At 55.7% G+C, this 69,198-nt stretch overlaps 2 protein-coding genes across 4 annotated transcripts; both read right to left on the reverse strand.

Annotated features, from left to right (window-relative positions):
• Window positions 1–532: 532 nt before the first annotated feature.
• Ip6k3 (inositol hexakisphosphate kinase 3) lies at window positions 533–22,014 on the reverse strand. 3 transcript variants are annotated; one of them, XM_006996587.4, is made up of 6 exons: window positions 21,845–22,014; window positions 12,894–13,223; window positions 6,668–6,866; window positions 5,418–5,593; window positions 4,296–4,471; window positions 533–2,042 (listed from the first exon to the last, which is right to left on the reverse strand). In XM_006996587.4, exons 2-6 carry the CDS (start codon window positions 13,090–13,092, stop codon window positions 1,602–1,604), a joined length of 1,191 nt encoding a protein of 396 aa, XP_006996649.1. In that variant the 5' UTR covers window positions 13,093–13,223; window positions 21,845–22,014; the 3' UTR covers window positions 533–1,601. The 3 variants fall into 3 exon arrangements, with proteins under 3 accessions (XP_006996649.1, XP_006996651.1, XP_006996653.1); XM_006996589.4 differs by lacking the exon at window positions 21,845–22,014 and adding an exon at window positions 13,830–14,219; XM_006996591.4 differs by lacking the exon at window positions 21,845–22,014 and adding an exon at window positions 13,475–13,695.
• Window positions 22,015–44,930: 22,916 nt separating this feature from the next.
• On the reverse strand, window positions 44,931–59,724 carry Lemd2 (LEM domain nuclear envelope protein 2). Its single transcript, XM_006996592.4, has 9 exons — window positions 58,962–59,724; window positions 56,824–56,864; window positions 54,620–54,695; window positions 52,689–52,765; window positions 51,804–51,883; window positions 49,725–49,870; window positions 48,847–48,948; window positions 48,675–48,777; window positions 44,931–46,127 (listed from the first exon to the last, which is right to left on the reverse strand). The coding sequence occupies exons 1-9, from the start codon at window positions 59,686–59,688 to the stop codon at window positions 45,977–45,979; spliced, it is 1,503 nt and encodes a 500-aa protein (XP_006996654.2). The 5' UTR covers window positions 59,689–59,724; the 3' UTR covers window positions 44,931–45,976.
• Between the last annotated feature and the right edge of the window lie 9,474 nt (window positions 59,725–69,198).

The raw sequence follows: 69,198 nt of genomic DNA on the forward strand, positions 1-69,198 counted from the left end.
CCATCGGAGTGGATTTTGGAAACATCACTCTTACCATTAGAGCCTGATGCTGCCCTGCTTCTGTGCTGGAGGGGCTTCACATTCCAGGCCCTTCCTTTCCGAGCCTGCTTGCAGACACGTGCAATTTCGCTCTTTTTCTTGACTCAGGGTCTCATCTAGTCGAAGCTGGCCTAAAGCTCACTCTGTAGCCAAAGATGACTTTGGACGCCTGATCCTCCTGCCTCCCTCCATCTCCCGAGTGCGGGGATTGCAGGCATGGACCCGCTGCCATGCAGTGCAGTCTTGGGGATGGAACTCAGGGCTTCTTGGGATCGAGGGAGGCAGGCTACCAACTTCAGCCCCCCCCTCAATGTGAATATTTTATTAGTCCCATTGCTACCAGATTTCCTGAGGGACCACTGGTAACTGGTGAGCTGCTCTTGCCGGACACTCCAGTTTCTCATAAATTGTAAGTACTGGACAGCACGCTGACCGGAATAAACAAACAGATAGGGTATTAAGGCGCTCCAGTAATCACTGGTGACCTCAGCAATTTTATTAACAAATTTATTTCCCTAATTGGGGAGCATAGCATAGCGGCAGGCTCCAGGGCATTGTAATAAGTTCCAGTGCTGCAGAAAGAGGAATTCATTAGCCTGTTTGCTCTGCTTTCCTATACACTAGCATCCACCACTCTTGTAAACATCGCCCTGGGTTTCCCGGTCTTCTAGGTTCTCTGCTTCCAACTCCCCCCTACCCACACCCAAAATAAATAAATGGAAATGGAGAAGAGAGCCGAAAGCGATTGGCTCCTCTGGCGGTGCACCCGACCTCCACCGGAAGCTGCATTTCCAGGTCGGCGTCACCATGTGGTCACAGTGTGGCCCCCACCCCCCAGGAGTCTGTGGGAACACCTCCCCTCACATGCCCAGCAGGGTATCAGGGTCTGCCTGCGCCTCTCCTTGTCCACTCGTTCATTCATTATTATTATTATTCTTATTTTGTGACTCTGGGAACCCAGGGCCTCATGCATTCGAAGCACAAGCCCTCCTCCCGAGCTGCACCCCACCACACCCCAGCCAGTACAAGGCGGGCAAGATGGACAAAGTAAGGGTTCACTTACTCCGGTCTCACCTATAACTCATCATAGCGGAGGACAGGCATTAACTATGTCTGCCTGTGGGGCGGCCATCCACACAAGCAGAATATTCCTCAAGGCTTCTTCCAAGAGGTTTTTTTTTTTTTTTTTCTCTCCCTCATGGCTGTGGAGGACTGCAGCATGACACAGAAACGTGTTCTGGAATGCAGGCACCCTGAAGCACTGCAGTGCTGGCCTCTGACCCAGGCTGCACCCTCCTGTGTACCCCACAATGGTGTCACTTTCACTGTCTGCTCCCAGAGGAGCTGCCCTGTGGAAGGTGCCCGATGGGGGGGTGGGGGGAGTGGATGCCTGCAGAGCAGATTTCCGTAGCAACTGTCAACATTGCCAGCCATACTTGGAGATGGCTTTTGAAGGTAGACGCGGTTATTATAAAGACACCTACAGGGGATCTAGGCTACACTAGCTTGGGTCCCTTTGCAAAATCTGCAGCCTAGAAAATTCTAGAAAGTTCCAGCAACCTTCATTCTCCCTCTTGGATATCCTGCAGAATTCCGATGAGGTTTTCCAGGCCAAAAATATAGCCAGGATCTGGTCCCTCGTGGGTGATGTGCTCATTCCAGGAACCCTTGTACGTCGTGTGAGCGAAGTCAATCATTCGGACATCGACTTTGGCAGGGTCACCGGAGGGGCTGCCCTGGGCGGTCTCAGGAGCGTTCTGAGGAGGCTCCTGCCCGTCATAGATTATGAGGAGGGAACTGGAGTAGAAGCGGTAAGAAGTCTGGCTCCTGATGACCGCGAGCAGTGCCTGCAGCCTGCGAAGGATGGGTTCCAGGAGCTCTGTGCGCAGCCGGGTTCCGTCGTGGAGAAACTGAGAAAGGGCTTGTTTGAAGCCCTCCTCCGAGAGCTTCCTTCCGTAGTACTTATCTTTGCAGAGAAAGCTCTTCTTATCAGTTTGATAAACCTTACATTGGAAAAGAGAGAGAAAATATGAAGGCTTGTAAACGTTAAAAAATAAAAGCGTGCCCTGGGGGCTGGGGATATGGCTCAGTGGATAGAGAGCTTGCCTAGCAAGATCAAATCGGTGTAAGATCAAATCGGTGTTCGATCCCCAGTATAAACTGGGCATGGTGGTGCAAGCCTAAAAAACCAGAATATGAGAGATAGAGACAGGAAAATCAGAAGCTCAAGGTCATCCTCAGCCACATAGTGAGTTCAAGACCAGCCTGTGCTACATGAGACCCTATCTCAAAACAAAACAAATCAAAATTGCTTGTGATACAATGGCAGCATTACAAGTTCCCGTAGTATATGATGTGATTTCCAGGAGATTTGGGGAAGAGTGGTTAAGATGCACAGGAGGTGGTCTCCCAGCATGCTCCAGTGCAGCATTTTAAAGTAGTCTCTGTGCAGGTCTGGTCTCAACCCAAAGCCCAAAGATCCTTCACCCGCAGAGGTGACCCTCAGCACACCACTCCGAGGTTTGGATCGCCTTTCCTGTGAATTTCCGATGTCAACTTCCAAGTCGTGATTTAAATCTTGGCTTCTGGCCGTCTTCAATTCAGATATTAGCAAACTCAAGCTGGAATGCTGCAGTAGGAACCTGAAACCGGGCCAATGGACTCAGAGAGCCAGTTCGATTAAGTTCTCCCTAACAAAGTTACTGAGTCCTTTCTCACAGAGTCCTTTCTCACAGAGTTTGAGTACGCAGGAATAGCTCTTCCAAACAGTCCAGGTGAATTGCCGAGGTAAAGAAATGAGCTACATCAGGTGTGGGCGGGGCCTGCAGGAAGCTGCCGGGAAAGAGGTCCATAGCCTCCCTGTGCAGTGAACGGTTCTTTTCTTCACAGTCTCAGTTTCCTGCCCTTGCCACGCCTTGGCCATCAGAAGGGAGCAGACGGAGGAGAGATGCTGATGGGGGACACCATGGTGGCCACACCCAGCCCATCAGACAGCTCAGGGGGCAATGGAGACTGAGTCAAAGCCTGCAGCTAAACAGCCAGAGGGGACTTGGCACACGCGGGCACGGCTGCCTGTGCCTGGCTAACTGTTTGAGGCCTGTCTTGCCTTCATGTTACATAATGTGGTTTTTTTGTTTGTTTTTAATCAGAAAGCTATAATAGGCTTTTGGGAGACCGGAGATCAGCTGCTAAATCAGCCTTCCTAAGCACGTGACAGGCGTCACTCTCCAGATAAATCAGGTCACTTGCAGAAGGTTGGAGGTCCGCAGAGAGTCTCCACTTACTCCACAAATCATCCCGCTCTGTCCCCCGAGGACTGCATTCCCAGCCTTCCCGGGGACATCTGTGCAATGAATTTATGGACTCAACTTCCAGCTTCAAGGGGTGGCAGCTTCGATTAAGGAAAGCGATAACGTTTGCCGTCAAAACAGAGCCTGGTAGACGGGGTAGATTCCGCCTCTCTCCCTGCAGTCCTTCCACAGCTTCTTAAGCAGAGGTTTGGGACCCGGGCAGCAAGGGAACCCGCCGCCCCTCTGACTGGGTTCAGTGGCTTCTGACCTTCCCTCTTGGTTAACCCAACCAAGCAGCAGATGAGAGATAGCTAACGAAAATGCAAAAGAACGGGTTGCTGCACCCCACCAGAAGGAGACAGCGCTCAGTTCTATCACGCATGTGGGATCACTAAGCCACCAGGTGTATTTTCTCAGCTCTTCTCCAACCCCTGCCCACACACTGGTCCTCCCAATACGGGTAGGATCCACAGGACCATCGCACGAAGTTTTAGCTGCCCCAAATGGTGAGACTGAGTTTTGACTGTCCTCGGTGGTCCTCTTTAAAAAAACCAGTGTGTGGGTTGGGAATGCAAGGCAGTGGTAGAGTGCCTGCCCCCCCCTCCCCCGCCAAGGCTCTGGGTTCCAGCCCCGCACCACAAAACAAAACAACTTAACTCCTGTACTCTTAACACTCCAGAGGTGGAGGCAGGAGGATCAGGTATTCGGGGTCAGCCTCGGCTACCTAAGGAGTATAAAATCAGCCTGGGCTCCCTGAGAACCTGTCTCAAACAAAACACCACAACAAGCACCCAGCATTTCAGACCCTCAGACCAGAGGCTTCCCTGCTTGGAGAGCACCCTACAGCCTTCTCCGTTGCTTCCTTAAGGTAATGGTCTCTGCAGGGAGACATGTGGGTGACAGGCATCCAGGCCTGCCAGGATGCCAGCCTCCGACCCTCGCAGCCAGCCCTCTGCACCTGCCTACCTGCATGCCACAGATGCGCACACCCAGGCAGGCCGAAGTACTCTGTGCACACTTCCTCATGTGACGGGCCTTCTTCTCCTCAGATGCATCGTCCCCATGCTGCCGGGTCCCCATCTTTAGATCCAAGATGCAGGGCTGCTTGTATTGTGACACCACATTTTCCAAGAGCAAGAACCCTGGAGGCACTAAGTCAAGGAGAGCTCTGGGGTCACCAGTCAGAGTACCCGAGGTTCCTGTTCGCCGCTCCCTCCTGTTCCAGCCTTACCCAAGAACCTGGCTATTAAGAATGCAAGATATTCACTGGCAGTCTGCTTTAATAAGTCCATTTATTTAGGGGGAGTTTATGAGAACCTTTTCCCATTTTGCTCTGAGGTTGAAATTTAAATGCAGGCATGAAATTCCTGGCAGGCCATGCCCAATTTACATTTTATGGCAGAAAATCATAGGGCTGAGACCTCCGGGCCGCTGAATGGGCCGGCACCTTCTGGGACAAGGGGGTTGATGTTCGCCTCGGAGATAAGTTGCAGGAATATTAATTTCAGCGGAGTAATTATCCTTCCAAAGCTTCTTAGGGATTAGGGCGGCAGATGTGTCGTAGTAAATACTGCGAGAGCAGTGGATGTTTGCAGCAAGTGCGGGAGGGGGGGGCGGGGAGGGGCCTTAACTACATGGTGGTGTGGGGGGAAGGGGGGCGGTCCCTCCACAGTTCTTGGGCTGCAGGTAGAAAGTGAAGTGACAGAAGGGACATTGGAATGGGGGTGGGACACAGGGACTTCTTCCTGTCCCTGCCTCGGTAGCATCACATTCTCCCACTAACCCTGCCCCATCTCTGCTGTCCCGCTGAAGTGCCAGAGACATGCACGCCAGGGCCCAGCCTAGCCACTAGTTGGATGTCCCCACTTTCTCTGGGTCTTCTAGACCCTGGGCTTATGGGTTCAGACCCTGAGCTTGTGGGTTCATACCCTCAACTCACTCCATCTGTTTCTCCCTCCCCACCCCACCTGTCTCCGTGTGTGCCTGTGCGTGTGCCTGTGTGTGTGTGAGTGTGCATGCACGCATGCTGTCTGTCCATCTGCTGCACTGCCCTAGGGACTGTGTGCAGATGAAGGGCGGTAAGGATACGGTGCCACTTGTCCTCCGGGAACTCGGTGCACAGGCGGGTCAGGTGGACTTGGTGGCAGTGCAGGCCCCACGGGTTAAAGCCTCTTCTCTCCACCTGGCTCCCATCCGCACTTTCCACCAGCGGGGAGGCCTGGGTACCGAGGTGGCAGTCGGAGCTCAGCAGCACCTTGGCTGTGCTGTGGTGAGAAAAGCATTTGAAGACAGCCACGGCAGCAGTAGCCAGAGGCAAGAAGGATGCCTGTGGCCCACTGCTTGGGTTCTCTGGCATGGCCTCTGACAGAGGTCACCCAGACTGCTGCATAGGACTCTCTCACCAAACCACCAGAGACACCGCAGGGTCCCGAGAGCCTCCCTGCCCAAACTGGGTACCTGACACTAGATCACGCCAGGCCCAGGTCCTCTGGGGCTTTTCTTAGAGGTGTCGCCCTCAGAGGGCTAGAGCGATTTAGGTCCATCCTTGGGATCAAAGTGATGAAGGAAAGGGATGGCGACCCCACCTGGGATCTCAAGGCTGGGGGTCTGGATTCATGCCCTGGTATGCGGTTACGACCTTGAGACCTCACAACGCCATACGGAGCGTGCCTCTGCCGCGTTTTGGCCCCAGCTGTGACGACATAGCCCTGCCTCTGAGCCAAGCGCTTAATTAGATCTGTGGCTCCTTGGGGAAGAGCATGGTTGTCACTGTATCTGATCCCTTTGTTTCCCATAAATGTTTTAAAGCCCCCGGGGACCCTGGGAAAGGTCAGCTGACATCATCAGAGGCTCCCAAGATCTCTCTGAGGTCCCGAGGCCCTTGGGGGCCTCTTTTGTCTCCTGGGACTCACTCTCCTTGTCTCCTCCCGCACGGTCTGCTAAAAGCTGACTTTCAAGAGAAATTAGGCACACTTCCTCTCCATAAACTATTCCAAGTTTCCGGCGGCATGTTCTCCCCCAGAGACCTGTGTGGTCTCAGCGAAGCAGGTATTTAATTAAACAAGCTCTGGACACAGGCCCTGCCTGTGTGTGAGCCCGTGAGCTAAAACACATGCCCATCCTCCCCCAAGAAAGGGCGGAAGAGACAAAGACACCCCCCTGTCCCCCCCCCTCCCCATTTCTTTGCAGCATTGGTTGTTCTAGACTAAGCCTTCATTTCAATTATTTCTCATTTTCTTGACACCAACCCTCACATGGAGCAGTTGGCCGTCGGGGCAGTGTGGTGCCTGCTGAGGGAGGAACACCCAGCTTTCTGTCACCTGCGCAGTGGCCCTCACCTTTCCTTGAGTGAGTGTGCCAGCTGGGCCAGGGGACGGGGGCCGCTGTCACTGCTGGCAGTCTGCTGAAGTGTCTGCCAGATGGCTACCGCTCTGGAATCTGGGGAGACCTGCAGAGGCTCCAGGTTCTCCTTCAGTGGGTTGGCCACCAGGCCAAGATGGCCTCGGCTGTCTCTCCGGAGGCGCACTGTGACGGTTCCTGCAGGACATGAAGGAGGGAAGAACACACACCAGGTCACGTGTTGTGGGTCATAGCTGTTGAATGTAGTGGCCCTGGGCAGCCTCCTTCTCTCCCTAGCTCCTCTCTCAAGGAAGAGTCAAGACTAACGAACCTGATCTTGGTCCTGAATATGTCTCCCGGCACCTCCCTACCCACCCCCTGGAGCTTGCAGAAAGTAGCCTGGGGTGACCTAGGATTGTGCTCTTCTCTATCTCGCTTCTCACACTTTGCTACATTGTTCCAGGATTGGATTCCTGCCTGCACCGTTGCCCACACCTTCCCAGTTACAGCGGGGCCAGCCAGCCCATCCATGGCCAACCTGGGATACCTCAGAGCTGGTCCTCCATGAAGAAGCCTCCCCGCCTCCCCGCCTCCCCGCCTCCCCACCACCTCCCCACCACCTCCCCACCTCCAGGGGGCGCCAATTAACGGAAGCCTGGCCCATCCCCTTCCCATTCCTCTCTGCCCCCTCATCCATCTCTTTCTTCTCATTCTTCTTCATCCAACCAGTTTCCCCAGGAAGCCTTCCCGAGGCAGGGCTGGACTCGGGACTCTGTCCCCCATCAGACAGAGCCTTGTCCCCTGCCTTTCCCACTGGTGCCCAGCCATCATCTCTGGCTGTATCCATCAACATATGGAGACGGGGGTTACATGTGGTTCTTAGAGGAAACTCCAGAGTCTTCGAGGTTTCCCTAACATGTGGTATCTCTTGCCACCACAGCTGGTAACCATGGCAGGAAAACTACCAGCCATGTAGGCAAGAACCTCTCCAAAGCTTATCTACCACATGCTCTGTATTCTCCGCAGACACTCTGGTGGGACAGAAAGCTCTCTGTGCTGGGCATTCGCACTGCGTGGTCACCTTGTAGAGTCCTTGTCGTAGTGGAGGAGCCTGGTCTCCCTCTGCGGGGCTTGGCAGCCAGCAGTACCTGGGCTTGCCCTGGTACCACGCCACAGACTTAGCCTCCTGTTCTGTGAGAACAGGGCATCAGGTGGCCCTGTCCTCCGCCTGTTTCTGTCCTCACCACGTCTCAGTTTCTCCACCTGCTTGGTGCTGACCAGGCAGTGCCCTGATGGCTTCCTGCGCTCTGCTTCCCAGTGGCTCTGGCCAGCGGGGTGTTGGCAGGGCTGGGAGGGTGAGGAAAGGAAGGTACCCATTCGGCCATCTGTGCCCTCCATATGTCTGTGGGTGGGTCAGGGGGTCTCCTCCTCCCTCCCGCCCCGCATGCCTGCAGGGGCTACGTTTTCAGTGCACCCTCAAACCTGTATGAATTTCTGCATAGTCCCTTTCAAAACTCTCTCGAACATGTCTTGTTTCCTACTGAGATGGAGAGGAGGTGGGGTTGTGAGTTTCTATATATTCCACATTCTTCCCAGACCCCTTGGTCACCTCCCCAGGATGAGTGGCAAGGTGAATATTTGGCCGAGAAGGCAAGGGAGGCTGCCGATTGATTTTCCTGCCTGCATCCCTGCCCAGTCCCTGGGGGCTGTCATTGTGGACCCTCTTTCCCAGGGCCACTCTGCAGTTCAGCATGTGGCTCTCCAGAGCCGTTAACACTAGCCCAGTGGACTGGCAGGCCAGTCCTGTCATCTCAGATTCCTAGTGGCCTAATTCTGCAGCCTGGGAGGGACATGCAGTTCTCTTAGACTCCTGAAAAAACTGCTCCTCCTGCACCCCGCCCAGGCCCCTACGTCCTTTAGACACCTCAGCAGTAGTAATAATGCTGTTGGTGTTTATCTGACATCAGTGTTCATCCTGAATCACGCCTGTCACGCTCACTCGTCCTGTGCCTGGGGGTGGCCGGCTGGGGACATTTCCTCATCTCTCTTTACTATATGTGGCCCAGGACTGGCACCGTTCACTTTTCACTTGTGATTTCTAAATTACAGCACATACGTAGGCTGGTGGTGGTGCAGCAGGGGTCACGGAGTCTGAGCCAAGGTCATACAGCCACCTAACAGGTGGGCGCTGAAGGGACATGTCAAAACACATTGCTCAGGACTCCACGGAGTGATAGAGAGTCGGGCTGCGTTTACCTACGCATGTATGAGGGACGCCCCTGCTGAGTTCCCAGAAACCCTGGCTCTGGCCGGTCTGTTCTCTGGGCCTTCAGGGAGGAATACCATCACAGAGGGCTGGGGCAGGAGGTTGCTGTGTTTGCCCTGGGGAGGAGAACCTTCCAGACCTCAACATGAAGCCTCTGTGACTGACAGAAAGCACTAGCTGCCCTGTGCCCGTCCTGGAGGGAGTTTGCGCCCTTCTAGCTGCTTCGTGGGTCCAGGAAGCCCCACCAGCCAAGAGCAATGTCCTCTGGGGTCTCTTTAAGTTCAGGCTCCCATCCGGCAGCCCCTGGCCTTTTCTCCTTGAGGGCCTATGGTGACATGCCTGCCAGAAAACACAGTTCTTGGCAGCTTGTGCCCAGGAGGCCTCCCCAGAGAGACAAGAAATGTGACCTTCCCGCCGCTGCAGGCTTCATTCTTGTCTGATCTCATCTGCCTGCATAAATGCCAGCGAGTGGAGGTGCAAATAACCCCCGACTAATAAAACCCCAAAGTCATTTCCATTTCTCATATTGTCAGGGACTCACCACCGGCTCAGCGTCCCTGCCACTCAGCCTCTGCCTCTGATGGGGTCACTGTCCGGCTGTCTCCCAGGCCTGGTGCTCTCCCTCTGTCCTCTCTCACCCTGTGCCCTCCCTCCCTCTCTCCCCCTCTCCCAGCACAGCGCTTCCCGGGAGCCGACCCGCTGAGATCTCCCTTGTGAGCAGTGCCCGGCTGCCTGCCCTTGACCCAGGGGAACCCCAGACTCTCCGGTGCTGGGGTTGTGCTCTAGGGTCAGGAGCCACTGTGACTATGGGGCTCAGACCCCCCCCCCCCCCCCGAGGCCTGAGATCTGCTGCTGAGGCCCAACTGGGAGCCTCGGGGCCTGCCACAGCTCTTCCCATGTTCCTCAGCCTGAGAGTCTGCCAGCTGGGCCGACGGAGTGCTTATTGCCACGATTGGCATGCCCGGAGCATCTCAGCAGTTTTGGTTTTGACCAAGCAGCTTTCCCGAGTCTTGGCGGATATCGTATCGTGGGTTTATTTTTAAGCTTATGAGAACATTCATCGCCGCCATCTGTAATATGAATCTGGCCAAACCCTCCGCCAACTGAACCCAAGTGCCTGTCCTCATTCACCCAAGGCCCACAGGCCGCCTGAGAGGCAAGGGACACAGCCCCAAGATGGCAAAGCAGCCGACCCAGCTAAGAGCTAGAGCTAGGGCGGCACTGACTTTTTAGAATGCCACCCTAACCGAAATTCTCCTGATGCCATTGTGGGGGAAGGCATAGATAAGATGGCCCCATGGCATGTAGCAGCCACTTCAGAAATGGTCCCTCCTCTCCGAGAAAGCGATTCCTAGGTAGGAGCAGGTTATCTATTCTACTGACAGGATGTTCTGGCTGAGTGCTTCTGAGAGAGACTGTCTCCTCCCTCTTGGGGACAGATGGGCCCTGAAGTTGGCACTCCAGGTAGCTGAGTGGGTGGGTAATGGGGCCAAGAACCCACCCTCTAGAGCTAGACATCGGGGCTTCAAATCCTGGCCCGGCCTCTCCTGGCCTCGGGCAAGCCGGCTCTCCTCATCTGTGTCTCTGGGGTTATGAGGTTTATGTAAACCAGGGTATGGAATCCTCTTGCAACGGCCCAGAGGATGGACCAGCTGCTGCCCCTTCTCTTTCTGGTTAAAATCAGCCACCTCCATTACTGCCCAGCTCTGCTGCAGGTACCCAGGAATGAACCAAGTGTCCCCCGGGGCCTGCTCTAGGGTCTCCTCACATAGCCAGAGAGTGAGTCAGTATTTCTGCTTCATCAAAGCCTGGCATTGGGGTGCCACCCAAGCCCTCTCTTAGGCCGGCTGGTAGTCATCCGTTATCCCAGGGAGTCAGGAGGTCCCCTGCTCCAGCTAACCCCCACTGTGTTTAGAAACACCATCTGTAAGACACCCCAAAGGCAAGGCTGACCTGGACCCTGCAGCGCGGGTCATCATTCAGCTACAACCTTTGGCTCGAGGTGCAGGCAGCCCTCAGTACAGGGTAGTCTGACCTACAAGTTTCCCACTTCACAATGGTGTGAGTGAAATGTATCCAAGAGAAAACATCCTTTGATTTTTCAGTTTTGATCTTTTCCTGGGCTAGTGATACACGACATAGGCCTCTCAGGACGCCGGGCAGAGGCTGTCACTCCCAGTGGCTCCCGTGGCACACCACATGCTAAGCTAGGGTCTGAGGTAGGTTCTGTCTATTAAATGCATTTTTCATCTATGATATTTTTAACTTACAATGATTATTTGGGGTTGTAACCCTTTTCTAAGCAGGGAGCATCTTTGTAATTAGTTAGAGCCCCAAATAGTAGAGACCCAAAGAGATAGCCCCAGACAGCAGAGGTCTGGATAGGTGTCTGGTACCCAAGAGCACCCTGTCATCCCCACCAAAGGCCTGTGTAGACAGGACCAAGAGTCATGGTGAGGTGGGGGTCTCCTAAAGACCTGAACAGTCTCTCCCTTTGCCTGTGGCAGACCCCCACAGTCTTTCTCAGCTCCAGAGCTTTGCCCAGCAAGCGTGAAATGCCCCTGGCAGGGGTCCACCTCACGCCAGGACCTGCTACCCTATGCTGTGTTACAGAAGGACAGACATTAATTCCAGTGGATGCTCTGACAAAGTAAGCAGTGACCCGGAGCCAACAGAGTCAGCGCTGGCCTGTGGCCTTGGGAGACCACGGGGAAGGCCAGGGCAGGCAAGAGTGGAGGCCCCACAGGTGGCCCACTGTCCTCTTCTGGCTCCCAGCCATCTCATCACAGAGACCCAGTGTGAAACAAGGCTCAGAAGTCACATCCAGGCCTGTGGTCTGGTCACACCTAGCAGACCTTCCCATTCAGGTCCATGATCAAGTGACGCCTGGTCCTGACTCCTGCCTGGGTCCTGCTTGGCAGATCTGGAATGGAACCCAGGAGCCCTGACGAAGCCCATGCTTGGGAACACCAGTGCGGATGCCTCTGACCTTCCCAGTTGTCCCGAGCCCTGGAATGCAACGGGTTTATTTTCTGAACCTCGAACTTGCTGCATAGCCAAGAATGACCTTGAACTTCTGGTCCTCCCGCCTCCACCTCCTGGGAAAGAGTGTTACAGGCATGTGCCGCCATGCTCGAGCTGGTGCATTGGTGGGGATGGGGACCAGGGTTTCATACACATTAGGCAAGCACTTTTCGGGAGACTGAGGCATGTCCCCAGCCCCCACAGTGGGTTTCCGATGGGCTTATTTGAGTGTCATAATTGCTGTCCTTGCAGACACTTCAGAAGCAGAGCAGCAGCCCTCTGTCATGAAAAACTAAGATCCTTTAGAGGGGCATGTCCTGGTGGGGGGGTCACCTGGCAGTCAACTACACAGGACCTCATTTACTAACCCCCGAGTGGAGACCAAACTCCTACCCTTGGATCTGGGCAGGGGTACCAGACAAGAAAGCCAACAGGCACAGCCCTTCTGAGCTCTTTACCAGGACACACACTGCCCATGTCACAGTTTTCCCAGCTGCACACACTGGAAGGCAGCCTGGCCTTTGCCATGCCTGTATGGAGTGGGAATTCTGTGGACTCCTAATCAAATCATGTCCCTGATTCCCCATGTCCTGTCTGGCCTGGGTCCCCATAGGGAGACCAAGGAGACCTCCCTTGGTCATATGTTTAACCACAGCCACACCCATACCGCTCCCAAAGAGCCGAGTAGAAGATCCCATCAGGCCCCAGTGGGACTGGGCGTCTCTTGATACTATTCCCAATTCTTTGAAGCCGAGTAGCTTGACCTATCTCCAGAGCCATTAACACTCACGATCTGGAGGAGGCTTGGAGGGATTCAGAGACACCCTAGCGCAGGGACACTGGCTGCTGGGGAGAGGCTGTCGCCACACAGGCTGACACCCCACACCCAGTGCCCGCAGCGCCGAGCGCAGCTGAGCCTGGGTCCCGCCACTCACCTTTGTACTGTGGGGTGAAGCACCTCATGGCCAGGGGCAGGGACTCGTAGAACTTCTGCTCTTGGGAGACCAGGGGCTTGCACACGGTGTGCGCGTCGTACTGCAGCATGCTCAGGTGGCCACCGACCTGGTGCAGGAAGGGCTCCAGCGGCACGCCTACCCCGCCGGTGGCCTTGTCGGTGCTGCGCAGTACCACCATGGCACCACCAAGCCCTCCCAAGGAAGGCAAGAGGCAGAAGCTGCTGCCCCCGCCGCCGGGTGGGCTGCCCGTGGTCCCCGGCTTCCTGTCTCTTGGCCTTTACTGCTGTCCTGGTGACTCCTGGCAGCACACTTCTCCGGCAAAAAAAAAAAAAAAAAAAAGGAAAAGGAAAACAGGAATTATATGAAGAAGGGGGTTCTGGGTGTGTCACCCACAGACCCTAAAACAAAATGGCACATAGGTGTGTGTTGCTTCCGAAATAGTCTTCATGAGAAACTGGCCAAAAGTGGTCTGATTCCACGAATCAAGGATAAGAGGGAGATTTTTAAATAACTACGTTGCACCTTTTGAATTTAATTATTACAACCATCAAGCAACCCACACAAATACGAGTTTCCAGGCTCAGGGTCTAGTCCTGACTTCTGCCACGCTGCCTTTCTTCTGGAAATATCCACCTCCAGTCGGGGAGACGCAGGCGGAGCTGCCGGGCGCCCACTCCTGACACGATTGCTCTCTTTCTCCAGAGCAGAGCGATGCTATTTGTGTTACTTTTTATGAAGAGCCGATGCGGCTGCTGGGTGACCTTGGGCAGGTCACCCAAGCCTTCTGGGCCTCAGTTTCTCTATGCAGTAGAACAGGACGTGGAGTCAGGGGCAGATTTAAGACAAGGACACAGAAGGTTCCCTGAGCCCAGCGCCACCATTTCCTTTGAGTTCCCGAAAGTGGGCTTGACTCACCTGGAACTCTGGAAAACCAGTTTTCAAAGTCATTCTGACTTTGTCTCAGAAGAGTGCCAAGGAGACAGTGAGGGGTCGCTCTTCTGTGGAGTGTTTGTCCCATCTGAGAGGGCATTCCCACAGCAGGGCCCTCACCACAAGTTATTAATACCTCTCCCTCTGCTGGACTCCTGGCTACCATGCGACTGGGCAGTACTGGGCATCATTAACCCTCTAATTGACCTTCACTCCAGGCCCTGGGCATGGCTGGCTGGCTCCACACACAGCAGTGCCCATCACTTTGTTCAGGACCTAAGCTTAGGCTTGCCAACTGCCCGGGCTGCCAGCATGCCACAGTATGGAAAGTCCAAGTTTGTCCTGTCCCTGTCCCCACACAGGCCCCCTGACCTGCCCGTCCTCTAGGCCACAGAGTGCACCAGTTGGAGGGGGATGGGCCATGGGCTCTGCCTGGCACCCGTACATTTGCCTGGGACGTTGAGGTGGCTGGCGAGGCATTGGGGGAGGGAAGGGCAAAAGCCTGAAGCAAGAGGATGGGCCAGTAACCCCAGAGGGCCCTTTCCGAATCTCTATCCTGAGGTGGAGAGAGGCCACTGGTGTGTGTGTGTGTGTGTGTGTGTGTGTGTGTGTGTGTGTGTGTGTGTGTGTGTTGGGGGTATTGTAGGGTGGTTTTCAGGATCCAGAGAAGCTGGGGATATGTGTGGACAGCTAAGGGAAGGGGGCCCACAGACCACGTGGGCCAGGATAGCACAGCCCCCATAACTCAAGTCAGCCTGTGGGCATTCACTTTTCCCCAGGCAGTGGCACTTGTGGTAACTAGAGGTACAGCCGTAAAGTTCGCTTATAGCCCGTCCTGGAAGGAAGCTAAGCACCCAGCTCACACTCGTCTCCCTGGGCCCAGCCTCACTCTTCCCGGGCATGGCTCTCAGATGCCAGTTCAAGTCTGCCAACGCACACTGCCCGGATCCACGTGGTTCCTCGTACTGCCGCACACGTGGCCCTTGCTGTATGCCACGTGACATTCTGGATCCCTTAGACGGACTGTTTCAACCTCACAACCACCCTGCGAGGTAACTGGTGCTAGCAGCCCGCTTCCCAGCTGAGGATCTGAGGCACAGAGAGGTCAAGAGGCTTTCCTGTGTGTACCAGCTGGGATGGGAAGAGCAGGGATTTGAACTAAGGCCTGTTAGCCTAGCCTGTGCTCACCAGCTCCCAGCTTGCTGGGAGGCCGGAATTGTTAACATCAGATGTCCTTTACTGCTTTGAACATCAGGAAACTGAGCCCCCCAAAAAGAGGCTGAGACTTGGCCAGAGTCGCCTGTAAGATGTAGGTGGTTCCGGGACAAACTTGATGGCGGTCCCCGCCCCTCTCTGGGTGAATGCGCCTGTCCTGGTCCACCTCTGTAGAATCTGTCACGAGGGGACAGGCAGGGGCTATTGAGAGCTTCCTGGCCAGGCGGCCAGCACCATTTGAGGGTGAGTCTCTGTGTAGACGCTTTCCTGCCTCCGCCGGCTGTTCCTTTCCTGAGGTGAACTGCTCAGGCCTGGCTACACCTTCTCTGGGAGTACAGTGATCCCTGCACTCCGGGGCAGAGCCTCGGCCCTGAGTCTGGGTTGAGGGCAGTGACGCAGTCTGCTGGGTCGCCAGCCTGTCTTGTAGAACACTGCACTTGGTGGCCGGGTAAAGTGAGGGACTCGCTCTTGCAGGACTTAGGTTCTAGGCCAGGCAACCTCTCGAGGTATTCCTTCCTGTTCCTGGGCTGTGCAGTCTGCGGTTCTGAGGCAGCTGGGCAGAGTGGCAGGAGAGCGGTGCAGGGGTCGGGTGGGAGGGGTGGAGGGTCGGGGGGTCAGCTACAGAGTGGGCTCTGCCCCTCAGAGGTGGGACCTTGGTTCCCAGGGAGTCTGAAGTCTTTTCTTTTACTCCCTTTGATGCGGCCTGCAACCCTGTGGGTCTGAGGTAGAGGTGGCCTCATCCTCTCCTGAAGTCCCAGATAAATAGCTCTAGCTGCCTGGGCCTTGTATCTAGGCCCACAGGCCCTGCTCTTCTTCCTGTGAGTCAGAAGCCCAGGATCTGTCACGAACCCCCCCCCCCCCACACACACACACACACACTCCAGCTCACTGAGGCTGAGGATGAGCTGGCCGTAGACAGGAGTTTGTTTTACTGCACACTGCCATGGCCCTGTCACGAGGCTCAGAGGACAGAGCATGCAAGACTGCTCTGTGGGGTCTCCACGCGGACAGCAGCCCACAAGTGACTCTCCAGATGACTGTGTCAGCTGGGGTGCTGGGAAGGCAAGTGAGGTGCTCCCTGAGGGGACCCCCCATTCTGACACACCTTCGGGAGACCCTCAGGTGCTTTGGAGAGAGAGTGCTTCTCCAGCCACACCTCCTCCTGAAGCCCCACAGTCCTCATCCCTCCCCTTCCCCTTCTGCACCCTTGGGGAGGTGGGACGGCAGAGCTGGAAGAGCAGACAGGAGTTGCGGAGGCACCCCCAGCGGGAAGGGGCTCAGCAAAGAGCTGCCCCTTGCCCCAGAAGGTGGACAGGTGGCCCCGTCCTGCCCCCTCCTGGCCTCTGGCCGGGTCACGTCCTGAATGAAGCGGCACTGGGCCTCACTCCAGCAGCCTCGGGGCTAACTTGGGCCTCTGGGGTGCGGCCGGCCGGCTGTGGGGCCAGGAGTAAGTGAGGCCGTGGGCCGGCCACATCAGGACAAGCCCTGCCCTGCAGGCCTACGAGGCTGAATGGCAGCCAGCCTGCCTCCGCTGGGTTGGGGGACACTCCCTGTTCTGAAATGGGGTAGGGACAGCTGGGTTCCTTCAGCAGTGAGGACCCCAGGACTCTCCAAGACCCTCCCCACTGGGCCACCCAGCGTGATCTGGGTGGGTTCCCGGGGAGCCTGGCCATTTCCCAAGCACGCATAAGCACTATAATTACCGGTGCACAAATTCATTTAAAGACGTTTGTCGGATTCCTGGAGGTTTTTGCCATCATTTGTTTCTCAATCAACAGATACTAACGGTCTAACGAGTGCTTCGTGGTTACGGGTGGGGGGAAATTATGCTGAAAAATGAGCCCTCTGGGCTGGAGTGGGGGGGGTACAGCTCAGTAATGATACAGCAAGAACAGAATATTCACAAGGACCTGGGTTCGAGTCCCAGCACCACAAATAGACATTATGTTCTTTCCTATGGAAACCTAAAGCGAGGTTGGTTGGCCTGCAAGTACAGAGTGATGGGGAGCCTGGGAAGGGTGAGTGTGAATTAGGTCCTACACACACACACACACACACACACACACACACACACGCACGCACGCACGCACGCACGCACGCACGCACTGAAGCACCACGATGGACGGTACTCACTCCAGAGTCAATATGGATTGCTAATAACAGGAGTCCTTGTGGAAGGGCTGAGGGGGTTTCTGCATTGGGCTGGGAGAGGCATAAGTCGGGGCGCCCAGGAAATGACCAGGAGCAGGGCAGAGGTTTGGCTTAGCCTTGGGGAGCGTGAAGAGGAGGACCTGCTCAGGGAATGCCCTCGGAGACAGGGCGGGAGAGGGCAGGAATGGGTGACCAGAGGGCAGGGATGCTAGGCCTGGTCTATGGAGGCCCTGAGCGGCCAGTGGAAGGGGCTGACCAGGGGGAGCTCAGCCCTGCCTGCTGCGGGGATGGTCTGTAATCCCAGCCCTTGGGAAGCAGAGGCAGCGGGGTCCCTGGGGCGTTCTGGCCAGCCAGACTAGCCAAACTGGAGAGCTGCAGGTCTGGTGTGAGATCTCATCTCAAAAAAATAAGGTGGCCGCCAGGCCTCATAGCCATTAATCCCAGCACTAGGGAGGCAGAGGCAGATGGATCTCTATGTTTGAGGCCAGCCTGGTCTACAGAGTGAGTTCCAGGACAGCCAGGGCTGCCCAGAGAAACCCTGTCTCAAACTGAAGAAGTAGGGGCTGGAAGGATAGCTCAGTGGTTAAGAGCACTTGTTTTCTTGTGGAGGACCCAGGTTCCTAGCACCTACATGGCGGCTACAACCATCTATAGCTCTAGTTCTGGGGGTCCCATGACCCTAACTGAACTCTGCTGGTGCCAGGCACACATGCAGTGCACACACATGTAGCAGACAAAACCTTCATATGCACAATTTTAAAAGATAAAAAATAAACTGGAGAGGTGATTAAGACACCTGACATCGACCTCTGGCCTCCATGTGTGCACATGCACACACACACACACACACACACACACACACACACACACACACACACACACTCGCTGGGCCTTAGTTCAACCTGGGGAGAGAGAGGACAGTCCCACTTGGATTATAGAGGTACTGAAGCCCTCACACAGAGAGAGCACACCCTGAAAAGCCTCAGGTGTGTGGGGGAAGGGCCTTCTGGGAAGGGCATTATGAAGGGAGGCTGCAGTTGGGCCCAGCAGGCCACACAATTCAAAAGCGGAGTGGTTTATGGTCTGCTCTCTGTCTCCAAAGCTCTAACATACATTTCACAGGCCTCTTGGAGCCGGCGTTTCGGGACAAGTACCATTCAATGCCCTTGTGATGCCTGAGGGAACATCTTTTTAATCTATTAGAGATGAGAGGACCCGAAACCCATTTAAAACCGCTTAGGTGGTAATGGGCAGGGGAGTCTCAGACTTCCCCACGTGGCTGAGGGCCGTGCATTATCTGGGCCCATCCAGGCCAGGGAGGCCGAGGCTTATGTTTCCAGAAGGGGAATTAATGGCGTTTGCAAGTCCCTTCTAAAACAACTCAGGAGCCCAATGCCAGTGCGCTGCCCGCTTCCTGACTCCCTGGCTGGGTGGGATCAATACAGAGTGAGCTCTGGGGGGACGGGGGGGCTGCTTACATCACCTTCCAGGCTGTGGCTGAAATATGTCTTTAGAGAACATCTATTTCCCAGGAAGGCAAGATTTCCACGCTCTCAGGCCCACGCTCCCTATCCCTCAGCCCCGGAAACTTATTCCCACACCAATTTCATTCTTTGAGAGGGGATTTCCCCCTCTTTTCCTCTTAACGTTTAAAATCTCCCAACATTCCTCCAGCTTGAGGACCAAATACAATTTTAATACCGTGATTATTAGTTCAGAAGCCCTTCAGCCACTGACAAATGTACTCAGCTGCTCCTGCAATGTTCTGAGCTTGCTGCTGAGGCAGGAGAAGCATGGGGGAGGCTGACTGTAGGAGCCAGGCACCCTAGCAGGGCTGCTCTGCCGAGGCAAGGCTGGGACACGGTCCCTCAACAGCTCCCCTCCCAGCAGGCTTTGCGGCCTCACAGCATTTAGGCTGCACTCAGGACCGTGGACACTGCTGTTAACTAAGACCTACAGACACAACTCCAGCCCCTTCCCCAGGCCTGGTGTCTTTCTCTTCATAGCGGGGTTGGTTCCGGGGCTTGGGCGAGAGGTCTCCGTGCTGGAGACATGGGTTTGCCCGTGGCTAGCATGGCATTGTATGGTACAGACGGCAACAGATTCCGTCCTGCTGTTGTTTATTTGGGTTCGGTTTTTGTCTTTGAGGCAGGGTCTCCAGGCCGGTCTGGCTTTGAATTCATGATCTTCCTGCTTTCATTTCATTTCATGCTTTTGAGACAAGTATCGTTCAATGCCCTTGTGATGCCCGAGGGAGCATCTTTTTAATCCATTAGAGATGAGAGGACCGGAAGCTCATTGAAAACCCCTGAGGTGGTAATGGGATTGCAGGGGTGTGCTACCATGTCCGGCCTATGCCGGGCTGGCTGGACCCCAGGCTTTGTGAATACCAGACAAGCACGCTATCAATCGCAACGGCTGTAAAGGTTAAGCAGAGCGTGTGTGTGTGTGTGTGTGTGTGTGTGTGTGTACTTGCATGCCTGTGCTGCGTGTGTGGTGTAGTTATGCTCATTCCCACCAGAGTCCTGCACTGTCCATCTCTGGAGTGAATCTTAGGGAGACTTGCAAGCACACCCTCTCCCCAGCAGAGGGCAGCAGCCCACATGCCGGTATCAGGAATGCCCAGAGAGGGATTAACGCTGTCTGAAAACTAAAGCCAGCACCCCCTCTACATCCAACAACCAGTAAGCTTATTCTTGGGACACCCTGAGTTGGTCCAGACCTGTCCCCAAGTGCATAGCCTGCAGCTGAAGTTCCCCTGCCCCATCGGGAACATCTTTAAAAAGCTCTGAAGTCATCAAGACTGGGTTCTGTCTCCTCTTATGGCCTCTGCGGCTACTTCACCAGGGCCAGGGGCCAACAGAGGCTGAGAAATGGCTATGCACAATGCAGGCTGACACAAGACCCTGTATATGTGTCCCATCCCTCACACTCCCACCTCCCCCACCAGCCTACAGGTTTCCTTCCCTAACAACCAATGTTCATAAAGTTTATTGCTGTTCCCGGCGGCTGCTAGTGAACAAGACACAGCCATAAGGCTTTCTTCCCTGGAAGGATTTATTCAAGTGCCCTGCTCAGAGCAGGAGGGGCTGCTGCTGGGCCCAGAATGCAGCCAAGAAGAGGACAGAGGGTACCAGGAGCAGAGGAGGGTTTTCTCAGCTTCCTGATGGAGCATGGTGGGGCCTGGATGCAAGGCACCCCCGCGGGAGGGACTCCTGCCTCAGACTCCCCATCTGTACCAAGAGTGGTCTGTCCCAGTCATGTCCTTCCTGTCCTATGGTCCTTTCAGTTCAGTGGGGCGGGTGTGGGAGAATCAGTGTGTGGCCGACCAAGAGGAATCTTACAGGCAGGATCAGTGCTTGGTCTAACAAAGCTTTGATTAGGTAGCCGGGTCCAGGTGCGGTGTGTGTTATGTCGGGGGGATCATGGTACTGGGGTTCCTGTCAGGACCCAGTGAGGTGTGCTGTGAAGGGAAGAGTCTGTGCTGCCCATCAAGGACTTCAGAGTCCTTTAGTGTCAATTGCTGTGTGTGAAGTAAGTGTGGCAAGACTCGGAACAAGCGTGCAGAACCAGGGGCGGGCTCTGTAAGTGTGGCTGGTAGCAACCTCTGTGTTTTCCCATAGGGTCTTTCATGAGGAAAAACAATGGATCTGGCAGCTTAAAAAATACAGCCGAGCTAGGCATGGCGGTGCACCCCCGTGGTCCCTGAGCTCGGGAAGTGGAGGCAGGAGCATCTGGAACTCAAGGCTAGACTTGGCAACTTGACAAGTTTGGGGCCAACATGAGTTATGTGAGACCCTATTTCAAAGGGGTGGGGCTGGGTTCCCTTCCCATAATTCCATGTATGATCCTGAGATCACAGGGCTGGCTCAGGCTCAGGTCTTGGGGTCCCTGAAGAGCCTGCAGAAACTATGGAGATGGGGGTCCCCAAGATTGCACCACTGTCTAGGGCGGCAGAGATCTCCAACCTTGGCGGTGCTGTGGCTCTGTCTCCTATGAACATGTCTCAGCGGTGGCTTATCACGACACCCACCCTTCTCCTGGGTGTCCCTATCCCCAGGCCCCAAGACACTGCCCATAGGCGCTGATGTCACCCAGCCCCATGGCCCCACCCAGGAAGAAGGTGGGGCAGATGGGACAGGACATGCTGATCCCTGGCTCTAAAGAGAGGGACTTCCCCTGTATGTCCGCCTCTAGGAAGGTTTAACTTTATGTGGAGGAAAGTGCCTGGCTCTTCACCTGTAACCCACAGCCACCACTGCAGACCTGGCTTGCCCATGTGTGGGCCAGGGGATCACACTAGTGCACCCTGAAAGAGGGAGAGAGGATCATGCTAGGGAGACAGGAAGAAATGGGAGAGGAACATATAACCACATTTTTAAATTGTTGCCTGTCCCAGCCCCTGTTCACCCCAGAATACACACACACACACACACACACACACACACACACACACACACACACACACACACCTCCAGCAGGTCTATATCCCCTGGCAATCCCAGCCAGCCTGTGGGGAGGCCAGCCTAGAACAGGAACAGGCCTGTGGCCTTGACCCCATCTGTCCCTCACCCGGTTCCATCAAGGGCTCAGCAAGATGGCTCTTCCCCATCCTTCATCAAGGCAGTACTCACCAGAGCCTCCTTCCGGGGGTGTCAGGGAGTACGCGGTAGGGACACTTGCCTCTCAGTGCCCTCCTCTGTCTACCAGCATGGGACAAAGGCCTGGCCCAGCTCTCCTCTCCACTGGAGCCTGGGTGGAGCTTTCTGCCCAGGAGAACTAGGCTGCCAGTGGCCTGGGAAGGGGAGGCCACCTGATCCCCTGGGGCTGGTATGACCAGCTGTCAGCTGCGTGTCCACAGCTCTGGAGCAGGGCCAGGGGTCTGGGAGGGAGGAAAAAGAGAGGAGAGAGGAAAGAAGGGGGGGACTAGGGAGAGGGGGAGAGAAGGAGGGAGGTTTGGGGAGGAGGAGGTAGGGGAGAGAATTTAGTTCAGCTATCTTGAGAAGTGACTGGCTCTAAGCACCAGGCGCTAATCACTGCAAGGCCCCTGATTATTTATTTACTTATTTAAAAATCTGAATAGGGCTGTAGGGATGGCTCAGAGGTTGAGAGCACTGACTGCTCTTCCAGAGGTCCTGAGTTCAATTCCCAGCACCCACATGGTGGCTCACAAGCCATCTGTAATGAGATCTGGTGCCCTCTTCTGTATACATAATAAATAAGTAAATCTTTTTTAAGAATCTGAATATATATACATATGTGTGTGTACACACACAGGTGTAAGGACACGCACATGACATGCCTGTGGAGCTCAGTGTACACCTTGGAGGCATTAGTCCTCTCCACATGCGGGTTTCAGGAACTGAACTTGCGATGTCAGGCTGGGCAGCAGGTGCCCTTCCCCGCTGACCCGCCTCAGTTTCCCTTTATTTACTTATTTGAAGCTGGGGTGGATGGAACCCAGGGTCTCATACCCAGAGTGCTTGCAGACCTACTGAGTGCTTGCAGACCTACTGAGTGCTTGCAGACCTACTGAGCCCTCGCCCAGCCTTCCTTCCTTCCCTTTCTATCCCTGTTCAGCGCGAAGGACAAGGCTGGGCCATGCCCTCTCTTCCAGCTGGCACCCCTGCCCCACCCCTCCCAGGCACCTCCCGGTAGGTGGCCTCTAGCTGTGGCTGCTCAGAGACCTCAGTCCCAGGGTATGGCCGGGTATGGCCGGCCATCCGTCCCTCAACCAATCAGCGAGCAATGCCAATACGCACTGTTGGAGGCCCCGTGGTACCTGGCTCTCTGCTGGGGCAGACAAGCCTCTCAGAACAGAGGCTGAGGACTCGGGACAGCAATTCCAGAAGGGGGAGAGAGGGCAGCTCACCCGAACTGAGGGAGAGCAGACCTAGGAAGTGACGTCCGAAGGAGGAAAGGGGCAACAGGGAAGAGGAGGGGAGGGGATGCTGCAGCTGAGGGGGGAGTGAGGGCCCAGCCAGGGCAGGGTGCCCAGCAAGGGGAAGGCAAGGGGGCCAGGAGTGATGGGACTGGACAGGAGCAGGCCTCAGGCCCAAGCGGAGGTAAAAGCTTTCTGGGTGCAGCCGTTTGGGGAGGAGCGTCCGCACCCCTGTAAGAACCCTTCATCTGCTCTGAAAGGAGGCCCCCAGTACGCTCACGGGTCCACCAGAACAAACTGGCAGACTCCTGCCTCCGTTTGCCACTCCCACTACGGCTCAGGAGAAGGGGTGAGCATTGCTTAAGCCCCACAACCCCCCGGAAGGAATTTTAGCGGCAGATGGTCTTGGCTTTCGGCCACCATAAGGGCCTCACAAACGCTCCTCACGGATTAAGAGCCAAGGGACAACACGGCAATGCTGCCAGCTGTAATTTAATCAGGTCCTCAGGGACGCTTGCTGGCTCTTCCGTGGGTTAAAGATCCACAGGGACCATTCCCTCGAGAGCCGTCTCCGTTTGGAGATCGCAGACCCAGGTCTTCAGTGTGCGGACCCAGGTCTCCAGTGTGCGGACCCAGGTCTCCAGTGTGCGGGCCCAGGTCTCCAGTGTGCGGACCCAGGTCTCCAGTGTGCGGACCCAGGTCTCCAGTGTGCGGGCCCAGGTCTCCAGTGTGCGGACCCAGGTCTCCAGTGTGCGGACCCAGGTCTCCAGTGTGCGGGCCCAGGTCTCCAGTGTGCGGGCCCAGGTCTCCAGTGTGCGGACCCAGGTCTCCAGTGTGCGGACCCAGGTCTCCAGTGTGCGGACCCAGGTCTCCAGTGTGCGGACCCAGGTCTCCAGTGTGCGGACCCAGGTCTTCAGTGTGCGGACCCAGGTCTCCAGTGTGCGGACCCAGGTCTTCAGTGTGCGGACCCAGGTCTCCAGTGTGCGGACCCAGGTTTTCAGTGTGCAGGTCTTCAGTGTGCGGACCCAGGTCTCCAGTGTGCGGACCCAGGTCTTCAGTGTGCGGACCCAGGTCTTCAGTGTGCGGACCCAGGTCTTCAGTGTGCAGGCCCAGGTCTCCAGTGTGCGGACCCAGGTCTCCAGTGTGCGGACCCAGGTCTCCAGTGTGCGGACCCAGGTCTCCAGTGTCACGCCAAGCAGAGGCCCTTTACCCCGAATGTGAGCCGAGGAAGCAAATTGTCATAGTATACCTGACAAGACCCAGTCCCCTCTGCAGCCATGTGCAGTGCCCAGGCCAGTGGTGGCCGCATGGAGCTGGGCAGTGAACTGCTGACTCCATAGTGATGGTCCCCTGACACTGAGGTGTGGAGCGGAGGTGGCTGATTGGCTGGGTTTTATTGTTTGTCAGGATGGCCTTAAACTCACGGCAATCCTCCGGCTTCAGGCTCCCAAGTTCTGGGGTTGCAGGGATGAGCCAGATGAGGGTGTATCTGTGTGACTCTGGGGTTATGACAGTAGGTAGGAATTGAAAGGTGGGATTCAGATCCTGGCTCCATCATCAAGCAGCTGGGTGAGGAGGTCTCTGCCTGACTCCTCAGCTGAAAAGACTAAGGCCTCACCTCAGGGGGTTGTGGGATTGGGAGAGTCAGGTGAGGCCCAGAGCAGCCACCTCACCCCCCACTGTCCCCAGCCACAGAGGCTGGTATGAATGCAGATGTCCTCAGCCCCTCCCAGAGCCGGGCCTCTCCTTCACACACACACTCCTCACCGCTGGCCTGCCATGATATAACCCATCTCTCGGGGATCCCAGTGCTGATGTCCCGGCTGCTTCCCAGGCAGACCCTCAATCTGATAGTCAATACCCCCGATCCTGCAGTTCGTGGACACCTGGGTTTGTTGGAGCAGGTGGAGATGGAGGAGCAGCTGCAGCCATCTAGACCCCAGGAGGTCTCCGTGATGCAGCTGTTGGGAGCCACACAGGAACCCAGCAGGCTCTGGGGCAGAGCCCAATACCCAGACTGATGTTTCCAGCTGGGGCTAGGCACCAGGTTGATCGGGTCTTTAGGGAGGCCCTGGTGGGGAGCGTTGCAGACAGCTGGCCTCCAGGCCTCTCCTCTGTGAAGACTCAGGTGTACTTCATGCCAGCTTCCTAAAGATTCCGGTGGCATGGTAAAGGGACAGGGTGTGCCCTGCTGGGGTGTGGTGTGCCTAGCAAAGGTTGGTAGTGTCTGTTTGCTCTTAACTACCAGGTCTCATGTATCCCAGATTGGTCTTAAATTATGTAGCCAAGGACGAGATTGAATTCCGAGGCTCCTGCCTCCGCCTCCTAGCGCTGGGATTACGGGACATGCAGCACCACACATGGCTGGGGGAGGGGCATCGCTGGAACTCGGGCAGGTCAGCAGCCACGCATGTTTACCAGGCAAGACGGGGTGCTGACACGTCCTGGATACTGATGCTGTTGTTCCGAGAGCTGGAACACTGGGTCATGGGAACAGAGGAGGGGCAGCCGGTGTGGAGGGGCACCTCAGAGCCATGGTGACCTAGTCTGGGGCCTCACTCACAAGAAGTCAAGATGAGAAAAGTACTCTCCCATTCTGCGTGCCAGACATGGAGATGCCAGAATCCAGGACGAGTCCATACACACACACACACACTTACACACTCACACACACTCGGAAAACACCTACAAGAAGGTTGGCGCCGAGACAGGTGCTGTAGCGCTGAGCAGCCCCTCCCCCACCCCACCCCTCCCCCCGCCAGGGGAAGGGACGAGCAGGGAGCCACCATGCATAGGCTGGCATAGGTGTGTCGGAGGTTGAAGGCTTCCCAGGGTGACTCTCAAGCTGGAGTCTACAGGATAAAGAAGAGGCATCCAGGCAGAGAGTGAGGGAGGGCACTGGGGTCAGAGGGAGCAGTGGGGGATGGGACCTGGTCAGGGCTTCTGCGAGTGAGGAGGTGCCACTGAGGCAGGCAGGGCTGGGCACCGCAGAAGGACTGAGACCTTGTTCTGAGAACAGGGAGAGGCTGTGGACGGCTTGTAGGTGTAGGAGACAAGCAGAGTGAGGTCACTGCGGAGCAGGAGGTGGCTGGGCCGGGCAAGGGTGGAGTCGGTGGAGAAATGTTTGTGGTTTCATGACGGATGGAGGGCTGGGGGGGAGGTCAGGGCCAGGGAAGTCCAGCCTGCCCCAGAGGGACCAGCCCATACCTGTGCCCTGAAGGGATGGTCCTGCAAACAGTTGGGAAGTAGATGTGAGCCCCCCCCCCTCACACACCACGGAAGGTGTCATCAAACACCATGGTTCCCAGGAGACAGTGCCAGTCAAGGCTGATGTCAGTCCTGGAGCAGATCTGGTGACGGCCGGGGGAGGGGACTATGGGTGGACAGAGGCCCTGGAGAGAGGCTGAACAGCAGGCATCTCAGAAGTGAAGCTGGGCTTTGGAAAAATGGCACAGAGAGAGCCTGGCCAGGGCCAAGGACAGAAATAAAGTGTCCTACTTGATTACGTAATAGAAAGCTCCCACACCCGGCTCGGCTCTGGTTTGGTAATAGCTGTGTCTTTCTGTTGCACAGTAGGTCCCGACAGCGGTGGTTAGGTGGGAAAGAAGGCAGGTGGGACCTGGCTCCTCATAACAACAACAGGAAGCGTGTAGCAAAAGCGTCCCTCCTCAAGACCTGGGTTTGAGTCCAGGCTCAGCCACTCACCAGCCGCCTAGCTTGGGAAGTTTCATGTGTTCTAGACCCTCAAGGGACTGCTCAACCCTGGGTGGCTCCAAGGTTCCCAGAACGGGCACGTGAGAGCAGCCAAGGGGAAGAGAGGAGGCTGAAGAGACCAAGATGGTAGCCAGAGCTGTGCGGTGGGTGGGCCCGAGCTCAAGCAGGCTCACTTCCCCGGAAAATGCAGTCTCCAGCTTGGCCGGGAGCAGGCTGGTGTACATGGAATCAATGGCACTTCTGGTATTTTTGTTTGTTTTTTGTTTTTAAGTGCTCGGGATAAAGGCCAGGCCCAGATCAGCAGGAAATCATTTTACTTTCCAGTTCGATCCCCTAATTTGCCCCATCCCACTTTCAACCAGGGTTCATTCAGGGCTCCAGGAAACTCGTGAGGTGGGGCCTGCTCTGGTGTGCTGGGGTGGGGTGGGGGGGCCCACAGCACAGGGCCTGTGTAGAGATGGGGACGGAGGTCCGTGGGAAGAGGCAGCAGGGAGGGGTCCCCCCAGCTGCCCAGGCTTCCCTGCACACTTGGGCCCTTACGGCCATGTCAGATGGTTATCTCCGGCAAGCCAGGCTTGGGAGGGGCAGAGCCTGAGCAAGCTGAAGGACCGAAGCAAAGACTGGTCCAGGGCCACCTAGACCTGAAGTCTGTCCTTTACCCACGCCGGTCAGATAACCGCCAGACCTCTCCAGGCCTTCTCGGCTCCCCTTTTATCCCCCCACCCATCCTGGCCACTCGGAGGCCACCGGGAGGAGGACAGCTGTGGTCACTCTCCCAGCGTGCCCCCTTCGAAGCAGAGCCACCTTTCACTGGCTTCCCCTGGGCTGTGTGTCCCAGCCCTGGGTTCCTCCCCTGGAGGCCTCCCCGAGGCCGTGGGCAATGCTGCACACACTGGATACCCGGGTGAAGGTCCTGTGACCTCCCGCCCTCCACGAGAGCTGTGAACAGTCAACAAGCCCAGCTGGGGTGATGGATGCTTTTGCAAGGGCACAGCAGAACTCCCCGAGATAGAGGCTGCTTGGCTCACAGCACGATCAGAGGCAGAGGCTAGCCTAGGACTTCGCCTCATCCTTCAGCTGGCCCCTGAGAACCTTTTTCTTTCTGTGTCTCTTTCTTTCTCCTTTCTCTCCACGTTGGTGCTTTTGCGTGTGCGAGTGTGCGCACGTGCGTGTGCATGCATGCATGTGGGTGAGTGCAGAGGCCAGAGGATGACCTCAGGGGTCCTTCCTCAGGTGCCACCAACATTGTTTTTTGAGACAGGTTCTCTCGCTAGCCTGGAACTCCAAAGCAGGCGAGGCTGGCAGAGCGGTGGGCCCCAGGGACCTGCCTGTCCACCTCTCCAGCGCTGGAAATACAAGCCTGTGCCACCAGGCCTGGCTTTTCACCTGAGTTCTGGTATTGAACTTGGGTCATCATGCTCAAGCACTTTACCAACTGATCGATCCACCCAGCTCCTCCCTCCCCCATGTAATTTAGGCTTATGGAACTCCAGGATGCCCTGAGCCTCAGGCTGGGCCTCCTGAGTGCTGGGACCCACCACCACATCGGGCTTTTTGGGCTTTTTGTGCCTCGTTATCCAGGGCTGCACCCCCTCAGAGGAGGCTGCCATCCCCTAGGCCATATAGGAGGGTGGGGGTGTTGCCGCAGGGCATCTTCCCGCTTTGATTTTTAACAGCTTCGTTGGCTCATTGCCCGAGCAGAGCTCTGCAGAGAGAAAGTCCCAGAATATCAGAGCTGCAGGCCTTGGAGGCCACCTGCTATGGTTCTTTCATTTCACAGGGGAGAGAGACTAAAGGCCTCTGCAGAAGATGAAAGGACCCGCTGGGCTTCTTGGTGGCCGGAGGAAGAATAGAACTTGTCCCAGGTCCCACCCACTGCCAGTTCCTGTTACTGCCCAGGGGTTAGACTGCGGATGCAGATGCTCCCGGTGTTAATTCCTGGCTCTGGCCGTCACTGACCAGGAGACCCACCGCCGACAACAGGCACCTCAACCTCAGGAAGCCTCCTCGGTTTCCTAATCTGCAAAGTGAGGTGGTTTTCTTGGGGCTACTGTGACACGCCACTGTGGGGAAAGAGAGTGTGGTGCGGGCTCTGACGCAACCCCCCCCCCCCCCCCCCCCCGCCTTCCCATCCCCCTGCCTCCCCCCCCCCTGCCCCTTACCTGTTTCTGCTGTGGTTAGAAGGAGATCCAGGCCATACGGGTGTGGGCAGTGGTGGGGTATGGCGGTCACACATTCTGACCCCGTGTTCAGTTCATGAATGACGAATTTGGTCACAGTACACAGTAACTGAAGCTGGGATTCTCTCTCAAATCCAAGACACATGAGGGGCCGTGAGAGAGACTCATCTACTTACCACGGGGTCTTGCAGTACAGGCTTCCCAGGAGCTGCAGCTTATAAGTGGTGGGGCCTTGAAGTATGTGTAGGAGTCCCCAGACAAGAAGAGAGGGAAGCAGGACATGCACAGAACACTGGGCTCAGTCCTAAGAACCTCATACACTGGCACGGTGACCCTCCCGAAGCCAGCCTGTGATACATGTACCCTGCCTCTAATATGTGCTTAGGGCTGACAAGAAGGCTCGGAAGGTAAAGGCCCCCAAGTTTGATGACCTGAGTTTGACTCCCGAGTCCCACAGGGTGGAAGGGAAGAAGAGAATCCTGAAGTTGTTCCGACCACCACCTGTGCACTGTATCGTGCCAGTACATGTGTGGTGTATGTATGTAGTGCATGAGTGTGCGTGTGCGTGTGTGTGCATATATTGTGTGTGTGTGTGCATATATGTGTACATGTATGTGTGTGTGCATGAGTGTGTGTGTGCGTGTGCGTGCGTGTGTGTGTGTGTGTGTGTGTGTGTGTGTGTGTGTGTGTGTGTGTGTGTACAATCAAGTAGAGGGAACAGCACCCATAAAGGCACAGATAGCATGGTATTTCTGGGAGATTACAGGGTGGATGCTGAGGGTGTGGGGTCCCCTCTCCCTCCCTCCTGGGGTGCCCCTATGTCAACGGCAAAGCCAGGACCACAGTCTCTTGTGAAGACGACACTTTACAGCTCCTGCGGCGCTTGGCTCATTAGACAGTGAGGAAGCCCAGGGCGGCCCCCAGAGGTTCCCAGCTGGGTGGTGTTCACCCCTTCTGCCCATCCTCAGGCTGCGGCCAGAGCGGGAGGGCTTCCTGGGGAACTCGCACTGCTGGGAGGACGGTCAGCAGGGGCTGTGGGGGGAGAGGAGCAGCTGGCTGGATGACAGCCCGGGGGCAGCTGGCCCGTTATTTATGGCTATTTCTTTGAGAGTCCTTCAGGACCGCTCAGGTAATTGAATAAGTGAACATGAGCACATGCCCGCGATCATTTAATTGTGGCAGAAAATGAAGTTGGTTGCAGCTGGGGGCCGCCAGCCCATTATGCCAGCCCTTGTTTCTGCTGAGCTGAGCAAGTGGGGCCGCAGTGGCCATCCATCCTTGGCCCGCCCCCGCCCCGTCCCCAGGCAGCCGTCCCCATGCCTGGGCGTGCTAATGGTCAGGGAATTCGTTCTTAGGGAGCCCCACTTGCAGGCCCCCCGTCTCTGCTCTGGGGAGGCTCTGTAGACAGTGAAGGGTCTAAGCAGCACCATCAACAGGCATGTCAAATCAATACTGTGATATTTGAGCACCGTCAACAGACGTGTTGAAGCACGATTCTGTGCCAGGTGCTGCTCTGAGGCACTAAAGCGCCTCCCTCTGGTCCTCTGTTATCCCTGTGGGGGAGTGCTAGTCCATCCTAGATTTCACGGGTGGGGAAACTGAGGCACAGGCTCCTGGCGGCTTGTTCCTGGTAGACTCTGAGGTTCTGGGGGCCTTTGTGGGGCTTCAACAGCACTGAGCCTTAGTGAGATGGGGTCCCAGAGGAGCCCCCAAGCCCTAGGGTCCCCTCTTGTTGGTCTCCACACTCGCTACCCACCTGCTGCCTGGTCCTCTAGGCCAAGGCTGGGATACAAGCCAGGATCCTCCATCTGAGGCAGAAGGAGGCTGCCCATAGGCCTGGGCTGTCTTGACTTCCCAAACGCTGGCTCTCATTGTTCTGGCCTTCTTTCCAGTCCTTCTGAGGAGGGATAGGACTGGAACATGCCAAGCCTGGTCACCTTCCTGGACCAAAAAGACCACACGTCCCCAGTGCGAAGCTGGAAAGGGCAGCCTGGAGCTGATGGGTAAGAGGGCTGGGTGTAGACCCTCATCCCATGGGACCTCAGGAGTCCCTGCAGCTGAGGTGACAAGATAGCAAATCAAAATACTTTGTCTTTGGGGGCAAAGGTACTGAGGGAAGAGATGAAGACATGGAATAAACACAGCAGGGGCAGGGTGAGGCTGGGGGGGTGAGGCTGGGGAGGGTGAGCCTGGGGGGTGAGGCTGGGGGAGTGGGGGGGGTGAGGCTGGGAAGGGTGAGGTTGAGGGGGGGGAGGCTGAGGGGGGGAGGCTGGGGAGGGTGAGACTGGGCAGGGTGAGGCTGTGGGGGGAGGCTGGGGGGGAGGCTGGGGGAGTGAGGGGGGGTGAGGCTGGGGAGGAGGAGGCTGGGGAGGGTAAGGCTGGGGAGGTGGGGCTGGGGAGGGTGAGGCTGGGGAGGGTAAGGCTGGGGAGGTGAGGCTGGGGAGGGTGAGGCTGGGGAGGGTGAGGCTGGGGGGGGTGAGGCTGGGGGGGTGAGGCTGGGGGAGTGAGGGGGGGGGGTGAGGCTGGGAAGGGTGAGGTTTGGGGGGGAGGCTGGGGAAGGGGAGGCTGGGGGGGTGAGGATGAGGAGGGTGAGGATGGGGGGGTGGGGCTGGGGCGGGGTGAGGCTGGGGAGGGTGAGCCTGGGGAGGGGGTCACTTTGAGAGAGGAGAGTGAGAGGAGCCTCACTGGGAAGGTGTTATTAAAGTGGACATTTTCGGGGCTGGAGAGATGTCTCAGAGGCCAAGAGCACTTGCTGCCCTCCCCAGGACCCCAGTGTCTTGCAGACTTGGAGACCCTACCAAGGAAAGTACCCACTTCGCAGGATGACGCCAGAGCCACGATGGTGGCCAGGTCCCTTAAAGTCTATAACCCGAGAGAGGCTTAAAGTTTGGCCAGAGGGTCTGAGGATAAACTGACCGCAACTAGAAACTTCAAATTAGTTAAATTTAGGGGACAAAGGTTTTACATGGGAAAAGAAATAAAACAAGCTGGGTAGTAGCGGCACACACCTTTAACCTCAGCACTCAGGAGGGAGAGGCAGGTGGGTCTCTGTGAGTTCAAGGCCAGCCTGGTCTACAGAGCGAGTTCCAGGACAGCCAGGGCTGTTACACAGAGAAATGCTGTTTTGAAAAACAAACATAAATAAACAAATAAATAAATAAAATAAAACAAAACTCCGTCCTGATACCCAATGTGAGCCTACTAGATTAATGTTTCCCCGTGGCAGGAAAGTAAACATGAGTCCTGCTTTGACAAAATGCTAACTAAGGTAATCATGAAGACAGGTGTGGGGAGGGAACAGGGACGGGTGTGGGGACGGGATGGGGACAGGTGTGGGGAGGGGATGGGACTAGCTGACTACTAGTGGAACACTAACATACACACACACACACACACACACACACACACACACACACACACACCGTTGTAAGAAAGTTGACTCCTGCGACTGTAGCGTGTGTTACATAGGCTGGACATACGGAGCAGAAACGGTCCGTAGATGTGACAGGGTGGGGATGTGACAGGGTGGGGATGTGACAGGGTGGGGATGGGACAGAACAACCCCTTTCTTCATAGTCCACAGAGGAATGTTTATTTGGTTTTTGACATTTGTTTGCACAAAGATTACGTTTATAAAAGCTGCACTTCCTGGCTGGTGAGATGCTGTGGTGGGTAAGAGCGCTCACCACACAAGCCTGATGACCCAACTTCATCCTCTGTAGCCCAAGTAAAGGCGTAGAGAGAGAACTAACTCCACAAAGTTGTCCTGTGGCCTTGACATATATACCACTGCGTGCACGCATGCACACATGCATGCCCACGCACACACAATAAATAATAATAAATTTAGAAGTTACACTTACTGTTTGTGGTGATTGGAATGAAGATGGCCCTTATAGGCCTGCTGTTTGACACTTGGTCCCCAGCTGGTGGAACTGTTTGGGAAGGATTAGGAGGCGTGGCCTTGCTGCAGTGAGTCACTGGGGGTGGGCTTTGAGGTTTCACAAGCCCACATCATTCCCAGTGTGCTCTCTGCTGGCTACTTTTGGATCAAGATGTGAGCTCTCGGCTGTTCCTGCCATTATGTCTTTGCTCCACCATCACGGACTCGCGCTCTGAAACCGTAAGCTCCCAAGTAAATTCTTCTATAGGTTACCTTGGTCTTGGTGTCTTTTTGTTTTGTTTTGTTTTTCAAGACAGGGTTTCTCTGTGTAGCTTTGCGCCCTTCCTGGTTCTCACTCTGTAGCCCAGGCTGGCCTTGAACTCAGAGATCCACCTGGCTCTGCCTCCCGAGTGCTGGGATTAAAGGCGTGCGCCACTGCCACCCAGGTCTTGGTGTCTTATCACAGCAACAGAAAAGTAATGAAGACACTTTTCTATTCTATCATCGATGGATTGGCCTTGCTATTTAGAGACAGGACCTCATGTAGCTCAGGGTGCCTGGAACTCTGTGGCTAAGGATGACCTCAAACTCCTGCTCTTCTTGCCCCCTCCTGAGAACTGGATTGCAAGCCTGTGCCACCACACCTGACTTTAAACGTCCTGACTATAATAATGACCAGCCCAGCAACATACATCCGCCCGTTGGTGCAGTGCCGGCATGAGTGTCTGGGGAGTAACCACCACCTCCTGGTGGATTTATGGCCTGCTCCACAAGGCAGAACTCAGGTATGGTGCTGTTAACTGGGCCAAGAACCTGTGGCTAGGAAGGGAGGGGCCCCAGGAGAGAACTTACTGCTATTATTGTGCTAAATGGACGTAGGGTTAAACCGTTCCCTAAATACTCCCCATTACAGCCACGGGACAGTGTAACTCAGCCTTTATCATCAGAGCTGTCGGCAGTCGGTGTTGACTGACACACACTCAAAGCTGGTTACAGTGCAGAGCATATGAGACCGGAGTGCTCGGTCCTCAAGGGACGTCGGTGGTGTATCCCTCCCCTCAAGGCTCAAGGCTCATCATGGAGGGGGTGGCGCAGAGGACTCTGAGAGGCGGAGGTAGTGCAGAGCTCCCGTGAAGCAGTGTTCTCTGAGCGTGACAAGGCTCATAAACTCACAGCGGCCGTGACTACTTGCACAGGCTCGATCCTGGATCAAGTCAGCCAAGAGTCTAGCAAGGACAGGGAGGAGCTCAGCAAGCCCCTCCCCAGCTGAAGAACTATTGTCAAGTGACTGCTGGCGGGGAGGGAGAGTTGGTTTTCTTCAGATGTGGCCCCTGAGAGGTCGCCCAGAGTCCAGTGGCTGGTCCTCCACCATGCACATAGTGACAGCACTAAGAGGACTCAGGGTGTAGACGGCCCATGGATGGAGGGGAAAGCGGGGAGGGATGGAGGAGGTAGGAGGGATCTGACCCAAACATGTTACATCTAAGTATAAAATTCTCCAACAACCTTTTAAAGGAAGGGAGGAGAACGGAGAGGAAAAGACCCCGTGGTATACTGGCCCCTGCCCCAGACTCACCCCCCGGGCCTGACGCTGAGGAGACCCACAGAGGTGCCTGGGAGCAGGCGGGCATGGCGGGTGGAACACACTGCGGATGGGGGTGTAGGCGCTCCGAGGCGGCGTGTGAAAGAGAGAAACCAATTCTGCTAATGAGGCTGATGGGTTAATTGCTCTCCTCTCAGCCGCCCAGCGCTCTTCAGCAGCTTCCCACAGACTCCCCAGGAGCCCTGGAAAGTGCCACCGAAGTCAGAAGCCAGCGTGGGGGAGGAGGCGGCTCCTGGCAACATCCTGGAGAAGGGCTGGGGGGGAGGGGGCGAGAGCAGCCTTCCCCTGGGTCCTCTGGGCCCAGACTCTTCCGTTATACACTGCCTGGAGGTGAGGTTCTTACGTGTAGTCTCTCACACGTGTGCTTACACACAGGTACGTGTCAGGGTGCGGACATGGGTGAATGGTATGTTGGGTGAGGCTCACTGTGAGGCTGGCTGCTGGATCTTCAGACCCCCAGGGTGGCATGGAGGTTTCTGAGTTTTCCTCTTCTGTAGGGGATTTTAGAGCTAGCCCGGGCCAAAGCCTCATCGCCTCAAAATAAATCCAAGCTGTGGATAATGACTCTCTCCTGGGCCTCGACACATCTTTCTTCACCAGGATGCTCTCTCTCTGTCTCTCTGTCTCTCTGTCTGTCTGTCTCTCTCTGTCTGTCTGTCTCTCTCTCTGTGTCTCTCTCCTTTCCTGTGACAGTCATTCTTGAAGGTAAGACTCTTGTGAACTTTTACTTCAAACAAAACAAGAACAACAACAAAACCCAAAGGCCACCAGACATGGAGGCACATGCCTGCGACCCCAGTACTGGGGCGTGGAGTCAAAGGCACAGAAAGTTGAGGTGAGCATGGGCCATGGAGTGAGACCCTGTCTCCAGAAAGGAGCAGGGGCTGGAGTCGTGGCTCAGCGATTACGAGCACTGCGCTACTCTTGAAGAGGACTCCAGTTCGGTTCCTAACACCTACGTGGTGGCTCACAACTATCTGTAAATTCAGTTCCAGGGAACCGAATGCCCCCTTCTGGCTCCTGCGGGCACCGGGCCCACATGTGGCACACAGACATATACACATAAAGCAAGCAAGCAGAACAGAGGTTAAGTTAAAAGAGTGAATTTGGGAGGTGGAATGAATTTCAGGGCTCCTCCTGTTAGGATGGGTTCTACCGGACTTGGCTGGTTGGGTGTGGAACAGTATCTCTGTCCCTAAAGCCACAATCTCTCACACACACACACACACACACACACACACACACACACACACACGGACGGACGGATATCTCTGACTGAGTCACTCTCCCCATGTGCTGCCAGAACGTTCTCGGGGTGGAGGTAAAGTCAGGGAGACGGGCTTCCCCTGCTCGGAGGAGGCCCACCTCTTGAGGACAGGTAGACCCCGCTTCCACTGCTTCCCTGTCCCTTCAGCCCACCTCTTTTCCTTCTGCTTGACTTGGCACACTCCCCAGGGGACATGGGTGGGTTACAGAGGCCAGGAGTGATCACGCCATACACAGAGGGAAGGGCTGGTTCAGATATCATCCTAGGCATCATCTTGGCCCTGTCAGGCTCTGCTCTTAGCCTCTCAGTGGGGAGGCCCCGAGGGCCAGTGAGGGGAACAATCTCCCCTATTCTAGCCAGGCCTGGAGTTCCCAGCCTCCCCCATCCTCAGCCAGGCCTGGAGTTCCCAGTCTCCCCCATCCTCAGCCAGGCCTGGAGTTCCCAGCCTCCCCCATCCTCAGCCAGGCCTGGAGTTCCCAGCCTCCCTCACCCTCAGCCAGGCCTGGAGTTCCCAGCCTCCCCCATCCTCAGCCAGGCCCGGAGTTCCCAGCTTCTCCTCCCCTTTGGAGCTAGGCAGTCTTCCACTCAGGCAGCCTCACCCCAGGCCTTTCTCTCTCAACATACACCAATCTCAGCCCATTGGCTGCCCATCTGGGATATGGACAATGCTGCTGTAGAGGGCAGTGGTCCCTTTCAGCCCCAAATATAGAGATGGGAAAGGGCCCAAGGCCTCATCCCTTGAGCCAAGATACTGGTCAGTGGCCCCATCTCAGCCACCAGAAACCAGCACCCCTGCTCTGCCTACCCCTCCTGGCTAGAGACACCTCCTAAGCTCCTCACTGGACGCTTCAGAGCCCAGTGGCCATAGTAAGACCAATGCTGACTCCTGGAGGATGCCTGTCAAACTCCTGGCCCAGGCCCAGGTCTGAGGCTGCTCATTCTCACCTCTGTCTGCCCTGAAGCAGGGCAGCCAGACCGAGTCACTGCCTTCCCCAGAGCCAGAGGAGAGCTTGTGGCGTTATCCCTCCCTCCTGCTGAGAGGCTGACCCCTGCTGGCCATCCTCACGCCCTCTGTCCACTGGCCTCCCCCGGGGTAGCTTGCCGCTTGCCAGCTTCCAGCACAAGGGACTCACTACAATGCAGCCTGCCCTGGTCAGGGACCGCACAGAGTAATGGCACCTGCCCCGCAGGCCCAGCCACATGAGAACTGAGCAGGAGGGTCACCCGAGCAAAGGAGTTAGGGACCAGCCTGGGTGACAATCAGCCGAGGTGTCGAGTCTCTCTGCAGTGCAGGATGGCCTGGGACTCACTTCAAACTCAGGGCCCTCTGCTCAGTCTCCTGCCACCACACCCAGCTTACTCCGTCCTTTTGTCCACCGTGAGGTTGTCACTGACAATGTTCCCATTCTACAGACAGGAAACATGAAGTCTGGAAATGTGTCACCTAAGGCCATATGGTTAGGAAGCCAGAGAGTCACAGGGGCTGAAGCGCAGATCAGAATCCCCGACCCTGCCACCTGTGCTGGGGACATCACACTGTCTGCCTGTCCCTGCAGGCTGGGCTTCCCCTCCCCAGCAGGACCGGAATCACTATAGACACACATCTTTGCCTCACTGCTACAGCCCATTCCTCTTCTCCTCCCGGAAGCCTGGGGGGAGCGGGGAGACAGACAGACCGACAGGCAGAGACAGAACACAGAGCCATGTCTGCAACATAGGTGAGTCCTCAGCAGTCCTGTATACCAGCTTTGGCCGGGACCCAAACCTCCACTCAGAGCCGTGGCATAGCACCACGGCAGGGGAATGACTTTTTCTATTGAGCCACGGCCCTCCTTGCCCAGTGGATCCTGGTTCTTCAGGGTCCCGGCAGGGATAAGAAGAGGGAGCTGCAGGCTCTCCCCTCCCTCCTCCTGAGAGCTGATGGGTCTCCCCTCTGCACACGGAGGCTAGGGGCAAATAAATAAGACGAAATAGACACGTTTGTCCCTGTTAAGCTTCATCTTGTTAGATCTGCCCCGTTGCTCCAGCCTGTCAACTCCTCTTTAGATCCCAGCTCTATCGTCTGGCGTATTTGCCACCCCCACCCCCACCCCGGCTCTGTGGCATCTGCAAATTTGATAAAGTACTTGAAGCACGCTTGTCTCCAAGGAAGCCCTCCTCCTTCCTGAAGCATAGGCCTGCACACGAATGCGTGCCCAAACACATACACACTCCCGTGCCCACACTTCCCTCCCGCCAGCTGGGCTCATCTCTCTCAGTCACCATCAGGATCTCATCAGATCCAGGGCACCTGCACCCATGGAGGCCGGGCCCTTAGATTGTGCGCATATGGGCCTGTGGGGCATGGAATGTTTGCTGCCAGGGCTGGCTGTCTCTGCAGCCTGTGACCTGCCATGCCCTGCTGGCTGAACTTGGGGCTAAGCTGACCAGCCACCTTAGTATCTCAGCTTTGCTGGGACAGTATGTATCCACTGCCCACGCCACTGCTAAGTAAGTAGACAGGCGCAGGCACATGGCTGTGGCTGTGGCTGTGGCTGTGGCCGTGGCCGTGGCCACTTCTGTAGAGCTGCACAGGAAAGGCAGCCTTCCTGTCCAGAGAGGTGCTGTCTCTCTGCAGGGGATGTCGGCTGCTTTGGTGGGAACTATAGCAGGACTGACTGGTCTGGAAATCTCCAGCTGCAGCCCTCACTGCGGAGGTCAACACACACCACCACGGCCTCTGCAAAGGCTCTGTAGAAGAAAAAGAAGAAAGAAAGAAGTGAAGGAAGGAAAGAATGGAAGGGAAGGAAGGAAGGAAAAAGAAAATGAAGACAATGAAGTGTTTGCAGGTCCCCGAAGAGTCCAGAAGATGGCGTCAGATCCCTTGAAGTCGAGGTTCCTAGTGATTATGTGCTACCCAGTGTGAGTGCTAGGAACAGAACTGGGTTCTCTGCAAACTCCCAGACAGACAGTCATCATTCTTCTTCTCCTTTGTTTTATAAACATTTTATTTTTAATTTGTGTGTGTATGTCTGAATGTCTGTGTGTCTGTGTGGATATGTGCACATGAGTGTAGGTACTAGTGGAGGCCAAAGGAGGGCGCTGGATCCCCTGGAGCTGGAGTTCCAGGTGGCTGTGAGTCACCTGATGTAGGTACTAGGAACTGAACTCGGGTCCTCTGCAAGAGCCATCCATGTTGTTAAACAGAGTCATCTCTCCAGCCTTGGACAGACCTTGATTCTTCTAGTCCATTCTGCAGCCTCCAGACACTGCATGTTGACATCTAGAGGACTCGGGTATGTTTCTGAACTGGAGCTTTTTGCCCTTCCCTGTAGTCAGCATGAGCTAGCTGGAGCTGCAGTAACAAGCAAGCCTGGATACACATTGGCTGGGACAAATCGGTTCCTGCAGACATTGCTACCTTGTGGGGCACTCCATGTCATCATCACTCTGAGACCCAGGCCAAGGGCACAGCCACAGCCTCGGCACCTCACCGGAGCTGAGGTGAAGAAGCCACAGCTCATGGATGAGGTATTAATGTGTCTGCCTTGAGGTGTCATTTATGACTTCCAGTATCATACGGCTGTGCCTAGTTTCACAGGAGGTGGGCAAATCCTAATTTTCTCTTGTGCCAGGATTTTGGCAAAAGCCCCCAGGTTTCCTCTGCATGCCAACTCCTCCTGTCCTTTCCTACCTAGGTTCCCACAACCCCTGGGCCGTCATTCTCTGAGTCCCGAATGGGATGCCCTCGGCCCCTACCCCAAGGTTTTGCTCTGCACATTCCTACTCTAGAAATTCCCCAAACTTGTGATTCTGATGGGACACCAGACACACGTACCATGACCCTGACCAGGGGACGCCCGAGGTCCAGTCCTTACTCAGGGCTGCCCTAGAAGGGGACCCCCAGTTCACCGACGACTGCCCGAGACTGCCTCCCTCGGATCTGTCCTCAGAGCTGGGGTGCATGTGAGTAGTCCCTGGAGACCTGGCTCTTATCCAGGCCTTGACACCTCCCTGTCCCTGGACCAGCCACCCTGCCTCAGTGGACTGGCTCCTGTGAGTGAATGCAGACACCAGCACACAGCTCTGTCTGAGCTAAGTTTCCACGTGTCACCTGTGTATCACGTGCCCGCCATCCCCCTGGAAACTGGTGGCTTTGGGGGATCCCCTACATGACAGATGTGTGCAAAGTTAGTGAGGCCTGACCGGGCCTGTCCTCCAGCTCACTGACCATTTCCAGGCCAGCTCTCCCACCTGACACTCTGATGTGGTCGCTGGAGAAATGTCACTAAGGGAGGTGGGGGGTGGTCTTGCAAGGTAGAGACTATGTACTACCTCTGCCGTTCCTTGTGTTGTGAGCGACTGTCCTCAGAGCCAAACAACTGCCCCACAGGGGAGTTCAGCTGCCCCCCTTCCACGAGGACTATTCCAGCCAGGCTTATTGACATGTACACCTCCCCCCATGGAACGGTGGAGAGAGTGTAGAGACCCTAGCCTGAGTATCCAGCCCAGTCCTCACATCTGCTGTATACAACAGTGCCCCTTAACTGCACATGGCCTCAAAGAGGTGCTGGAGGTCTGCATACAGACCCAGGAAGAGGGGCCTGGTGGGGGGGAGAGGAGCGAGCAGTCACACCCCTAAGGAACCCCTCACTTATGCTCTATAGGGAAGCCAAAGAAACTTATTGGTTCTTGTATTAGTCCGGGTTCTCTAGAGGAACAGAACTACGATGAATCTCTCTGTAGACATATATAAAGGGGATTTGTTAGAATGTCTTACAGGCTGTGGTCCAGCTAATCCAACACTGGCTGCCTGTGAATGGAAGGTCAGAAATCCAGCAGTTGCTCAGTCCGTGAGGCTGGATATCTCAGCTGGTCTTTAGTATATGCCAGAATCCCGAAGAAGTAGCTCTAATGACGGCGCAGGAATGGACTTTCTACCAAGACACGAGCAATCCGGGAAAGAGCAAAAGCTTCCTTACTTCATGTCCTTACATAGGCCTCCAGCAGAAGGTGTGGCCCAGATTAGAGGTGTGCCTTCCTACCTCAAAGATCTGGATTAGGATCTTTTGCTAGGCAGTGGTGGCGCACACCTTTAATCGCAGCACTCAGGAGGCAGAGGCAGGCGGATCTTCATGAGTTCGAGGCCAGCCTGGTGCATAGGTCCAGGAGAGCCAGAGCTGTTACACAGAGGAACCCTGTCTCAAACCCCTCCCATACACCAAAGAAGTGGATCTTCCTACCTCAAATTGAGCAAAAATCCTTCACAGGTGTGTCCATGGCGGGGTGGGGGGGGGGCGCGGGGTTAGTTCATTCCAGATATAGTCAGACTGACAACCAACAATAGCCATCACAAGTCTACCCCTCGTCAATGTGACACACAATCAGTTCCCTAGAGTGAACTTTGGTGGAATTGTGCCCTGGTTTGTCATTGGGACTTTAGGAGAATGGGTGGTTGTTGCTTACATCTCCTTCTGGGAAGGCATTTTAGCAACATCTTACAAGGTAACTCTTTTCCTTTTTTGAGACAGCGTCTCATACAGCCCAGGTTGATCTCAAGTTCACTAACCCAGGATGATCTCGAACTTGTGAGATCTTCCTTTCTCCGCCTTCTAAACGTAGTCACTACAGACATGAGCTTTAGCAGCCGAGCTACATCCCAGCAGTCCTCAGCTACTTCCAATTGAAAAGTTGTACCAATGATAACAGGCCCTGAGAGGCTTAAAGAGGAACCCAGTCATCTCCAGGTGGCTCCATCCTGGGCTCAGCCTTCCAGGCTGGCTCACCTGTTCACACAGAAGGGGACGGCCACTTCACCTGTGTGTCAACTGGGACAGCTGGAATCGCTAGGACTGGTGGGGTATCTCTGCCTCAGCTCTCTCCTAGAAGGCAGATGGTGTTCTTTCTATAGGGCTCAGGTTCATGAGGGAAAATACTAAAGAGACAAGGCTTCTTGGGGCTTTAGATGGGGACCAGCCAGTGTCCTTGTGGCCATATTACACTAATCAAAGCAGCAATGTGGCCGCTCAGGGCCCAGGTTGAAGGCAGAGAGGAGACCCCATCTCGGAAGTGTAAAAGTGGCAAAAGGTGAGGTCTTCAGTGGTCACTACCGCTGAGTGTTTCCAAGATTGCCATGTGAGCTGGCCTGGCCTCCTCCACATGGGGTGGGTTGACAAAGGGCTGAGGGTCAGCCTCACAAAGGGGCTCAGGGGAGCGGGACCATTGCCAAGGCTACAGGCTCACAGGCAGGCCTCCCTCGACAGGCTGGCTCCAATGCCAGTTCTGTTTGCACACGCTAGTATTTGCAATCAAAAAGTTCAGCGGTCCTTCCAGTGTGCTTAAATTAGTCCCCATGAAAACCAAATCATTTCATTTGCAGAGAAGGGCTTAATTGCCAGGGGAACGAGGCAAAGGGAATTCTGTTGCCTGTTTTCATTGAAGAAAATTACTGTACTTCCCCGTGTCTCCTTATGAGACAGAAGCAGCTCAGAAGCCGTCACCAGCGATGCATCTCCTGGCCTTGCTCCTAGGTCTGTCGTTCTGTTCTTTCAGTTCCTCTTTCCTTACTGGAGACTGGTCTTGCTCATCTGCCCAGGCTGGGGCAACCCGGCCTGGGGCACTCAGTGGGCAGCACTCTCCTGATTTTCGGAGCGGCTGCCCATGCTTGGATTCCTACGCGCACTGTGAGTCCAGTGCCCTACCACATTCCCCCAGAGAGCAGTGGGCACACCTGCTCCTGACCTCAGACAACCCAGCCTGGTCTCGCAGCCAGGAGATGGTCATGACCGCCCAAGGAGACACCGCCAGTGAGGGAGCCAGAGGAGGTACCTCTGCAAGGCAGTGGGTAGTGCTAGGATCTCGGGAGGTGAGCGGAAGGGACTTAAATCCCTCAGGTTAAAAGGAAAATAGAAAACAAAATCAAGTCAGTCTGAATGAACAGAAGCTGGAAGGATTTAGACCTTAGAGGCTCAGTGCCCAGCTCATCTTCTGGGATGGAGGTTCTATTTATTGAATATTTATGGAGTGTCTATCATGTCCCAGGCACTAAGAACTTGGGCACACCTCACGGAAAGGATCAAAAACATACGCGGCCATGAGAGGCTGAGACCTGTGCAGTGGTGGTCCAGATACCAGCAAGGGAAACGTGTAGCAAGCCAGAGGCTGGGGACGGCTGCGTGGTTAAGAGCACATACTGCTCCTGCAGAGGACCCCAGCTCGGCTCCCGGCCCCCAGGCTGTAAAACTCACCACAGCCTATACTCATAGTCACAAGCACATGCCTACACAATACACATAATTAAATATCGTTTTAAAAATATGTAGCAAGCCAGATATTAGGGTAGAGGAAAAAGAGGAATAAATCCTAGAAGAGGCAAGGCATGGGGGTATAGGTGCAACCTCAGGCAGGGAAGGAGAGAGGGAGCAAGCCTGAAGGAGGGGGGTGGACTCCAAGGGGACTGGGGGACACAGAGCAGGTGAGCAGGGAGTGCAAAGATCCGAGGCAGGGATTGGCTGTTGGGGTCCAGGTAGAGAGACAGGTTACCTCCCCTTGCTATAGCACAGAGACTGGACAAGGCCCCCCGCCATAGCAGGACATAGCTGACTGTGGATGCTGGCCCCAGCCTCTCCAGCTGAGTACAGACAGCGCCAGCCCCTGGGGAAACAGTGCAAAGTGAAACCACGCCCATTCGGCCGGCTGCCTCTGCTGTCCCTCACGGGCATCCTAGGGAACCTCTTCCGGAGACATGGTGGAAGAAGCTGCCTGGTGTTCCAAGGACAACTTTTTTGGGACAGTTGGGTGGCATATCTGGTCTTCTGTCCCTTCTGTTTAGGAGAGGCCGACAGGATAATGGATTTGAGTCTACACGTGTGCTTCAGCGTGGGGATTTTTTGAGCTCAAAGTCAACGGTGTATTAATTAAGGGGAACAGCTGCTACCCAAGTCTTATGATAAATCGGTGACAAATGGCTGTGTTTACCTTGGTGGTGAGTAGAGAGCCTCTGGAAGGTAGCTCAGAGCTCCTAGGTGGATGTCCATGCTGAGGTTTGTGGGGTACAGTCTCCCTCATCCTTCTGATGCTTCTTCAGTGGCCCACTCCAGGAGAGCTGTTCATCACTAAGGATGGCTAGGTCAGCAGCCTGGGGACACTTTGGACAGAGCTTTAGAAACACCCGGGGTTAGGGCTGTAGCTCAGCTGGGAGAATGCTGGCCTAGCAGGCACAAAGCTCTCCCATCAATCCCCAGGACTAGGTAAACACTGCAGGGTGGTGCACACCTGTAATCCCAGCCCTTGGGAGGTGGAGGAGGAAGGTGAGAAGTTCAAGGTCAGCCTGGGCTACCAGAGACCCTGTCTCAAAACCAAAAACAACAAACCCCCTCCCGGGTCACAGCTTTGTCAAGGATGCCTCCAGCCCCCTCCTCTGAGAAACCCCGCGGCCCCATGCTGTCCTCAGAGGCTGGTGCGCTCTCATGGAGAGGCAGGCTGCCATGAGCGCCTGGCTCCGTGGCCTTTTGTTCCCTTTCTGTTGTACTGGCTTCTGCTCTCCCAGCAGCCTCCCAGCCAGAGAGAACCACGGGTTAGCTGTCTCACTACTTCAGACAAAACATGCCCGGGGAAAACCTTCCACGGACAGAGGAGGGCCAGGCAGGCTGGGTCTTCCCGAGTTGTGCTGGGCCCCTCCACCGCTCACCCATTTGTGCAACAGAAGCCTAAGCTCGCATGCCTTGGTGCCAGTGTCCACACAGGCGGGGCCAGGAAGGGGCAAGACCGGCTGTAACTACAGAACATAGCTAGGCTACCTCGTATCTGAGCCGCCAGCCTTGGAGACCCAGAGACGGACGCCTGTGGTGTGTCTATGGTCATCTGGAAGCATCCCCTCGCCAATGCTGTGCCCACCAGCCCATCACTAACGCTGGCCTAGATGTAGGAAGTGTCTCCTTCAAGGGCATTACCAGCTCCATGCAGCTTCCTGGCTCTTCCTTCTAGGGATGCTCAGCACTCCTGGGAACCTTGAGACAGGGGGCTGACAGGCAAGTCAACATAGAACTGGAGCTCTCAACCCACTGGGCTGTGGAGTCCACAGTGACCCTGCAGGATGGGTGCTCATGTGGCTTGAAGCCGCTTATCTGAAGCCCATTGCCAAGGTGGCCCAGCCTTCTCATTACTCACCATCACTTTGGGGAGAAAGGGGGAGCATTACGGACAAAAACCACATCCATTTTCAATAAATACTTTATTTTTCCAGCAGTTCCACCCCAGTACAAAAGCTTCTTCTAGCTGGAGCCTGATCATGAGAACAGGCCCTTGCCACAGGCACCTGCTCAGACCCCAGTCCTGCCGACCACCCGGACACGAGGAAATGAGAGTATTGCTAAACGGAGATGGTGCTTTATTAAGAGAACGGCAACAGGTCCAGAAGGGGCGTCTGTGTCTTCAGGAGGCAGCTGCGCCTCCTGTCCACCCGCCACCCTCCTGTGCTGTGGGTGAGGCCGGCTAGAGTTGCTGGCGAGCCTCCCTCTCAGCTAATGAGACCCCCACTGGGTGTTTGTGGAGCAGGGCCCTCCACGGCACAGCAGGCGAACGGCGCACACTGCTCCCATGCCGCCTGCAGGGGGCAGTGTGCAGCCGCAATGCTGCACCCCACCGGTGCCCTGTTCCAGCTCACCAGCCAGGAGAGGCCTTGTCACAGTAAAAGCGAGGAGGTGAGCCCGGCTGGCCGGAGGCGAAGGTTCCTCCCTGGCTCAGGCCCCACTTCCCATCTGTGAGAAGCACTGAGGCACGGGCAGCTGTGGCTGTCTCTCCAGCTGGCTCTAACCTGCAGCACCTTCCCCTCTGGACAAGGAGGCCCATGCAGCAGCAGCAGGACAGCGTCCTCCCCTCCCCCTCACGCTCCCTGGAAACACTGCAAAGGCACACGGACGGACGAAGCGCTCCCCAGGCCCCTGCTGCCCAGCCCACCACCCGACCCCTTCCCAAGCGAGGGGCTTCCGATCACTGGTTGCTGTCTAGCTGTGTGCGGGACCCCCAGGATTCCAACCACTGCCGTCTTCCCATCCAGGGAGAGCAAGCCTCCTCCCTTTCTGTCAGTGAGACTGGCACAGAGGAGGGTCTCGCCTGTCCTCCCTGCTACTCTAAGGAAGCCCACGTGTCCCAGAACTGAGATCGAGAGGGCAATCAAGGCAGGTGTGAATGAGCACCGAAGGTCTGTGCCCTTGCCCCAGCTGGGTGACCAGGCCAGGCTGGCTGGAACAGGCCCTGTCCTATCGCTCGGAGTCAGAGAAGGAGGAAGGCTTAGTCCATCTCCACACCAGCATGTCCTCCCCAGCCACGCGGTGGGACTCGGTCTGGATCCGGGACTCATTGGAAGCCAGGAATTCCACAGCGCGGTCCCACACTCGCTTCATGCGCCGCCTGCAACGAGAAGGTAGTGCTCAGCAGGCGTCAGGCTGGCACCGGCACCTTCCTTCCCACAGAGGGCCATGTGTCTAGGCTCTGCCCGTGGCAGCACTTATCCAGCAGTGGATGTGTTGGGCACCAACACAACTGTAGAGGGCAGAGTGGGGTGCACCAGGGACTCCACAAGCCTCAGGAAGAGGGAGCTAAGGGGCTGGCAGTGGTGGGCACCCAGGTCCACGTGGGAAGTACACCATGTTGGCTAATCAGAGCATTCCAAATTCATAGCCCTGCGGGGGGGGGGGGGGGCGCGCAAGTGAAGCCTCCGAAGGAGGAGACATGCATCTTCGTGAGTTAGAAGCCAAAGGCCACTCCCTGATCTTCCCTGCTCTGTGGCTCCCCTCCCCAACAAAAAGGTTTCAGGACAGAGTGTGTGCGTGTGCTGTGCGTGTGCGCCCTGCCATATCCTTCCTTTATGGCCCCCGCAGGGCCCTCCCTCCCCTCCAGCACACCTTCCCCACTGCAGGTCTGAGCATGTGGCAGCAAGGCCTGCCGGGAGAGCACAAATGGAGGGAGGCAGGAGGCGGGATGGCCAGGCCAACGCCACACACTCAGAAGAAAACGCTCGAAGGATGAAGATGCCAAGCTTCAGGCCAGGTCCCTGAGGCCGCAGGAAGGAGTGCTCGTCCACATGCAGGGACACATGTGGACAGACCAGGCAGCTGTTCTAATCGGCTCCCTGCAGCTCCTCACATCTCCCCCCAGCCCCAGGCATGCCCTCATCCTGGCAGACCAGAGGTTCACGGACAGACGGCAGCCCACAAGCTCCTGGGGTGGGTGAGCTCCTGGGGTGGGTGAGCCCCTGGGGTGGGTGAGCTCTTGGGGTGGGTGAGCCCCTGGGGTGGGTGAGCTCCTGGGGTGGGTGTGCTCCTGGGGTGGGTGCGCTCCTGGGAGCGCTCAGACGGCTAGGGTCAGCTATGCACCGAGCAAGCCTGTGACGTGGGGGACGTGGCCGCAGTCAGGGTGCCAGGCCAGCTCTTGTGTTCAGACAGCTACTCTCTAGTGCTTATGGGACTAGAACTAGCATAGCAAACTTCAAGGCCACCTCCTCAGCACCTGTCCCCTTTCCAAGGCCCCAGCACTGCCCAGTGTCACGCGGTTCCCTATGCTTCCTTCTCCTACTGTCTTCCACTTCACAGTACACAGTAAGGGATCAATACATGTGTGGAAATGGATGGATGGATTCAGGGCAGCCCACTGGAGGCAGTGGAATCCCACTGCAGGGGAGAGAAGCTTGAAAGGCTGGTTATACAACTCCTGGCAGGGCCAGGAACTAGGCAGAAGTCTGGGTGCAGCAAATGGCTTCCCCGAGAGACGGAGAACCTGGTGTCACCGGAGGACCCACAGGCTGACCTCTCAGAGCAGCAGTGGCCTCCTGTGGGCGGGGACTCCCTGCCTGCAGCCTGCGGGGAGATGAACCCAGCAGCTGCCAAATGCATGCATGCTGCTGGAGAGCAGCCAGGACTCTGTTCACCAGAAAAGTGTGCTGCCACTAAATCCTGCAAGCTAATCCACCAAGATTATTGGTTCAAGGCCTGCCTGGGCTACAAAGTGAAATTCTGTTTCAATGAAACAAAACGAGACAAAACCCCCAGACCTGCACATGCTCTCCTCTTCCAATCCCCTGGCTGCACAGAAGGGTGATACGGAGACAGGGACTGGTGGTAGCGACACAGAATGCTACCCCAGCACTCTTGAGTGAGTCCCTCTACTTCCCAGGGCCTGGGCTTCCTTGCCCATACATGCCCACCCCACCCCCCAACTGTTCTCAGGTCTGTGGGCTTGGTGAGACCAGGAGAGTGAGTGTGTCTGGGGAGGCCACATAAGCACAGGGGAAGTGTAACCTCTGAGCACCACATGGCAGGTGACAGTCAGCTAGAGAACAGCCTAGTCTCCTCTGCGGGGATGCACTGTGCTGAGAGCAGGGGGGACCCTGTTGGGTGCCCCATCCACCCTACGAGGTGTACGGCTTCAGGGTCATGGTCACAGGCCCTGAAAAGCTCCTTCTGTCTCCCTGCCAGTGACCAACTCAGAGACAAACTGAGGCTGGCCCACGGAACCCCAAGAGGAGTGTGCCCAAAGGCTGCTGGGAGGTTTTCTCTTGCTCGGAATATAGCGCCTGCAAGTTCCCTTCTCCTGCCAGCTGTGATGAGGCAGACGCTGCTGTTGGCCTCCATCTTACAAACACGAGGTCCTGCTAACGTGTCCACGAGGAGGGACTCACAGGAACAGGAGACCCCCTGTGGCTGGAACCACTGAGGGGACCGGGACTCAGCCTCGGCATGGCGGCTAGTGCCCACACCAGCACACTCTGCAGAGGAGTGGCTGATGCCCCTGGTCCTCCTGTCTAGCTCTCTGCCACTAGTCAGGCTGGCAGCAGGGGCCAGGCAGTAGTTCCCAGGCGGCTAGGCAAAATGATCCTCACGGTCTGCTGATGCTATGTTCTGGGCTCCCTCCCATGGGTCTCAGTGGGTCACCCCAGCCACCCCCAGGAGCAGGACTCACCGACTCTGTGGGGGGATCAGGGTGTCTCGCACGTGGAGGATGCCCACATATGGGTAGCGCTCCATGTCCTGCTCCCAGTCCACATAGTGATCCTGGACCACATCTATGGGAGAGAGTGAAGCGGTCAGCAGCAACCCGGCAGGCTGAGCACCCTTCCACCAGGGACACGCACCTATAATCTTCTTCACCATCTCGTACATGGCCTGCTCTTCCTCTTCTAGCTTTCGCCATCGGTACTTCAGGAGAATCAGGAGGCCCCACAGGAAGGCCAGGCCTGGAACACAATAGAAGTCACCTACTCAGCAAGGACAGGCTACAGAGTGATGACCTGTCTCCAGCTCCTGTCACCTGGTGTCCCAGGTACCCAGACCTCAGGCTATCCCAAACTCACACCACCATCCCCTTACAGGCTGGAGTCTGCTGCACACAGATATACATGCTAAGCCTGTACTTTGAGATGCTGCCGTTGGTAACAACCCAAGAGCTCAGCATGGGGGAGGCACTGCACAAGGCGGCTCTGACCCACTGCTGGCTGTCCTCAAGGCTGCCATCTCCACGCCCCAGCCTTCTCCTTGCTGTCGGAAGGAGACAAGCCGGCTCGCCTTTCTTTCTGCAATCTGCATCCTCTCTGCTTTTACCCATCTCTGCAGATGCTGGCAGTTTTCTGGAGTAAAATTAGGCCAAGATCCCACGTCACCTCCTGCGTGGAGCAGGTCTGAGCACTGGGAGCCTGACTGGGCCAATGGAGGCAGCAGAGGCTGACTCTCACAGGCCCACCCCTCTCAGGGAGGCTGACAGTCCCTGCCCTATGCCAAGGACATTTCTGGTTACACTACAGATCCAGCCACCAGTCTGCAAGGGTAAAGACACGCAGGGCAGAGGCCGTCCTGTTCATCTCCTGCTTTGTTAGCTAGCCCCCAGGTGCATGAGGCCCAATGGTCTCTTTGGTGCCTGACTCATTCCTCACGCCCAGGCAGCCACTGAGCTGGGCTGCTGGCAAGCGGCAGGCTGGGAAGGGACGGGAGAGCCTGGCAGGCAGCGAGGACTTACACCAGAAGAAGATGAGCACGTGGGTGACAGCGGTGAGCAGGGCACGGCTCAGGCGGCAGCCGACGCCCATCCGGGGACGGGCAGACTCCAGGCAAACCACCTGGTCCACCGTGGTCACCAGCTCAGACGGGTCTTCCCCTTTCAACCTGAAACAAGACATGGGGCTGTAAACAGGCTGCGGTCTGAGCCCCACTTCAGCCTGGAGGCGAGGACATGGAGGGGGGGCTGGAGGTCTCCACTTGCTCAGAGCAGCCTGCTTATCCTGGCTGTGCTCCTTGCTGCAATTTCCCACACTGGCTACTTAGAAAGAAGGAAGCTTTAAAGATGGCAGCAAGCTTGAACCCCTGCCGCTGAAGTGGCGTCCCCCTCTGTCCCCCTCTGCCGGGTCTTTGACAGCCTCTCTCAGCATGCAGAAGATTAAGCTGTAAATTGGATTCCCACCTCCCAGCATAGAGAAATGGAAATGTTTACTGAATCCCTGGCTTTGCAAGAGCGTGGCAAGAACTGAAAGACAGAGCCTGGGAGGCTGCACTTTTCTTCGGTGAGGAACAGGAGCAAACGCTGCGTAAAGATCAGGGGGCGCTAATGAAGCCCATGGCAACTGGGAACCACCAGGCTGTCAGTGACCAGACCCCTGCCACCAGGACTGCAGCGAAGTGGTCGGGAAGGCAATGTGAGGACCTGCAGGCAGGGATGCCGGTGCCCACACCATGCTCTGCAATGGCTGCTATGTGACGCCCCATTCCCTGTGCCCCATTTTCAACACTGGCTGTCTGAGCTCCCTCGGCTCCCCTCCCAGCTGCCTTCCCCAGCAGGAAAAGGCAAGTGTCATCATTCTTCTGTGTTGGCAGCTCCAGTGAGTGCTGCGGAGGGGAAAATCCGTATTCTCCTCTGCCTTTCTCAACACAGGAAAATCGCTCAGCCGCTCAGGGCAGCTGCTTTTAAGCCATCGGATCTTAATCGTGCCATGCATCCAGTTACCGAGCTTTAGGCCAAGCCGCCCAAGGGGCTGCGCTGGATGCACTGTGATGGAATTAGTAATTTGGGTGGATTAGAGAAAAAGAGAACAAAACCCTCGAGTGTGTGTTAATATCAGGAGCTGGAACTGGAACCGAGGTTCTGACAAAGAGCTACGGAAGGGACGGTGAGGTTCCACGCCTTCCTTCGCAGGGCTGCTTGGCACAGGTGGGGACGCCTTCCCGGCCACTCTTCCCGAATAGGGCCGCTATCTCCGCTAACAGTGCTGGCCAGCAATGGAAAGTCAGGGAAACTGCCTGGTCAGGAGAGAATCCAGCGCTTCCCCAGACATTTCCAAACTGAGTAAAACCAACGCACAGAACATCTCCTTCCCTGGCGAGTTGGCAGGGGCAGCTACCTGAGGAAGGCCTGGCAGGGTCAGCAGGCTCGCACCCCAACACCTGAACTGGCAGGGTCAGCAGGCTCGCACCCCAGCACCTGGACTGGCAGGGTCAGCAGGCTCGCACCCCAACACCTGGACTGGCAGGGTCAGCAGGCTCGCACCCCAGCACCTGGACTGGCAGGGTCAGCAGGCTTGTACCCCAACACCTGGACTGGCAGGGTCAGCAGGCTCGCACCCCAACACCTGGCCTGGCAGGGTCAGCAGGCTCGCACCCCAACACCTGGCCTGGCAGGGTCAGCAGGCTTGCACCCCAACACCTGGCCTGGCAGGGTCAGCAGGCTTGCACCCCAGCACCTGGACTGGCAGGGTCAGCAGGCTTGCACCCCAGCACCTGGCCTGGCAGGGTCAGCAGGCTCACACCCCAGCACCTGGACTGGCAGGGTCAGCAGGCTTGCACCCCAACACCTGGACTGGCAGGGTCAGCAGGCTTGCACCCCAGCACCTGGACTGGCAGGGTCAGCAGGCTCACACCCCAGCACCTGGACTGGCAGGGTCAGCAGGCTCGCACCCCAGCACCTGGACTGGCAGGGTCAGCAGGCTCGCACCCCAACACCTGGCCTGGCAGTGCTGCTCTCTGGTCTGCAGCCTGGGTATCGAGGGAGTCAGCACGCGGGGAGGGCAGCGGCAGTTCAGCTCCCGTGACAACTGCCGACACTCACCAGATGCCCACGTCCTTGTTGCTGCTCAGTATCCAGGTCAGCGCGGCCTCAAACCTTGCGGAGGGGCTGCTGGTCACGTTCTGTGGGGTGGAGACGGGGTTTAGCCCTGCCTCGGGCACTGCTGGCAGGACGTTATTCGGAGGCCGGACTGCCAAAGCCTCTCCTGTGTCCCCCACATGCCCCACGCACAGCAAACAGGCAGGGAGGGCAAGCTGGGGCGAGGAGAGCTAGGAAGAGGCTGATGCAAAGCTCAGCAGGAGAACAATGCAGGTCTGCGGGCAGCAAGAAAGGCAGAGGCAGAGGCGGCAGCAGCAGCAGCAGCAGCAGCAGCAGCAGCAGCAGCCAGCGAGCACGCACAGCTGGCACCAGCGGAGATGGGGAACGAGAAACAGCGCCAGGGTTGGAGCAGACGACAACCAGTGACAGCTGTGCGGCCTCAGAAACCCCCTGGCCTCTCTTTCCTCAGTTTCCTCATCTATGAAGTGAAACTGAACTACACAGCCCTTCAGGCCCTGTAAATCCTCAAGCTCCATAACTACCATGGGAGAGAGGACACGGGCCTCCCGCTGTGCAGAGAGAAGGGGCGGGCCTGAGGACCCTTTGAGGTCCTCTGAAGGACGGGCTGCCGGCCATGGCCATTCAGCTGGTGAAGGGGCCTCAGGTCGGACCAGATCACCTGCCCCCACTCAGCAGGGCCAGCCTGGGGCACGGTCCCTCCACAGGAACCCATGGCTCCTCTAAATTAAAAGAAAGAAAACCAAAAGCCACAAAGCAAATACAAAACAAAAAGGGAAGAAAAACAAAACAAAACAAAAAACCTGCAGGGCTCGGCAAATCAATCGGAAGCTGCGGCCTTGCAGGGGGAGCAGCCTGCATCCTACTCACAGCTATGTATTCCTGAGCCTCCAGAACAGGGATGCATTTGCTTTTCAGCTTCTCCGGATTGCCACATTCAAAATTACCTAGGAAGGAGGAAAAAAAAAGAGAGAGAGAGAGAGACATTCAAACACAGAGGTGAAAAAAAAAAAAATCACACTGAAATGGCCTAAAAATACGGTGAGAATCAAGCCATCAGCTATAATCAGGAGCATGTGGCCCAGCGGCACCCAGCTTCTGTGGGGCATCTTCACTCTGCAGCAAGATCAAAAGCCACTTAGCTTGGATCGATTCCAGATCATTAAAACCTGACCTGCAAAGCAGGGCAGCGATTTGCATTAAATGACTGAAAAGCTGCCCAATGCCAAAGTCTGTTTGCGGCTGATCCCTAGAAGGATCAGACAGAGAGCTGCGGAAGGTACCGGAGTAGCTCTATAAATATACACAGCCTGGGAAAAAAGAAAGGCAGGAGGCCGGCCACCAGACACTCTGATCCGGACACACGCTGGAACCTGGAAGCCAAGCCCATTGTTAGAGAGATCCTGGGGAGGGATGTCCAGAAGGGACCCAGGGAAGATGAGACGTCTGTGGGGTGTCAGCTGATAGGCCAAGGGCAGCTCCTCTAAGCTCCACCCTGTCCTGTCAGCCTTCGCGGCCTGGGCTGAAGACCACCTCTTGAGACGCCCCCAGTAGACCTCAGCCTGCTGCGGCTGTTAGTCCTCCTGTACAGGGTTTCCTGCCAGGCCCTGCAGGGACAGCCCAGGGTGAGGCACATACAAGGTAGTCACTCATGCACAGCCTCCCCTGGGGGCTCAGCCGGGCTCAGTGTGTGTGTGTGGGGTGTGTGTGTGTGTGTGTGTGTGTGTGTGTGTGTGGTGTGGCTCGCACTGGGCAGAGAGGGGCAGTTTTTGACTGGTCCTTCAAATCAGCCAAATCCTCCTACTTCAACACTGCTCTTAGCCCTGTGTTTTCTGAGGCCAAGGCAGCTTCTTTGGTCCTCCTGCCATACCTGGATTAGTCTGGCCCTGGCTGGGCACCTCAACGGCCTCCTGATTGGTTTCTTCTGTCCCCTTTCCATCTCAGAGCTTTGCCAATGAGGCTTAACGATGATTCTGCTTCAATGACACAGCATCGCTCAGTTGCTGGGCACATGCCCTCTCGGCAGCTGGCTCTCACTCAGCATGTCACTCCCTGGCCTGCTAGAACGGGCTGTGGCCGGGCACCCACACTTCCTGACATTGCTTCCTCTTCTCTTGCCCATTACTGCCAGTCATTTTCGTGCCCTTGCCTGCATGCCTGCACTCAGGCCGACCTGTGCTGGCACAGTGCTTTCCTGACCACTGTGGCACTGTGTGTCACCATGCTTCCTGCAGTGTGGCCCACTGTCATGTTAGACCACAAGCAGCCACTTCATTCCCTACCAGGGCCAGGACAATACCCAGCCACAGTTCATCTCTAAAGGGATAAAGGGGTGTAGCTCACATTTCCTATCAGTCTCTGAACTTCAGCCCTTGCCTTGCCAAGGCCCTTGATGGCATCAGCCAGGTCCAAATTGGGCAGGTGGAATGGAGGACAGGAACTCAGAACTAGTGTGGAACAGAGTAGCTCTACCCCAGGCTGCCCACAGACCACCCGGGCCCTTCCTACAAACAAGAGGGAGACCCGGGACCAGTGCCTCGGGTCCAGGGGACTTCCAAGGCCTGGTCCCTTCCAACCAACACAAGGCCCCAAAACATGGCGGGACAGAGTCTCGTACCTGCCGAGAGGCCCATGTGTTTGTGGACCTAGAGCCTCTAGGGAAAAGGGAGGTCCAGGCCTGTACTGCACGCCCCCAAGGCGTGGCATGATGAGCTGGAGTGGCGGGTGGGAAACTGGGTCTTGGCAGTGCTGGGCTGTCTTGGCCAGACTGACGGGGCACTGCGGTGCCTGGTGGTACTCACCTGCTTGGATGGCCAGGAAGTTGTACAGCTCATGCAACAGCTCCAGCAAGGCCGCCTTCTGCTTGGCCTGACAGAACTGAAAGGCAGGGGGACAGTCAAGGGTCTGTCTGTGGCCGCAGCCACACTGCCACATCCATCCGGACAGCAAGGAACATCTCTAAATTTTAGGGGCTTTCTTTTTTGTTTGTTGAGACAGTCTCATGTAGACCAGGCTGGCCATGAGCTGGTTATGTAGCTAAGGATGATCTTTAAGCCTGCTCCTCCTGTCTCCAGCTGGTGAGCGCCAGGATTACAGGCCTGTGCCACCATGCCCGCTTTATGCAGTGCTAGAGCCACATGTCCAGCGCCCCCTCCTCGTTCCATAGGAGAGAAATACACCTGCAGAGGGCTGGCAGGGAGAGGGAGGGAGTGATTGGTTCTGGGGCATAAAGACAGCACAGTGACAAGGGATGGCCGCCATGGCTCCAGCATGACTTCCTGTGAAGAAGAGCAAGGGATGGTAGCCCAGCTTGCAGACACTGGAGGGTTCTGCAGAGAATTCAGTGACTGCAGGAGGTGTAAGGCCGTGCCTGAGGGGGGCTGCAGTGGGGACTCCATGTGAGCCCACATATAAAGCACAGGACAGACGGTACCAGACAGAAGATGGCCTGCTTAAGACAACACACCCACTCCCAGTCTGTCCCTACTTTCTCCACAGCAGAGGCAAAAAGAAAAATAGTATCAGAATTCTGCTGCCAACAAGACTAACTTACCTGATACTTAAATACTTGTCTGGACTTGGGGTGAGCCAGGCCACCCAAAGGAAACTAGCAAGAAACCTCACTGGGGCCAAAAAAGATGCCCCTGCCTGCCTGCTCCTGGGCCCACCTGCCACGAAGGCCAGGGGTGTCCAAAGCGGACAGAAAATGAATCTCGTGCAGCTGTGGCCCAGATCTGCTGTCCCCTCACAGATGTGGGTGGGTTGGCTACAAATCTGCAGTGTCTAGAGTCCAAAGCCCAGCGCTCCAGGCACTGAGGGGAACAGCTCCGCACAGCCCAGCGGGACCTGCAGGTGGTGTCTGGGCTCACAGAAGGCCAGGAGCCCACGTGCCCTTCACCTGAGGTCCACCATGTCGGTAGATCATGTAGGACTGGAAGGGAGCCTTAGTGAACTCAGTGGCAGACAAGAGAGCAGGGGTGCTGTGGAAAGCTCTTGCTCGTGTTTCTGCGTCTGTCCCTCTCTCTGGCTGCCTGCTTCTGGAGCACACTATAATCATCAGCCCAGCTTTATGATGGAGAGCAGATTAAACTTATTATGAGCCTGGCTTTGCAGAACAATTGGGAAGCAAAAATGCTTGGTGGATGACAGCAATAAAGAAATGTCGTAAACCAGCCGCAAACAGGACACATCAGAAGCCAAGGAAATAAAACCAGGGGATCTGCAGCAGGCTGCCCTCCATTAACAAGGGGGAGGGGCAACACAGGCTGTCCTTTCTTTGCTAGCCCCTGGCCTCGGAGGCCTGGCACCCACACTTAATAATTAGAGCGCTAAGTCATGCCCTCTGGCAGCACACGCCTCCTCCTGGTAGGATTTATGACTTGAAAATTTACCGCCTCATATCTTCCTCAGACTATCACCAGAACCGGCTTCCTGGCTGTGCATTAATGCTGCTCACATGATTCATACGCTGAGGGCCACTCACCTTCCCCAAACATTATTTGTGGGGAATGTGAGGGCTTCATAAAACAAACCGAAACATCGGCTAAGAGGCCTAATTTCCCTCACCTGGCCCCTGATGTGTCAGATCAGAAATCAGAACGCTGTCAGAAAGACAGATGTGCACAGAGAAGAGGCAAACCTAAGACTGGCTTATCAGCGGTCGACACGGGCAGCCCTGCGTGCCGCACAGCGGGCGGAGAGGTGCTCCCCAACTCCCAACTCCCTGGGCTGACTCAGGCAGAAAATCAAAGGCCTCAGATGCTCCCACTGATGGAGGAACATCTGTAAGAAGGCCAGGGCTGGCTCTGAGGAGCTCAGTCCTCCATATTTCAAGTACTGCTTTGCTCCCAGAATTAAGTCTGACACAAACACCATGGAACACGATGTGAATCCAGTACGTTCTGGGACACTCTCCCTGAAAATGATCCTATCATGATCTGGGAAAGTTTACCTCTGGGTGGAGGCTTGAGTCCTCAAAAGAGTAAAAAAAGCAGAGAAAACTTACCTCATCTGTTTTTCTCTCACAGTCCACCGGCAATAATTTCACTGAGACCAAGAAAAGAAAGACAGAGATTAGAAGTGGGACGGAGGAAAAGACAAGAGAGACTTCTCAAAATCCAGGGGAAGTAAAACTCGGCTGACACGAAGGTAGAGGCTGGAAGATGCCGCCTCACACTAACACTGTACAGTATGGACAGTGAGAGCCAAGGGTTTCCCATGCTGGATCAGGACACTGACAGCTGGGGCCTTGTTCCAGTGCAAATGAGCCCCACAGGTTCCGGGCAGTTTAACCTCTAGGCACCCATTTCTGCACCTGTGACATGGGATCCCGTGGGCCTTCCTAAAAGGGATGTCCACAGTGTAATCCAGCACTCAGAAGGCTAAGGAAGGAGCTGCAGTCTGAGGTCAGTCTGGCCTACAGAGAGGATGTTGTCTCAAGAAACAAAAAAACGGGCTGGAGAGGTGGCTCCATGCACTGGAGCACTGGCTGCTCTTCCAGAGGACCTGGGTTTGATTCCCAGCACCCACATGGCAGCTTACAACCATCTGTAACTCTAGTTCTAGAGAACCCAACGTCCTCTTCTGGCCTCCTTGGGCACTGCACACATGTGGTGCAGAGCACATGTAGGCAAACACCCATACACATAAAACCACAAATGCCCTCCCTGCTTAACTCAGAGTTAGGCTCAAGACAGCATACAGGAAAGTCTTAGGAGCTGTAAACGACGGTATGTCAAGTAATAGTTAATCCCGTTATGGGAGGTAATTCTAGGAAATCCTGGCTATGTATTCCCAAAGCCTGTCTTAAATCACCTTAAGCAATAAGCAACACAACGCTATGTGATTTCCCCTGAATGGTCACAGCCCAGGACAGGTCAGTGGCACTCAGCTTGGCTAATCTCTACCAGGCCCATAAACTATCTCCAGCAGTGCAGCAGTCATTGGGGTTAGCATGGCCAACAGACTTGTACACACCCAAACATCCAATTATCACAACCCCTGACATGACACAGTGAGTCAGCTTTTCCCTGTATTTCAGCCATTCCTGCTAGGCGTGGGAAGAGGTGACCTTGACAGAAGGCTGGCGACAGTATTAACTACCTTCATGCTTTGCAAAGAATATTAGCAACTGGAGAACTGAAGTGTCATTGTATACCTAAATTTGTAACAAAATGATCTGAGTCTGGTGACTCAGGTCTATAATTCGAGCTAGGGGAAGCTAAGGCAAAATCATAGGTTCAAAGCCATCCAGAACCACAGAGTGAGTTCAAGACCAGCCTAGGTAACTTAGGGAGGCCCTGCTTCAAAACAGTTTTCAAAAGTCAGCTAGAGAGTGTAGCTCGGTGGTAACATGCTTGTCTAACGTATGTGAGACCCTAAATATAATCCCTAGAGCAGAGGAGGAAATTATCATGAAAATGGAGTGCTTTTTTTGTTCTTTTGTTAGAACCAAGAGTAACAGGCAAAATCCCATTTTGGGAAACACCAATCCTCAGCTATTCAGGAGAACTGTCTCCTGCATCCCTCAAGGGATGTGGAGTCATGTAACTGAGTGTGGGCAGCATGTCTGCTAAGCGGCCTGACTCACAGGCCCTCTCCCAGCACAGCCTGGGGGTGCTGCCAGCAGCCTTAGGCACCCCATTGTTATCCGTTTAAGCTCAAAAAATTCTCCCACACCTGTGCCACAGGCAGGGCGAGAACCCTTTTGACGAAGCAGACTGGGTTGTTCGGTGCTACAAAGCTAAGACCACAACCAGGCACTCCTAGAAGGCCAGGGGGCTCTCTGGAGCCTTCGAAGCGGCTGTCAAGTGTGAGCAGGCGGTCAAGAGGGAAGAAAACCAGAGGGGCAAGGGGTGGGCCTGTCTGTCGAGAGGAGGTGTGCAGCTTTCCAGGGGCTGTGAAGGACTCGGCCTGCTCCTAGCAGAGGCTGAAAGGGAGACACGAGCAGGGAGGGAAGCAGAGAAGAGGATAAAGTGGAGGCACAAGGTACTGAGCTGCCGGAAGGAGGAGAGTGGGAGTCCGGAGGTGAGAGGCAGTCGGAGGCTGCCAGGGCGCGAGAGCGCGCTGCGGGCTCCGCGGGCCCGGGGGTCCGGTCGCACGCCCGTGCCCCGGGGCCCTCCCCTGCGCCGGCCCGGGACGTACTGTTGTCCTCCGCCTCCTGCGGCGCCGAGGGCTTGCCCATCTTCACCCAAAGGATGCCCAGGAAGACGAGCAGCAGCCCCAGGCTGGCCCAGAGCAGAAGGCGAGACAGGCAGCGCTCCAGCCGCCGGCCCGCCTCGGGTCGGGCCCGCCCCGCGCCCGCCGAGCCCGTCCGCGCGGCCTTCGGGCCGGGGCGCGCGGCGGCGCCGAGGAGCGCGGAAGGCGGCCGCGCAGGGGCCGAGGACGGGGCCCACCAGTGGCGGCCCGGGCCCGGGGCGGCCCTGTCGGGCGTCCGGCCATCCTCGTCCTCCTCGGAGCTGCCCCGGACCGAGGCGCGGCGCCGCAGCGGCCCGGGGCGGGCGGGGTAGGCGAGGCCGCGGCTTCCGGCCCAGGGAGGGGCGGGGGCCCCCAAGTCGCCATAAGGCCCCGAGGAGTTGGGGGCCGCGCTCGAAGCCGGCGGCGAGGGCCCGGGCTCCGCCCGCAGAAAGGACGCGGCGGGCCGCGCGCGCAGCGGCGCTTCCTCGCGTAGCCGGGCCTCCTCCCGCAGCCGCTCGGGGCCCCGAGGCCGGGCCTCCTCCCGCAGCCGCTCGTGGTCGCGCAGCCGGGCCTCGCCCCGCAGGCGGCGCAGCTTGTTGCGGTAGACGTCCCGAGTGGTGTCGGTGATGGGGCCTGGCTGGAAGCCCAGGGCCTGCAGCTCCCGCCGCAGCTCCAGGTCCGACAGGCCGGCCATGGCCAGGACACCGCCCCCTCGCCCGCCCCCGGCGCGCACCGCACCCGGAACTGCTCCCGCCGGCAGCCGCGGCAGAGCGGGCGGGGCCGCGCGCCATGATGGGAAGGTCGAGTTCGGACGCCATATTGGGGAGGGCGGCGCCTGGCGGATATTTCCGCCATGATGAGAAGGTCTGGCTCGGCCTAGCGCCGCCATGTTGATGAGGTCCAAGAATTGGGTTGGTTATTTTTTGGGGTGTTTTCAGCTCTTCCCCCGCCCGCTAGTTTTCCTTTGTTTGTTAGACCTAGCGGTATTTATCTTTGATCCTAACGTAGTGCTAATGTGTAGTAGATGTTCAATAAAATGTTGATTTATTTAATGGGTGAGCTTCTCAGTAGTGTAAGAAAGCCATTGCCAATAGTAGAAATCATGATCACTCGCCAGTCTCGGGGTGGGGGTGGGGGGCTGTGTGTGATTGGGCTTGATTTGGGTGGTGGAGTATGTGCCAGGCATGCTGAGGCCTTATCTTGACTGTTTCAGGCCACCTTCAGATATGCATTTGGTCAACAATGAACACCAAGAGTGTGTACCCTGGGGCTGGAGAGATGGCTCTGTAGTTAAAAGCACTTGATGTTCTTGCAGATGAACAACTAGGTTTGGGTCCCATTACCTAGATGACGGCTCACAGCCATTGGTAACTTCAGTTCAGAGGACCTGATTCCGGCCTCCACAGGCAGTGCACGAACCTGGTGCACAGACCTGTGGGTAAAACACTCACGTATAAAATAAAAACAAATGTATTTTATTTTTTAAAGTGCAGCCCTGGGACAGATTGGTCCTCAGTGGCCACAGAGGTAATGTTGCAGGATATTTGATCACACGGTGTGAAAATGAGTCTGTTTTACCTCACCTGCCTTAGGTGCCTTCTGACTGGTTTAATAAAGAGATGAATGGCCAATAGCAAGCTAGGCAGGAGAGGATAGGCGGGACTTGGGGAGGGGGGAGGGGGAGGGGGGAGGGAGGAGGGGGGAGAATCTGAAGGGGAGGGGGATGCCAGCGAGGTACAGAGCAAGTTGATGTACAGAATGAGAGATAAAAAACCATATGACAGAATCTAGATTAATAGAAACAGGTTAATTTAAGTTATAAGAACTAGTTGGGAACAAGCCTAAGTTAAAGGCCAAGCTTTCATAATTACTAAGACGTCTCTGTGTTGTTATTTGGGGGCTTGTGGTCCAACAAGAAAGACTACAACATAGATTAATATAACCGTGTTGATTTAAGTTGTAAGAGCTAGTTGGGAACAAGCCTAAGCTAAGCCCAACCTTTCATACTTAATAAAAATTTCCATGTCATTATTTGGGAGCTGGCAGTCCAAAGAAAGACCTGTGTATCAGGTTTTCTCAGACCGCCAGCCCCCAAATCAAAACACAGAGACTTTTTTTTTTTTTTTGGTTTTTCGAGACAGGGTTTCTCTGTGTAGCTTTGCGCCTTTCCTGGATCTCACTCTGTAGACCAGGCTGGCCTCGAACTCACAGAGATCCACCTGCCTCTGCCTCCCGAGTGCTGGGATTAAAGGCGTGCGCCACCACCGCCCGGCCACAGAGACTTCTTATTAATTGTGAAACTTCGGCCTTATCTTGTGCCTGTCCCACTAGTTCTTATAACTTAACTTGTTTCTCTTTGTTTACATTTTGCCTCAGAGCTTTTTACCTTTCTTTCCTTCTGTATATCCTACTCCATGGCTGTCTGTCTGGCTGCCCTGGGTGCCTCCCTCTCTTTCTCCCTTCTTCTCTCTCATTCTCCTCTTGAGCCTAGATTCCTCCTCCTATTTATTCTGTCTGCCTGGCAGCCCCGTCTATCTCTCTCCAGCCTAGTTATTGGCCATTCAGCTTTTTATTAGATCAATCAGGTGCCTTAGACAGGCAAGGTAAAACAAATGCAACACATCTTTACATAATTGAACAAATGCCGCACAGGCAAGTGTAACACATCTGTGCCCAATTGAAGTATAGTCCACAACAGACTTGTTACAAGGTGACTCCAAATCGGCTGTGGAGACGGGGTCTCCATGTCCTGGGCTGCCATGGGCAGATGTTTGGTCAGAAAAGGCTTGTGGCACCTGGTGGAACTCTGGTAGAAGGTGGGGTCGGGAGACCCCTGGGCCCTGTCGTTTTTGCTTTAGCGGAGGAGCCGCAGAGCTTTGCGGTTTGATTTCCAGTCTGCAAACCGTCCAGTGTGTGATCATTTCCAGCTAACATTTCTAGCTTGTTTCCCAGAACTTCCGGTGGGATTAGAGAGTGATTTGTGTTAGGTCCCCAGGACAGGGCCTTGAACACCCTCCTCCCTCACCCCAATCTTTGCAGCTGTTGGGAGCCTTGGTGGGGTGGGGCAGTGGTTTGGTTACATGAGAGGTCTTGATGGGAATCCCGGATCTTGAGAAGCAGGCGAGCTCGACAACCGGAAAGAGACAGTCCGCAGCCTCGTTCCTGTTCCCACCACCCTCTCCTCTCCGTCCACCTCCTTCACCACCTCCCTTCTAGCCGTTCCTGGGGCTCCAACGCTCATTCAGTTCTCTTCCCAGCCCCCTCTACCCAGCTGCCCCCACGGCCCTCCCTGCCCTCCCCGGCCCCCGGGCAGGGCCCTGCTCCTCTGTCAGGGTGTCATTGTTGTGCCCCTTGTTCTACCCCACGAGTGTTCAGTGCTGGCCACCTGCCTGGGAAAATTACAGCCTCCGCTGGCCGGCTTCTGTCGTTACCTCCCCTTCTCCCCGACTTAGCTGCTCCCATGCGGTGTGATTTCTCTCACCAAGTGTTGTTTTCCCTTTCTCTGCCTGTGTTTGCACGGAATGCCATGGGTTTGATATAGTGATTGCCTAACACATAGACCACATAATAGTATTTTATTTCTTCCCGAGGCACGGTTTGCATGACAAGTGAGTTGTAGCGGTTGCGCACCTCCTCACAGCTGTGCCGTTCAGTGTATAAAGAGCTCGCCGCCTGTCAGCGTCAGTGCTGGCCGAGTGTGTTCTGAGAGGGTTTGAGCAAAGGCAATGTTGTGGAGTTTCACTGGTCTGCTTCATCACAGTGCATCTGAGAGTGCTCAAAAAGCAAGGACAGCACTGGGGCCGCCATCAGTGATGGTTCACCATAGGGCTTTCTCTGCTGTCCCTGAGACGCTCCAGCCATGGCTAGGACCAAATGGCCCACAGCAAACCCTGCTTATTGACCTCCCACTAGCCTAGAACTCAGTGTTAGCCTTCAGCTACCCTGGCTCGCCCTCTGTCCTCATGAGTGGCTTCTGGCTCTCATGGTCCTCAGTATAGTACATCAGCAGGCCTCGGTGGAAGACACTTGCACAGGATCTGCCCCATCTCCCTTCTCCACCCCTTAAAAGAGCCTCTCAGGTCACTAGGATCCCTCCCTCTTCTCTGAATTCCCATTTTCCTCAGCTCCCAGCCCTGTCTGCCCTCTCTGGGAATTTAGACCTCCATGGTTCTCCATCCCCAAGGCTTTTACTCTATTTACACACATCCCTGAAGGAGCTCAGCCTCTGTGTTCCCCAGCCACCTCTGCCCCGTCTTGTCAGAGAGCCCCGCCCCTGCCCCAGATGTTCCAACTCTGTTGTTGTCTTTGCTCTCCCAAGGGGTCGTCTACCTGGCATGGGGGGCATATTAACAAAATGGAAGTAGCAAGGGTCTCTGACTGCTAACTATCGCTCTCGTGTGTGTGTGTGTGTGTGTGTGTGTGTGTGTGTGTGTGTGTGTGTGTGTGTATGTGTGGGTGTATGGGTGGGTGGGTGTGTGTATGGGTGTGTGTGTGTGTGTGTGTGTGTGTGTGTGTGTGTGTTTAAGGTGCATGGCCCCAGCCCTGGCCAGTCTTCTTGATTTATTAAAGGCAGAGGAAAGACAAAAGGATGAACCTGTATCTGTTCAGTAACCACATCCACACAGGCGGCAGAGGCGATGAGTTGTTGGAACCCTCTGGGTCCCCTGAAGGCCACCACACTGCTCCCCTCCTGCTAGCCTCTTCCTGTCTCAACAGAGCTCATAATAACAATGGCCATAAATCTTTCATGGTTCCATTTTCCGCCTTCTGTCCCCACGAGGAAACAGCACACTCATTCCCTCCGTAATGCTCAGGCTACATTCTTGACCCACCTTGCTGACGACCTCAGTTGATCTGGCTTCCTTTGAACTATAAGACAGTGGCACCCACAGGAGGTGTGAGGGTGTGCTGGGAAAGTGCAGTCAAAAAATGGGTGCCAAATGGGGCTCAGATTTTGACTGGCCTGGCTTCTCCAGGCTCCAGCTTCTTGTTTCCTCATCTCAGTGCCTTGTGTAAGAGGCCTGCTGTGGTGACATATTGTGTACCCTAATAAATTTAAATAGGGATCAGAGGACAGAGGCAGCCACTAGATTAGACACAGAGGCCAGGCAGTGGTGGCACACACCCTTAGTCCTATCACTCAGAAGGCAGAGATCGTCTGGATCTCCGTGAGTTCAAGGCCACACTGGGAACGGAGCCAGGCATGGTGGCACACACCTTTAATCCCAGCACTTGAGATCTCATGCCTTTGCTACCAAGTGTTTGGGAAGCACACAGGCCTTTAATCCTAGAAAGTGACATGGCTGGGTGGAGAATGGAATACAAGTCCCGAGGAGACAGGAACTAAGAGCAGTTCCACTGAGACCCTCGGGGTGAGGGCTCAGAGGCTTTCAGTCTGAGGAAACAGGATCGGCTGAGAAGTTGGTGAGGTGAGGTTGGCTGTGGCCGCTCTATTTCTCTGATCTTTCAGCTTTTACCCCAATATCTGGCTCCGGGTTCTTTTTTTTATTATTATTATTAACAAGACGTTTAGCAATTTGTGTTACAGCCTGCCCTTCTGGTCTTTCTCCCAGTCTGTGGTAAGAAGGAGGTAAACAGAGTCACGGGGAAATGCCGGAACAGGTTCAATGGGCAGCTGTGACACTTGATTTGCACATTCTCTTGGGAGTTAAAAGCTCACTGTCAGGACCACACTCACACACTGGTGTTGTGGGTGAGCCTTTCTTTGGAGGCATGGAATGTATTACCGATGTCAGTAACAAATTGTGTATGAAGGAAAATGCATGCTTTCAGAGTTTTCTTTGGGGCTTTGTCCATGATTAGATTATACTAAATTACAGAGTACGGATATCAGGCAATTACTCTCTGCTTTTAACTATTCAGTTCATGGTTAATCCGTGTACCTCAGTAATTATGAAATCACACCAGCGTGGTCACAGAGAAAGCACCTCATCATCTCCATCTTGAGAGGCTAGGCTCCAGTCACCCAGCTATTGTCTGGGTCCTGTAAGCGTCAACAAGAACATTCCTGCCCACCGGGGGCCAATCTCCCTTCAGTCACCTTCAATCATTGCGGGGTTCCAGCACACTGTGCTTTATAAATCTCTAGAAGGAGGACAGGAAAGCTGAAGCGGGGGAGGGCCAGTTCCCTGGAGTCTCTGGGTCAGTTCCTTGGGTGTGTGTGTGTGTGTGTGTGTGTGTGTGTGTGTGTGTGTGTGTGTACACGTACGTGCACGTGCATGCAGAAGACAGAGATGATATTACATGTCTTCCTCAATTGCTCTCCCCACCGAGCCTACAGCTCACCAATCTGACTGGTCTGAGCTCCAGGGATCCTCCTGTCTCTGCCTCCCCTGTGCCCAGCTTTTATGTGGGGGCTGGGGAAGCAACGGATCTTCAAGCTTGTGTAGCGAGTGCCATCTCCTCGGCCCTGGATGTGCTAGAGAGGTTTTGTTTTGTTTTCTTCAGTTTTTTTTTTTGAGACATGGTTTCTCTGTATAGCTCTGGGACTACATCTCTCTGTCCTGGAACTCACTCTGTAGACCAGGCTGGCCTCGAATTCACAGATCTGCCTGCCTCTGCCTACCAAGTGCTGGGATTAAAGGCGCGTGCTACCACCTCCCAGCCTGAGATTTTTTTTTAATTGTGTGTGTCTGTGTGTGGGTGTGAACAAGTGAGTGTGGTGTCCACAGAGGTCAGAGAAGGATGTCAGATCCTCCTGGAGCTGCAGTCAGGACGGTTGTGAGCCGTCCATTGTGGGTGTTGGGAACCAAGCTTGGGTCCTTCTAGAGCAATATAGGTTTTTAACCAATGGGCCGCCTCTCCAGTCCGTTTTGTTTTGTTTTGTTTTGTTTTTTGAAGTGAGACTGTATCTCACTCTTCTTGTTTTCTGAAAACAAGATCATTTCGTTTCATCTCGGTTCAGCTCATGGATCTTCCCACCCTCCCTCTGATTTTCATTATTTCCAGAGCTCCTGAGCATCCTGCAGGCGATGGAATCCACAGTCCAGGAAACTGGAGGAGCTTGTTCACAAAAAACAAACAAACCCACTTATTTGATCAGACTGAACAACAGAAGAGTGGCAGGATGAGGAGCAGATGAGCTGGCAGGGCTCCCCCTGGGGGGCGGGGGCAGGGGCTGGCAGGCCTCCCCCCCCCCTGGGGGGGGCGGGGCATGGTGCATACAGGTACCGTTGCCTCCCCAGTCCCCACTGTGGCTCTTTACCAGCACATCCCAGGGCTGCGGGGTGGGAGCATGCACTGGCCACCGCCCTGGGAGCATGCACTGGCCACCGCCCTGTGCTGAAGGAGCCCTGCTCTTCTGCAGAGGCTGCAGCACCAGGTCCCCCAGGGGCAGTGCTCCACCAACCAATTTCCAGCTTAAAAAATACTAATAAAAAAAAAAAAGAATCCTAAAAAGACTGCATGTAGCAAAATCATCCAGGGAGTTGTCCCTTCTCAGATCTGCTCTGTTCTCCAAACCCCAGGAACTTAGGAAAAAAACCTAGAGAGTACCATCCCCCCCACCCCACCCCGATCCCCGACCCCTGCCAACCCTGGAAATGGAAGTTCTCTTCTGGTGACAGGGAAGCCATTCTCACCACAGGGCAGAGGGCGAGGAAAACATACAAACGATGTTTCTTGTCCAGAAGGAGGCTGGAGCCTCTTGTCTTTCTGCTTTTGGAACTATGTGGCAGGTAATAGGGTGGACTGGCTGTGGGAGCTGGGATGGGTGAGCTGTAGTTAGGGTACAGTCACATGGCAGGCCTCTCCACCTGGAGGTCAAATCTTGGCATCAGTTCCCAGACGCTCACAGCCGCTCCGAGGCATGTGGTGTGTGTTTTGGGAGTGTGTGGAATCTTGTAGCAGGGCAGGGTCGGTTCCCTCAGAAGGCCTCAGGTAACTGGGCATCCCACACAAGATGGTGGGTGAGGGGCTCCTGTCCTGGTCACCGCAGGAAGGCGGGTGGGGGTGGGGCGCGGTGTCTAATTGCCAGTGACTGCTGGTGGGAGCCGGGATTCCTATGTGGCTCCAGTTTATAAATAAATGAACATTTGTTAGTATAAGTCAGAATGAAGTTTCCCATCCAGTTTTGTTTAGGAGGCAGAAATAAGTGGGTTGGCTGTGTGGTTTTGCTTCAGACGCTGAAAATGCTGTCACGAGGTGACGGTAATAACAGTCATTTGCCCTCTGCTGGCCTCAGCCCGGCTCTCCGTCAGGCGTTACACTTGGCTTTTCAGAGCTTCATCGAGGTCACAAGGCTGGTTGGAGGTTACTCAGAGGGGCAAGCGTGGAGGCCTTCACATCCTGACAGAAACTGGACCAGGAGTCAGGGGACTGGACAATGGCCCAGGTCCTGTGTTGATACTGAGTTGTGAATGGGCAGAACTGCCACCTCTCTGGGCCTCAGTTTCCCTCCAGCACTGGGGGGGGGGGCAACACATCTTTTTATCTTTGTTGACATTTGAACTTGGCTGTTGCCAGAAGCACACATTTTGATAATGGGCAGACAGCTCTCTCTGAGGGTTACTCCTCCTACCCCGCCCTTTTCCTCACAGCCCCAATTTGCCCTTTGGAAATTAGGCCATTAAATAAAAGAGGCATCTCATGGGAGTGAAGCTTTATTTGCTGGAGAGGGAGGGGTGTGCTCTGAAGAGGGGTTGTGTTTCCCACGCCAGTACGGATGCAGGCTCCCGGACACTCACTGGAGTGGGCAGGACATCAGGTGGTCCCCTCCTGCTCTCTGTAGAGCCATCACGGGGCTGCAGGTCAAGAACACCAGCCTGCTTATAAAGCAGCCTTCTCACCGGCCCCCAGGTCGGGCAGGAGGGCAGCCGGTGGGAGGCACAGGCAGCCCTGGAAGCTCTCTGTAGCCCGGGGCAGGTCATTTAAGCTTCGCCATCTCCAACACCTCCTCCCTTCTCTCCTCTCCTTCCAGGGACTGGGAGAAGTAATTAGTGGCTGTTTGTCAGACAAAATCTAGCTTTGCACAACTAACTGGAGCAGACTTTGAACTAGGCAAGGCCAGAAGGATGAGGGATTTCAATTTGCAAAATGAATAGGAAAAAAAAAAAAAAGGAATCCGAAGCAGGGGAAAACTGTTAGTGTTTGCATTTTCCTGCATGGGGTCTCAGTGGTATCTGGGCAGCTTTGGTGGGTCAGAAGGGCACCTGGGAGGGACTTGAGCTGGGAGCTTGGGGCACGGTGGCCACCGGTGTGCAGCGGAGCAGCAGCCTGCCTCTTCTGCACTGGGAGGAGACGGCTGCTCTCAAGTGCAGAGTGGAAACGAACCGGCTGCCCTCACCCCTGCTCCTGGTGCCTCTTAGAATTTCAGTGCCAGGGTGGGTGGAGGCCCGCCCGGCCTGAGCCACAGCGACACCACCCTCCCCGTGCTTACCGAGGGGGTCTGGTGGCAGGACCTCCCTCAGCAACCCGACCAGGGCGGCCTGGCACGTCTCCAGCTGCCTGCAGGTCATTCTCCTCCAGTCTGCACGGGGGCAGTCAGCTGTGAAATGAGCAGAGTTAACCCGCGGGTGGGTGAGGCGGAGGGGTGCTAACCCCCAGGCACCCTACAGGTGGCAGGAGGGACCTGTAATAGCGCATCACTCTGCTCCACCCCCGCCCATGCCTCGGGATTCTAGAGCCAGATGGAAATTCTGGTCTTCTCCACTTCTCATCCAAGGGCTGAGTCTTGCTGGGGAGGCTGGGCCTGAAGGAGAATGTGGGCAGTGGGCAGAGACCACCTGTGTTCTCACGGGGAAGGGAATCACTGCCATGATCGGCGCTCACATCGGAAACTCACTGAGTGCTAGGCTTGTCCCAAGTGACGCTGCCGGGAAGGGGAAAATTTAGTGTTCACACTTTGCAGGTGGGAGGCCTCAGAGGCTCCAGGGTAAATGGAGGAGGCTAACCTCACCCCTGCAGCACCTCCAGCCATGCATGGGCCCCTGGGAAGGATGGGCCCTTGTCCTCCTGTCCCCTGAGCACCGAGAGTCCCAGGAGGAGGCTTCCACACTGAGTAGATGACACCCACAGGCTTCCTGAGAGACCAGTGAGAGCCAGAAGACGGGGCTCCTTCCACGATGACTCCAGTGTGATTCCAGCAAGGCCCCCTCTCCTGAGACGTTACTCCTTTTTGTGGGATTGTACAACTGAGGTCCCTGGGGCTCCCCTAGTCCTGACTCCAACCCCAGCATGTCTTCAG

Source organism: Peromyscus maniculatus, chromosome 21 (genome assembly GCF_049852395.1).
Source record: "Peromyscus maniculatus bairdii isolate BWxNUB_F1_BW_parent chromosome 21, HU_Pman_BW_mat_3.1, whole genome shotgun sequence".
Classification (NCBI taxonomy): domain Eukaryota; kingdom Metazoa; phylum Chordata; class Mammalia; order Rodentia; family Cricetidae; genus Peromyscus; species Peromyscus maniculatus.

Coding starts and splice junctions, on each gene's coding strand:
- Ip6k3 (XM_006996587.4), bottom strand. CDS start 13,092: ATGGTGGTACTGCGCAGCACCGACAAGGCCACCGGCGGGGTAGGCGTG. Junction 6,867..12,893: donor CTTCACCCCACAGTACAAAG/GTGAGTGGCGGG, acceptor CATGTCCTGCAG/GAACCGTCACAGTGCGCCTC. Junction 5,594..6,667: donor GCACACTCACTCAAGGAAAG/GTGAGGGCCACT, acceptor TTCTCACCACAG/CACAGCCAAGGTGCTGCTGA.
- Lemd2 (XM_006996592.4), bottom strand. CDS start 59,688: ATGGCCGGCCTGTCGGACCTGGAGCTGCGGCGGGAGCTGCAGGCCCTG. Junction 56,865..58,961: donor GCAGGAGGCGGAGGACAACA/GTACGTCCCGGG, acceptor TCTTGGTCTCAG/TGAAATTATTGCCGGTGGAC. Junction 54,696..56,823: donor GTGAGAGAAAAACAGATGAG/GTAAGTTTTCTC, acceptor CCTGCCTTTCAG/TTCTGTCAGGCCAAGCAGAA.